The sequence below is a fragment of the Acanthochromis polyacanthus genome, chromosome 10, assembly GCF_021347895.1.
Source record: "Acanthochromis polyacanthus isolate Apoly-LR-REF ecotype Palm Island chromosome 10, KAUST_Apoly_ChrSc, whole genome shotgun sequence".
NCBI classification, from domain to species: domain Eukaryota; kingdom Metazoa; phylum Chordata; class Actinopteri; family Pomacentridae; genus Acanthochromis; species Acanthochromis polyacanthus.
In genome coordinates, this window is record NC_067122.1 from 22,102,313 (window position 1) to 22,174,401 (window position 72,089).

At 43.3% G+C, this 72,089-nt stretch overlaps 1 protein-coding gene and 1 long non-coding RNA gene across 2 annotated transcripts; one reads left to right on the forward strand and one right to left on the reverse strand.

The window, feature by feature from the left end:
* Positions 1–14,499: 14,499 nt before the first annotated feature.
* On the reverse strand, positions 14,500–38,486 carry LOC127535924 (uncharacterized). Its single transcript, XR_007944855.1, has 3 exons — positions 37,953–38,486; positions 35,704–35,797; positions 14,500–15,060 (listed from the first exon to the last, which is right to left on the reverse strand). It is a non-coding gene; the product is annotated as an uncharacterized LOC127535924 (long non-coding RNA).
* An 18,904-nt stretch (positions 38,487–57,390) lies between these two features.
* On the forward strand, positions 57,391–61,570 carry egr1 (early growth response 1). Its single transcript, XM_022211639.2, has 2 exons — positions 57,391–58,119; positions 58,962–61,570. Exons 1-2 carry the CDS (start codon positions 57,909–57,911, stop codon positions 60,287–60,289), a joined length of 1,539 nt encoding a protein of 512 aa, XP_022067331.1. The 5' UTR covers positions 57,391–57,908; the 3' UTR covers positions 60,290–61,570.
* The last annotated feature ends 10,519 nt before the right edge of the window (positions 61,571–72,089 follow it).

The following is a 72,089-nucleotide window of genomic DNA, read 5'->3' on the forward strand; positions in this document are numbered from 1 at the left end:
TGGATCTGACACAGAGGTTTTGTTTTGTTATGGAGTGACACTCATTTACGGTATTGTTTCCTATGTCTTTAAAAAAAAAAACAGGGATGTCACCTTTGTGTGCATCCAGTTGCTGGGTTGATTTGCAATGCGAGTAGATTTTAGTTACATTTTTCTGTGGGAGTCTTTCTAGATAGTAGATTTATTTGTATGCCCAAAATGTTCATGTAAGTATACCTTTAAACTGCTCTACAGTGCAGTGCTAAAACTTCCTGCATGTAGTGAATATCTCACTGTGGAGGCCTGCGTAGGCCCGCAGAGCTCAAAAACAATGCAGTCCCTTGACAATTCTGTTTAGTGTCTCCTATGGCAGCGAAACTACGATGCAAACCAAAGATGACTCTAAAGCCACCATGATGAAAACAACAAACAACTATACATATATGGATAAGCAGAACCACCCAGAGCTTCCTGAACTTTACATAAAAACAACAAAAACTGTGAACATAAAGTTGTATGTACTTTTGGCTCAGCTTTAGAGCATGTACAGGGTCAGAGTGGAGATGCAGCTAGTACCTGTCTAGATTTAGTCACTCAAGGACACTTCAGTCAGGTGAAGGCTTTCCAACAGTTGCTTATTCAGGAAGTTCAGGTCCTTGAGTTCAAGTTAATTGCACAATTAAGTTTTTTTTTTTTTAATCAGACGGACGACAGCTTCTTGTGCAAGAATGCAGCTTCGATGGCTCAGGGGATGGAGCGGCTGCTTCACCAAACACAAGGTTTATGGTTGCATACCCAGAGTCCTGCCCACATGATGCATCCTTGAGCAAGATATTGAAACCCCATGATTAAAAAGCAAATTGTAAAGCACTTTGAATGAAAGTCTTGCAGAGATGTGGGCAATTAAAATCACTTATTTAAATTCACTTTGCCTACGGAATACAGATAAGTTGAACCAAAAATGAAAAACGGAGAAAATGGACCATTGTCGCTGCTTTGTCCAATCAAATATATACAAGTCCAAGTGTATTTATAATGTGGACACTGTATTTGTACTGTTTACTGCATAGTTGTTGACAATAATTGTTGCAATTGTAAGTTAGACAGAGAATCATGCTGCCTTCAAATTCAGAACCTCTTTCATACCTGACGCAACTTGCCCATAACAGCACAGGAGTGGGGTTGGGCTTTGTGCAAAAATAATGACAGGAAAACATCCTGTAGAATTGATCATGCTTAAGATAATAAAAAAACAAAACTAAGTTTTCAACCAAAGCCTAACCAAACTACCTGCGTTGTGGAAAATTCTCAGTCGATGTTTTATAGCTGACCAGTCAGTAGGCCAAGACACATAAGCGGGCATGACAGGACTTACAGAGGGGTAATGGTGTCACAGTGTGTTCAGTAGCATCCCATTGGTTTAACCCACAGCATGCCATCACAGATGCTGTCAACTCTCATTTTTTTAAAAATAAAACACTCCCATGTTCTTCACACACACATGTTCATGCACACATGTGTGGGTATATGCTGGTACATGCACTGCCATGTGCACAGACCCACAAACACACATTGCCAGTCAGCCTAATGAATTAATCACAATCGCAGCCAGTGTGTTTGTGTGTATGGGCCGCTAATAGGAAGTGACAGCGGCTGCGGCGATGTACTCATCACTCCAGGCTTCCTGCTTTTCCCCACCCTGCCCCTCCGCTTCCCAATCACCCAGCTGAGCTTGACATCTCTATCTTTGTAGTGTGGTCACCTGTCATTCTTTGACTTGCCTGTTAGCTCATCACTTGTACTGACACACACACACACAGACATGCACACAAAAACACAGATGTACACACATATACATGGACTGCACGCTTGTCTGCTCTCACTTAGCAATTACAAGTACATAAAGTGAACAAAAAGCAAAACAAAAACAAAGGTGGAACACTGCCTGACACTGGTGTGTGTGTCTGTGTTGTGATCATTCATTACATTGCATAGGGAAAAATCTGTTTTCGTTGTCACATGTGAGGACAAAATCCAGTCTCGACAAGGTTATCGGCTGGTTTTAAGGTTTATAAAATGTTAGAATTATGGTTTGGGCTTATATGGGCCTCTACAGAATGAAAGCGAATACAGAGTCCTAGCAAATGGAGCCAGACAGGTCTGTGTGCATAAAGGTGCTGAGTTCAGGAGCTCCAGCGTAGAGCAGAATAAAATGAATAAAGCCTCTACAGCAAATATGTGGCTTCTCACCTCATTCATTATGTAATGGGAGTAACAGCCCTCCTCCCTCTCCTCTTCTCTCCTCTCTCCTCGCCTCCCTCTCTCCACCCCGTCCTCCCCTCAGCCTTCACCTTCTGTTCACCACCTGTACGGGAACAGATTCTCTCCTCTCTCCGCATGACACTTCAATCTGTTCTCCAGCAGATAGAAGGGTAGAGTGTTGGCATTTTAATTTCATTTTTTATGTCTTATTTTTTTTCGCCCCCTCTCTTGTCTCTTTGCACGTGGCAACCCGGCGACTGACATGCCTGGATGCCACCTCAGGTCAAATTCGAAAGGTTAAAAGGTCTGACATTTGAACACAGAGCCAGAAGGGTTGATCTTCACAGACACGTGATGTTGTCCATCCACACGCACACAAGCAGGCGGAAGACATTTCTGCATGTGTGTAAATACTTGTGCATGTCTGTGACCTTAAATAAATGGCTCACCCTACTTGTGCTCTTCCATATTTGACATGTGAGCTTGACAAGCTTTGTAGCTTTTACTCTTGCAGTCAATTTTCATATTCGTCATTAGGTTTGCAGCAACGTTTTATCAGTGTTACACAAAGACTGATAATCTAAATGCTAAAAATGTCAAAAGAAAGAAAGACAGTTATGAATGACATGAGACGAGTGGCAAAAAAAAAAAAAGTGAGGCGGGGATGATTCAGATGGATGCAGGAAGAATGAACAGCAGGTGGAAGGAGAAATCATTTACATACTCGTTCTCACACACAAATGCAGGTTATGGAGAGGTGGCAACAGAGGACTGATGGTTGTTTCTCCTTGCTAAAGATACAACTCATGACAATTCCATTAATCCTGTCAGTCCTCTGCCTCCATCTCTCACAATCCCCTCTTTTTCTCAGTCCTTTTATAGATGAAAGGCTTCCACTTTTTCTGTCAATGGCCCGCAGTCATCTGAATTAAACATTGATTTTATCGGAAGTTTAGTCACCGAGTCCGTGACGACTCGCTGCCTCCTCAAAAACCACGTGCGAGCGTCTCATCGCAAAGGAGCGCAGAGCCGAGGAGGAAAGGATGAAGGAGATGAGAGACGGAGCGGAGAGTCAGAACGAAGGAGACGAGGAGGGGGGGAGAAGATTTCAGGAGGACGACATTAAAATGAAAGGAAGGAGACAGACGGGGACAGGGGGAGCTGCAGAGGGAGACAAGGAGAACACAGGGGGGATGAGAAGAAAGAACAAGGGATTCAGCAAGCAGCAATTAAGAGGGGAAGGAGGGAGAGGAAGAAAGACTCAGCAGTGGATGAGGCAGGGCTCACACAGAATAGAAAGGGGAAAGAGTTTTTTGAAGTACGATGTTCAAATCTCTCTTTTGTTCCCGTCATTGTCCAACACCTGCCACAACTCATCTCTGTAAAACTCCCTCCCTTTTCCTCTCGTTCCCATCCTCCCTCACTCCCACCATCAACAAAGAGACATCACAGCTAGCTAGGCTACCACCACAAGGGCCCACTTTCTTCTCCTTCTTCTGAAATATTAAATACAGTTTCAACGTCTTCTTCGTCCAGGCAGATGCTGTTGCTCGCAGTGAAAGCATCCGCGATAAAATAAAGACAATTGTGCTTTTGACTTCCATACAAAACCTCCTCTGTTTCACATACATAACCTCTAGAAAGAGAGGGGGAAAAAAGGTGATGTTGACACCGTGTTTTCGAGCACGCCAGCCAAGCTACGATAAACAGAACAGGTTGACCTCTAGCTGGGAATGCTCAAGCTTTGCTGTCATCCCTCCTCCGGCCAAAACTTCCTCTTTCTTCTTGTTCTTGTTCTATGCTTCTTTCCTCTTCTTTCTCCATCGGTGGTTTGTTGTTGGGCACCCTGAGGAGACGGGAGATGAAAGGGAGCTGGTCTCAGGGGAGCACCAGAGTTGAACGGGGAGGCCCAGCGCTCTCTGAGCACTCATCTCCACAGCGGCACGTCATCTCTGGGATGGGGTTTCTCCGGGGTAGGATGGCAGGATTTGGGTACTTTGGTTCACATTCACCCCTCTTCTTAAGTGCATTGTACACACACATTCGCACAGACACACACACACACCTTGGAGGATACGGTCCCGAGTGAACATTACCGATAAAACTTCCAGTCTCTGCTGCATTCGTGCTCACAGGGTGTGGTGGACTCGAGGGAAAGTAAAAAACGAATCCAACATAGATAACTGCAAAAGCACGTTAAGGAAGCAGAATAAAACTAATGGGCGAGTTTTCATAGAATTCATGAATATCTCTCTCCTCTCCCTCTCAATTTCTCTCTGCGGTCTTCTGGCAGCTCATGGTGGAGTTCCCTCACACCCATGGCCCCAGGGTGGCACAGCTTTGGCTCCCAGAGTGCACTTCTGCACTAGGAATACCTCCCCATTTGGGTCAATCCCCCTCTCTTTCTTTCTTTCCCCCGGTGTCTCTCTCTCCCTCGCTCGCTCTCTTTTTTTGCTGCAGTAGGTATGAATAATTAAACCTGCGTTTCCTCTCCTCTCATGTCATGTCTCTGTCTGCCACCCCTCCTCCCGCCCTCTCTGCTGTGTCTCTCACTCGGGCTGAAGTGTTATAACAGAAGTGAGTCATTTAGAAGAGGGAAAAGGCTGCAGATCAAGGAGAGTTGAGTTCAGTTTGGAACTTGGCATGTTACATAAGCTGTCACTGTGTGTTATTGACTGATAGAGAGAGCGAGAGAGATGGAGAAGGGAAATAGAAACTGAAAAAGAGTGAGAGAGAGTAAAGGTGAGACTATGATAATGGTGTACAGAAAGTGAGAGTGAGATGGAGAGCAGAGGATCATGGGTGAGTTATGTAGAGTGATGTTGCAACAGAGGTGATAAAGTTGCATTTTTCTCATACTGTGTTTTGAGCTGCCTTTCATGGGAAAAGAGCAAGTCACAGCTTGTGAAAAGGACGCCAAAGCATGAAGCATCCATTGTTGCATGTATGACAGACCGGTAGACTTTGCAGTGGGATATTAAGTGACTTTCTGCCTGTAAAAAATGACGCCATATATTGTTCATGCAAGCAGCTTTCCACAACCCAGCAAAATACATTTATTGTGAAAACGTTCTCCCATGGCCACAGCAATTATGACGGGAGTAAATGAGGAAGTGATTTGACGTAGTTGCAGCGCTACAAAGTCGGCATATGGAGGAGGACAAGATGGTTGGATGGGTAGATCAAACATTTCACACAAGAGATTGCTTCTGTTGCCCATTTTAAACCATTGCACATAGTTCTTATTAATGATAACCTAAAATGCATTTATTATTAAGTCCTTCTGGCCTATGAATAAACAAAAACAAGTTGTTTTCATGCATACCTGCAGCAAAAAATATAAAAAAGTAGTTCTATTTTGTATTTCCTGCTGCTGGCACTAAGTTCAGAACATGCTCAGTGAGTGGTGTTCAGGGGGTAAAGGACAAATATGCTACAACTTGACAAACACTGTTCTAATAATGCGTAATTTCCTCTTGTGATGAGGAGCAGATCCTTTGGATTTTGTGGGCTGTCATTTGTGTTGTTATCTTGGGCATTTGAAGGCTTGAGCTCTTTATCATGTTCCTTATGCCATTCCTGACCAGTGTCAGGAATGGCATAAGGAACATGACTTTGCTGTGTGGTGAATTGCATTACCCCATTGGAGGAGGTTGCTGGTGTCTGACAGTGCCGTTGTCTTTGCTTTATGTTTTGGTGTGCAGTAAATGTCAGTGTAATGTCCACGATTGCCAGGGACCAAAGTGTTCCAGCAATGTCAACCTCACTGGAAACAAGGATCAGAACTCCCTTTTAATGCATAGCTGTATGCTACAAAACCTTACATCCACAACCCCTAACCCTAACCTGAACCCAAACCCTAACCTTAAACACAAAAAACTCAAATGTTTGTTGTCATTTCTTTGACGGTGGCACAGTTTCCTTTGGAAACCCTCTTTCCCTCTCACCTACCGTGAGAGGAAAATCTTAAAAATGGACAAGAAAGAAGCCAGAGCTGTGATCAAGTATCTGAATTAAAAGGAAATAACCCCGAAGGGAAATCCACGGAGACATGATCAACACACTTGGTGAGGACTCTCCTTGCTGTTCAGCCATAAAAGGAGATGTTTGTTGATTTTAAGTGTGGTATGAAGTCACAAAGGATGGCAAAAATTGCAACCACATACGCTCAAGTGGAGGCCATTTACCAAATGCTCATGAATGATTAATGTGTGACCGTCCAACACATTGTAGAGAGGATGGACATCAGTGTTGGCTCAGTGCACGCTGTTTTGACTACATACTGGGGGTGAGCAAACTGTCTGCACAATGCCCCCAAATGCTGACACTTGGTCAGAAATTGAAGAGAATGACAATTTTGATGACATTTTTGACTTTTTTTCTGGAGGATTCAGCCAAATTCTTCAGGAGATTTGTGACCCAGGAGAGGACATCTGTTTACCACTTTGATTATGAATCAAAGCAAACAATGGAAACACTCCGGTTCTCTGGCTCCCAAGAAGTTCAAGTAAGTGGACCCTGTCCTCATAGAAAAAACGACCACATAGGTCGTCTGTACACGCCCGTATTACGACCGAGTGTTAAGTTTTGATGTTGAGCGACCTCTAGCGGTTGAGTAAATATCGACACTCCGGTGTCTCAGCTGAAACGTCACCATGAACAAACTTTTACCTGACACTATCCCTAACCCTATCCCTAACCCTAACCCTAAACCCGTGTTGCGAAAGTGAGGAAAAAGCCGTTTCGCGAGGAAAAGCCGTTTCGCGAATTAAATCCCATAATGCGTTCCTGTCTCCTGTAGGGGCGCTAACCTAAATACGCTCTCATGGGTCGTATTCCGGTGCACGTTACATACGACCTGTGTGGTCGTATGAGTTTGAGGACTTGTTGAGCAAGTGGCATCTAAAGATGATGGCTTTTTGTTATGGGGGTCAGAGAACCCAGGCGCAGACACAGAAACGAGGAGACAGGATGAATATTGGGAAAGGCTTCATTAAGGCTTCAGTCACAACACTGAAAGGGAAACTGGATTACGTGGGAAAATCAAAACCAAACTCACTACAAAAATTCTCAACTAACAGAAGAGGGGGAAACCCTACAAACTAACCCAGAATTAACTAAACTACCACAAGGGGTACTCACGGGGATTGGGAACTGATATGAAGGGGGAAGACAGGCTTAGGGAATCCAGGGGCTGACGGAGACAAGACAGGAACAACAGGCTGGAGAGAGAAACAGGGATGGCAAGAATCCGGGAGAAGAACAGAGTCCATGTGGGGAAACCAGGGGGGAAAACTGAGTCAAAGAGTGGGGAATCTGGATATATGGTCCGGAGAGGGGTGAGTGAATGAACAGAGCTTATACACCTGGAGGTGTGATTAGAACAGGTAATGCAGAGAGCAGGGGGACAGAACAGAGACAGAAAGGGAGACAGGCAGACAGAGGGAACCAGAGGGACAGACAGATCAAGACAGACACACAGATACAGAGTGAACAGGAGGAAGAAGGAGAGACCAGGAGGGAGAAGGAAGGAGAGGAACAGGGACTGGAGCAGGGATCACAACACTTTTATGCTTTGGAACAGTCAGGGATTGCTCATGATTGATTTCCTGCAAAAGGGTCAAACCATTCAGGGCAATGCATCTGTCCACACAGCGCAGGTGGCAGAAGCAATCAACTTTGAACTGTTATCCCATGAAACTAACTCACCTGACCTGCACCATCTGAATTCCATCTATTTCTGGAGGCTCAAGATGTGACTTTCTTCCACAAAGAGTTAGCAATGATTAAACACTGCTGGACCAAGTTCATTAAATTAAAGGACTTTTTTAAAAGCAATATTACTCTGCCATGTGAGGTTTTCTGCTCAAGTTTTTGATGAACTCTCATAATGAGGTAATCGGTGATGGCGTATGGTCATTCAGCTAGCAGGGTTTTTTGTTTTGTTTTGCATTGTTTGAATGTGTCATAAAAAGGAATGCATCTCACTGAAAAAAAGTCTGTAGTGGGTCCTTGCCAACATGGCAGCATCAGGTAGTACATGAAATTAGAAAAACTGAAATCTGAATGCAATGTGAATATGAAAGTAAATTCTTGGTGTTGACGATGCTCATGTTCACATACGCTCATATGAAGACAATCATTGAGATATAGGAAAACTGGTCTAATCAGAAATATAATAAAAAAATTAAATAGAATAACTCCAGACAATATATCAAACTAAAGAATATAAAACAATATGAAGTACATTGTTTCTTAAAATTAATTATTATGTGAGTGTAGAATGTGGACAGAATTTTTGCTTAGCGTCTTTCATAACTGACAGTTCTAACTTTACCAGGACAGCAGACTCAGAGCTCACAGGTGGAACAAATACTGCTGTAGCAGCAGCAAACAGTATAGCTTTCAAGTGAGTGGCAGACATGCTGGAGGAGAAGAGTACTGCCATGATCACACAGGTGAGCTGAATATGTGTTGCAGTAAGTGTGCCACGTTGGCTGGACAAGCTTACAGGCTTTGCTTCTTAGAATCAATAAATATAATCATTAAACTGGTAACATTGTGTTGTAAATTTCCACCAGTTTAAAGAGTTTTCAGCAGGTTCTTGTAAGTGCCAGGTAGTCTTCATATTTCCTCACCGTGAGACTGAACTGCGATATAACAGTGATACAATGTTAGATTTAACAAAGTTTGAGGAGTGAAAGAAAAAAGACAACTTTATGAAAATGTTTGAAGTATCACATATTAGTGTTTAACGCTACACATTTAAAATGAGGACGCTCGATTGTCACACGACACTGACACACAAAGGAAAATAGACATCACTTGCTCCTGTAGAAGAAGGGCTCTTGTAAAGAATGTGTCTCACAGGAAATGACAATTAACATCTGCAGAATGCTTTAAATGAGCCAGCAGTTCTGGGCAAACTCTTGGCCAACATCAAATACTGAAATATTTACTGGAGCTGAGACCAGTGACCAAGATGAGGACAGGTCCCCCACGAGACCAAGACAAGCTCCAGACAAAACCTGTCCACAGAAAGATAAATTGTTGTCAAAGTATGTAGTAAAAGCAAAGTGTACAGAGCTCTTCAACAAGGGTGTGACTCCTATTTATGGGGCATAACTGTATACTACAAGGCCTTATATCACTGTCCACAAAAACATGATTATTTAAGTATTAAAAGAAAATAGAAATGGAAAGCTTGGAGCTGGTTGCTATTGCATCAGGACAATGCGGCCAGAGCAACCAAATGAAGCCTTGAACTCTTGTCCCGTACACTTTACTCATCCAACCTGCACTGTTGAACTTCTGCTTCCAAAACTGACACTTACGTGGTCTCTATTTTCAGAGTGATGATGAGGCATGCTGTTGAGGAGTGTTTGAAAGCTCAAGATGTGACTTTCTACTGCAAAGGAAAAACAAAACTTGAACATGGGTAGACTATGTTGAAAAATAATGCATGAACAAGCAAGAACAAGCAGGGATTTCTTTTGATTCCTGAGAACTTTCTGAAGTACCCTCATATGTACAACTTGTTATGAAATTGGTTCCTACATGCAAGTTCAAAAGCTACCATTTCACATTTATTGCTTACTTGTAAGCAAACGTATTTCATTAGCCTGAAAATCCCATCAAAACATCATGACCTTGTCCTTGCAAAGCATTTTCACCAGCAAGTACCCATTAACCCTTCTCTAATCTGTGCACATGCCTGCCTGTTTCTCTCCTCCATCTTTTCTTTTCCCTCAAACTCTCTGACAACTCCTTCCTTCCTTCCTTCCTTCCATCTCTCTTCCCTCAGGTGCTGTATTACCATAATGGCTTCTTGTGACGGTGATGTACTAAGCAGCAGTATGGAAATGCAACATGCCATGGCGCACATTATCAGAGCTGAATGCATTAGATGTCATTTGTGTGAGTGTACGGCTGTGCGGTCATTATGTGTTAAACTGTTCTGTAGGAAACAGGAGAAGAGGAGGGGACAGAGGGAGGGAGAGTGATGGCAAACTACATTCCATTTACAGCACAGTTAAGGTATTCTGCAGCTAGCATGCACAGAGGAGTGAGGATTAACAGGGAGATGAAAATAGGGATTGAAAATGGACTCTTGTCATTCTTTTTTGCATACATATTCACAACTGTTGCGTGTTCAGCCAGCGAACTGGTTGGCCTGCATGTCATGGCGCAAGCTTCACGTACAATAAATCTGCTCATAACAGAAACAGCTGTCGATGGTTGCAGTAAGAAAGTAGGTAGCATGATATAATTTTTTGCTTTCTCCCTAAACTGCCAGTTCAGTCAAGCTCTAAGAATGCCAGTATCTGCTGGTCTGACACCACTTTGGTCCAAACAGGAATACCTCGATAGCCAGTCCATCAACTGCCCTGACATTTTCTACGGGTGGTACTTTCGAGCATTAAGTCTCAACAACTATTGCATGGATTGCCACAAAATTTGGTGAAAACGTTCATATTCGAATCTGCATGAATGATTCCAAGTGTTCTCAGAGAAGAGCCCAATCTCCCAAAGGTCACATACCTGTACAACTAAAATGCATTCTTAATTGCATTTCAGAGAAACCTTTTCTGATTTATTATGTTTGTACACACGACAAATACATTTCATTGCTCCCTCTGGCATGCTAATTTTAATAATTTACTATTGTGGGTAATGTACCATTGCTTTAAAGTCTCGTAGTGTGTGCATGTCTGACATTAGTAAGAATAACCAGATGATGCCTTCTTAGATATTACAAAAAAGAGTAAGTAGAGATTGATGACTTAAAAGCACATCACGATAAATCTTTAAAAAAACCAAAACACTATAATACAACTATACACTACCAGTCAAAAGTTTGGACACATCTTCTCATTTAATGTTTTTTTTCTATATTTTCATGACTATTTACATTGTAGATTCTCACTGAAGGCATCAAACCTATGAATGAACACAGATGGAATTATGTAGTAAACAAAAGAGTGTGAAATAAGCCAAAACAAAGTACCCACCCTTTGCTTTGATTACTGCTTTGCATACTCTTGGCATTCTCTCACTGAGCTTCATGAGGCAGGGGTGTCAAACTCAATTGCACCGTGGGCCAAAACTCAAAGCACACTTTAGGTCATGGGCCGAACAGGATAAACTTTTATTGAACACACTAAAAGTAAATGTTTTTCGAACATGAATAGGAATAAAAAGAGAGAGGAATATTATTCCACAATAAATAAACTAAAACTTTATATAACTTGAAATACTTTGTTCTCTATCAAAATGTCTCTTGTCAAAATTATAAAAATTCCTTGTGTAGCTCAAGATCTCTATTGAGAATCTTTCCTGGACTCAGCCAACACACCTCTGTATGATAAGGAATGTCGGCAAACTCTGAATCTCTTTCTCACAAAAAAGACTGAAATTGCCGGTGGTTCAAACCTTTAGCTCAGATAAAGTTTAGGGTTTGGATTACAGTACTCATTAAATGTTACATTTTCAACACCTTACCACACAGCGTTTCCTGATGGATGATGCAGTGACATGCTGTCTACTCACCAGTACACTTCTCCTCCTGCATCTTTACTCGCATCCTCCCCCCTTTTTTCACGGCACATCCCCGGTGCTCCATCTGTTGTAAGTCCAACAAGTTTGTCCCAGGGCAGTTTCTTGTCGGTTACACTTGGACATACGTTTTCAAAAATGTCTTTTCCTGTGTATCGATTTAATGTCCAATATTTCCTCTGTAACGCTCAAATCGGAGTCCACTCCACGGATGAAGACGGCTAGCTGTGCAGTATCCGTTATGTCCGTACTTTCATCAACAGCAAGAGAGTATGCAATAAACTCTTTGCTTCTTTCAGTCTACCTTGTTCGTAAATCAGTGGCCATCTGACAAACCTGATCTTCTACTCAGGCTTACATTTGCCAATACCTGCTTTTTGTGTGGACACCTTCAGCATACAGTTCTTCAGAAACTCTCCCTCAGTAAATGGCCTGATTTGGCTCTCTTCTGCCACAATAAAGCTTGCTTTCACAGCAGCTTCACTTTGTGTTTTCGCTCTGATGAAAAACATCTCCTGAGATGTTAGATTCTTCTGTAACTCTTCTACTTTCTGAAGCTTGTGGCCTGCATGCAGGTTTTTCAGCTTGACCTGATGTTTTGTCTCAAAGTGCCATCTTAGATTAAATTCCTTAATTTCAGCCACATTAGCTCCACAAATAAGACACACAGCTTTACCGGCAATGTCAACATACATAGACTCAGCCTTCCATCGCTTTGAAAGGCTCTGTTTTCAAAATCAACTTTTCTTTTCGCCATTGTTAAGACCTAGCTTTGACATTACAATAGGGTTGCAGACAACAACAGACGTTTGACTTAAATGACGTGGAAATGTTCCCAGGTAACCTGCCATTCGGAGAGGCAGCTGTTGCGCTGCATTATGGGATCTGTAGTTTATGTGTTATCAGCGCTTCATATCGTCGGGCCATTAATAACAATTATAATAAATCAATGTAAAATGATCTCGGGGGCCGGATATAATTGTATTACGGGCCGGATATGGCCCGTGGACCTTGAGTTTTTACAAGTGTTATGTCATAAGGTATCTTTCAGTAGCTTTCAATGAGAATCTACAGTTTTAGACAAAAAAATACAAGATTACCTAAAACTGAAAAACAATGTACATTTCAGAATTATACAAAAAGGCCTTTTTCAGGGAATAAGAAATGGGTTAACAACTTGAAGCTGTTCTGTAGCAGTGGAGATTGATCAAGCCTTGAAAGTTGGTGCTGCCAAATCGTGTCCCAGCTTTCCTTGATTACTTACAACCCCCTCTGTCTGCAAAAAAAGTAGTGTTGGAACACATCGACGCACCGTACCCTTCAGAGCATTATTTGAACAGTATTGTACTGCAGAAAGCAGCGTGTTGCTATAGAAATGGTGAGGAAAAGGCAATTAACAATAGAAGAGAGACAGACCATCATAACACTTAGAAATGTAGATCTTTCCTACAGAGAAATTGTGAAGAAAGTCAAGGTGTCAGTGAGTACAGTTTTCATCACCATTATAAGGCACTCAGAAACTGGGGGAACTGACAGGAAAAGGTCTGGAAGATTTAACTCCACAACAGAATCAGAAGACAAGTTTCTGAGAGTCAACAGCTTGGTGCTTGGCGACTCAAAGGACAACAGCTTCAAGCACAACTTAATAGTGGTCGTAGTAAGAAGTCTCAGTTTCAGCTGTGAAGAGAAGACCTGGAGTTGCAGGTTTGACAGGTGGAGTTTCAGAAAGAAAGCCATTGCTAAGATGTCAGAATAAGAAAAAGAGGCATGCCTGGGCAATGAAACACCGCCAATGGACTACTGAAGACTGGAAGAAGGTATTATGGACTGATGAATTAAAATTTAATGTCTTTGATTCATAACACAGGATTTTTGTGTTCCATCGAGTAGGAAAAAGAATGGTTCCTCAGTGTCTGACATCAACTGTCAGACATGGAGGAGGAAGCATGATGGTCTGTGGCTGTTTTGCTGGATCCAGGGTCAGTGATGTACAGAGTCAGAGGAACCCTGAACCAACACACCTACCACAGCATTCTGCAGCACCATGCAGTACCCTCTGGTGTGTTCCTAGTTGATCAGAGGTTCATCCTACAGCAAGATAATGACTCAAAACATAAGTCCAAGCTACGCCAGAACTACCTTAGGAAAAAAGAACAACTGAACAGATGAACTGTATAGAAGAGTTTAAAGTGCATATGTGGTTCAGGTATATGGGCTCTGTAAAGCATCTTGTGACAATTTGACTGTAATTGGTGCTATATGAATGAAACTGAATTGAAGTGAATTGAAGAGTGAAAGCAAAGCAACCTACAAGTGCCACATATTTATGGGAACGTCTGCAACAGAGTTGGGAAGAACTTTCTGAAGAGCATTTGTGGAAGAATGTCACAAGTGTTCAGCTGTTATATCTGCCAAAGGTGGTTACTTCGATGAGTCAAAAGTTTCGAATATATTTTAAATTCTAAATAGATTTTTTTTAACTTCATTTATTTATTTGTTCTATGCCTTCATTTCAGAGTACAATGAACCATTTACATGCATAATTTCCAATAAAAACACAGGAAAAATTGGGGTGTTCTAAAAGTTTTGACTGGTAGTGTATGTCATGTGGTCAATGTGAATTTCACAGGGGTTTGCTGAGAAGCTGAGAGAAGAATTGGGGTTTGTTTAACTGATGACTAGACTCAAGGAAAAGGCTCTATGGATAGATATACTTTTATTGTTGAAGGTACAGGAAGGTTAATTCAGTCTCAGGGCATTTACAGTAGACTGACTGCACATGTCAAAGAAATCACAGGAACACTCTTGGCCCACAGTCAGTGGGAAACAAAGACATCCAGCAAAAGAGCTTTTCCTCTCCCAGGTAAAAATCCCTGAACCTAGAGATGATCACAGTGTCTTTTGTTTGGAAACTTTCCCTTATCCTGCAGTTGTAGAAGGGTTCAAAAACGTGTACTCTTTCAGTGAACAAAGCCACATGCCTGAAGTATGCCGCAAACACTGAAGGTGGAGGAAGTTTATCTGTCTTAGTGTAACCATGAACTCCTCCCTCTCAGCCCTGAAGCCCTCTTCCAGGATGGAGTGAGATGACATGGAAACCGCTGCATGAATCAGTGACATGAGCACATCTGGGATAATCCCTGGGCTTCGGGATTCAATGGAAGTTGTCGCCATCCAGGGCAGGCTTGTGCACCACCTGGCACCAGGTTCTGCTGGTGCCATCTTTCTGGGTAGCAGATGCTCCATCTTCATTCTGCGACGCATCTGCACATCACAGAGAGAAACAGAAAACAATGTGACACTATGGGCTGTTTCTGCTGGCTGTCACAGACAGTAAAGTTGCTATGCATTCAACTGACAAATATGTATTGTAGCGCATAAATCCAGGCAGAACATGACAGAAATGATTGACTTAGCTGGAGAAGCTCTTCATAATGAGAGATGAATGAGGCAAACTTAGTGTCTCGATATGGAGACATGCATGTGACTCATCAATGCCAATTATCAGCATATTTCTCAAACACTTGAGCAGGTCCAGTTTAGGCTGCTTGTATCCTGACTTCTTGAGAAGCATAAACTCTGTGTGCCTCATTACAGGGAACATTTTGTTATGGTGGCTTGTTTTTTAATTTTCACTGTGACACTAAAGTGGAATTAGAGAGGTATGAAGGATGTGCCAGAATTAAGGAAATTGGCAGCATAATGGAAGAAAATATCACCTCCTCATGGTTAAGAAGAAGGTGAAGTGCTGTTTTGTACCACGGTTGAGGTAGTGAAGTGAAGAAAGAGATAGTAGACACACTTTGCTGGTGCCACTCTTCAATGGAAGAAAATACAGGGTTAAAAAAACTCTAATGAGAGTGCAAAATGAGATGAAGCAGCATCCAGAGCAGCACTCTCCGGCGCTGTCAGTGGCATGGGAAGTGACTGCGCATGAATGAGCCAAAAGGAATGGGAGACTGGCATAGCTCTGTCTTAGCAATCAGCAGCATATCCATCCTCTGAACAGTATGAAAAAAGTCAGCTTTAATGATCTTTAATATATTATCACCAGAAACCCGGCTGTGCGCCCCGGTGCACCAGCCACAGTTGGTGGAGTGAAGGTGGAGGATAATAATGTAAATGGTAGCGGTGTAAACACCACGTTAATGATAGACTCACTCCATCACTAGGAGTGGGCACAGGCTGGCATAGGAGTTGTAGTGCAGTAGAATATGCGATGGGGGCAGCCCTCCACCTCCTATGCGTGGTGGCTCTCCAAGAAATACAGGTGTAACTGTGTATTACCCAGCATGGTGAACGCACAGCAAGTGGGAGTTTGTAGCGGAGAAGATGTGAGGATAAGAGGCCAGGGAAGAAAGAGCATCAGGCAGCTCCTTTCATTTATTCACACCTGACAGAGAGAGAGAAGCAACCCCAACCCAGGTGGGGTGCCTTGAATAACATATGACCAGCATCTGAAACTGCTTGTGTATCAACGTAGCCATGTGGAAGTGCTGAAATGAGGCATGCAAGGAGGGCAGATTGAGGCTGGCGGAGAAGCCAAGTATAAACACTGTCTCCCCATCATTTGTGTCACCTGGGTTGGGAGAGAGGAAGCGTCCCTCCAGGCAGGGTGCCTCTAATCACCACACGTATTATAACTGAACAGCCTGTGCTTCAGTATATTAATAGAAGCCCACTGCTTACGCTCCTACAAAATCCACAAGACAAACAGAAAAGTCTGAAGCAAAGGGTCGGCACACGTCTCTGTTGGTCCTGAACCCGGCAGAGTGAAAACGTCTGAACATAGGAACTGAACTGCTGTCAAGCAAGTCAGCAGGGAAAGCACTGACTGAACACAAAAGATGTTCAATCAGTGCTTTGGTTAGTGGACCACTGTTTTGAAGCCTCAAGTTTGGCATTTGGGCATTGCCATATTTTAAAACCTAGTAAGACGTTAGACAAATCTACCTGAGAACCGACACCGATATGTTAGCCGCCTGTTAGCCTAAGGTAGCCTCATCATAAAACATGCCCTCTCACATCATGTATTTTACTCTGAATGGCACCATAATTTACAAAATGAGCACCACCCTACATCGAAGGAGAAATGGAACTCATCAGGAAAATGTTTACTGAGGTAACAAATCAATCAAGAAGTTCTGTCATTTTCTCACAGACTTTTCATACAATGCAGCTCCTTTTTTGCAATCAGAGACGTCATCCCCTGCTGGCTGTTACAGAGAATGCAGGTTAAAGTCACTTCTGCGTTTCAAACTGAGAGGTTACATCCATCTTTTGTATAAAGCCTACTGCAGGGGTGTCAAACTCATTTTAGTTCAGGGGCCCATATACAACCCAAACTGATGCCAAGTGGGCCATTTTAACAATATTATGCCTCAGTTTATCATTTACACTTGCAACTTACAGATCACAGTGTATCTACAAAGGCACAAAACATTCAGTCACAGGTATCTGGAACTGAACGATATAACATTTTAGTATGTCTTCAAAAAAACTTGTCAAGATCTAGAAATTATTCTAAATTTACATTCATTTCCACATCTGTGTAGTAATCCTGACCACCTGAACTGACACACTATTAAGGAAGAAGGTGAAGTTATTCCCCTGCCTTGTAAATGTATAAAATGTATGCATAAAAAATACATAAAAGTTGTGGGAGTACATGAACAGTAGGATTCCACCAAACCAAACTCTGTTGTACTGAAGCTATATTGCACAATGTTCAGTGTGTTTCAATATTTTCACATTAAGTATTCATTTTCACCTCCGAAAAAAATGGCAAGTCGTTGCCCAGGTAGAGTTCGAAACAGATAGTCAATCTTTAATCTTGCAAGGGGAGACGTGTATGTGTATACATAAACACACACGCACGCACGTACACACACGCACACACATATTATATATTACCTACAAAGGCAATATAAAGCATATGATTCCATCCCTATTGACATAATGATAGTAATTAGACAAATTGCCCAACATGCACTTCTTAACTCCTATGTGCCGGCTTTATGTCTGTAGTGCTTGCACTAAGGTCACTCTTCAAAACTGGCTTAGAGTTAGTGACAGCACAAGTCTGAACTGCATTAACAGATGGACAAGAACAAGATGCTAGCATGCTAACATGGTGACAATGGTAAACACTGCAGCTGCCTATTGGTACTGTCACTGTGAGGTTGCACCACTGTGTTAGACTCTCATTACTAAAAGCATCTCTGTGAGACATGTGGAAATTTTATCAATAGCATACAAACTGGAACTCATTAGCTGATTGTTTTCATTTTACTTCTCTCATATTTTAGTCCACTGGAAAGAACTGAAATAGACATAATGGCCACTCCTACATTATACGTCCAAATTGAATACCAAGCCAAAAATGTCACTGAAAATTTCACTTCTTTCGTCTTCTCCTTCCTCTTTCTAAGAACACTGACCCTCTCTCACTGACCATAATACTTTGTCTGTTTGCATATGTGTGTTGCATAAAGTGCAACCGTGTGGTCTGAGGTTCGTTTCTTTGCTGCCGCAGGACCCTGGGATGAGTCACTGTGTTGCCGTGGGGACACTTCCTGCTCTCCTCATAAATATAGCACAACCTAAAGTGCAGAAAAATGTTCCCTTTTTGAAACTGGGCAAAAAATAAAGAGAAAAGATATGTATGTATATGAATATTTCAGCTTTTATATAAGCTCTGAGAGAGCGAAGGTTTGCTGTGGAAGGGCAATTAGAAAGGTTTATCTCAATGCATGGTTTGGAGAGGTGTAGATGCACTGGATGTATTTGTGCAGGTGAGAAAAGTTTTTAAGCGAGAGCTCAAAGTTCATATGAGTCATGGAGATAGTGTGCTTTTTTTTGTTAAATAAAGGCAAAGAGGTTGGGGGAAAAAAGGAGAATGTATCCGTGGGCATCGCCTCAGGGCATCACACTCGAAGTGCCAGAGAGAGAGAGACAGAGGAGTAGAGGAGCACCCTGTCACCTATCAATCTCCACTCTTCAAGTTTTATTTGTTTTACTGCTTTTTTTCCATCTCCTGTTTACACAAATTGTTTTCCCTTCAACCTCTCCGCTTTTCAAATTATGCGTCGCTGTGTGTGAAAGTATGTTATTGTTGTGGAAACTCAACAGAGAGGGGAGAATGAGTCCCCCAAGCTGCAAATCTCTCTTTTTGTCTTTAGACTGTCAAATGCCTTCTTTTATACAGCCTGTTCAAGCTGTGAATGTTGTGCCCTTATTCCGCCTGTATAGAACATGTGAACATGGAATGGGGAGGGGTGTGATTATTATTATTATTGATATTATTATTATTATTATTATTATTATATTGGGAATCTTTGTATTTGTGACACACTGGGCCAGCATTTCTGTCTATTACTGCAAGAGGCCAAAAAATACTCCCAATCCAAACTGGGTTAGGGTTAAAGTAGACTAGTTTGCTTTAATGTCCTGTTTATATTCTGGCTTTCTCCAGTTTATACCCTGGGGTAATATTTAGGCTTTTAACCATCGAAGGCCAGGTTATACCCCACTCTCAGGCACACAAAATATTCAAGGAAACAGGTTTATGTTTTTCATTTATTTCAAGCACTCCTCACATAGTCTTGCTCCCTACAATATGCAGTTTTAACCACTTAAATGCCCCAGCAAACCAAACAAGTGCAGACTACAAAGTACAGGTTATCATACAAGATGGAATATTTTCCTCAGTTCAATCTAACTCAGCTGAATTTGCCTTTCCCCCCTCAAAAAGGAGGTGTGCAGCAGGTTCGTTACCCAAATATTTTTGGCATAAGAAATAAATTAAATGTTCATATTATGCGTTAAACTGCCTATTTCACAATCAGGGTCATCTGTGTGTCACCTGGGGTCAAAAATGAGGTAAAAAAATAATATTTATCAAATATTTTGGTTGCATTTTCTCATTTTGGTTTTAGGGAGTCACAGTTTTACAAGCACAATATTATTGGAAATCTTGATGGGTTCTGACACCAAACAAATGTCATTCACATGTAAATGTACAAGTCTCTATTGGGTCCAGTTTTGAAAATAATGATTTAGATTCTTCATATTCTAACGCACAGTGATAAAAGAAAGCTTTTCTAATGAATATATTACAGGCAAACATGCAAAGTCAATTGTTTTGATCTAATATAGTATATAAAATTTAAAAAAAACACTTTTTTTGCATAACTGCAATTCTAATGATTAATAATAATGAAAATTTTACTCAAGTAATGTACTTGCTACATATCTGTATATCAGCTGATAAAAATGGCTACTCTGTTAGTATGGGCACGAGAAGACAATTAAAAATGATGTCATGCAGAATACTGACTGCCAGAAAAGCAATGCCTTGATGTTTTCTGCATGTCTTCACTCAACATACTGTTTTACACACTCCAATACAACAAATGCAACATTTTGGAAATACTGAATTTTAAGAAAAGTATGCCATGTGTGAGCATCACATGAACTTATATCTGGGGGGAAAAATGATATTTTGTGTGTTTTAACAGTTACAGAATTTTTACATTTTCATAACATATTCTGCTATTGAAATTATGATAAATTCAGAAATATAATGAAGGCAAAATGTAATAATTTTCACAGTACAAAATTTGCATTATCTCAGTAAATTGTAGATGGATTTTAAAAAATTTCCGCTGTACAACTGTCGTTATGTCTAGTAGTAAAACAGTGTAAAGCATCATGTTGAGAATAGTCTTGATGTGGTTTACCAGTTATTTTACCACCCAAAAAGTGATACTCCTGACTATGGAATAGCCATAATAATAATAATAATAATTGTGGTTCGATGTTGTTCTTTTGTGCTGCATGTTCTTTTTAAAAATATATGTTGGAAAGAAACTCTGGACACATTAAATACAGAATTATTTATGGAGAACACAAGCAATGGACCATTCTGGACTAGGCAGGTGTAGTCTGACTTAGGTTATAATTTACCCTGGGGTATACTTTAGCCTATTTCCGATTATACTGATAAACTAGTAGCTTGACAGGGGGTTATTTTGGGATGCTTCACAACAGCATTTTTTCATGCAGGTAAATTTTTATTCACTGCACAGTAACAGTATAGTTTATGTTCAATGGATCGTGCCGATAGTACTGTATGCTCTGTTTTTTAGGTGCTCATGTGCATCTGCAAGCATTTGTCTCTGTGTTGGAAATTATCTGTTGTAACCCGACAGAACAGACGATGGAAATCAGATTCAGCAGCACCAAGTCTTGGTGATTCACGCTAACCACGGCCTCAGAAACACTTGCACAATCACATTTCCGCCAAACCGGGTGAGAAAGTCAAAAAATCATTTATAGTCTCTACCCACTCAATCCTTTTCACAGTCACCGGGGATTCTGAAAAGATCACCAGTCAGTCAGTCGCAGGGCCATCACACAGACAAACGCTCCCTCTCACAGTCATATTCACATTCAGACTCTTACCTAATGATGCTTCCTGAAGTGTGGGAGGGAAGCAGCATCATGAGGAAACCCATACAGGCTGGGAATCGAGCAGTGTGAAGCACCTGAGCCACTATGACACCTTTATGGGTGAATCTATTTTTTTGTTAAATCAGTTTAAAAAAATATATGCTTGGTCTTCAAATCATGCCAGAATAGAAGCTGTTATAGCGTTGACGTTACCAGCAGGATGGCTCGTCATCCAATGACACTTCGATGAAACTGCTGATTTGTTGGCTGCATCACAGCAGGATGCTGTTAAATGCAACTTATAAAACAAGTGAATAATCAGCCTAATAGCACTTTGAAGATTTCAAGTTTTTAAATGATGGGAATGTGTTACTCAATTGGTGAAGATGTTTTCTAAATTTGCTTGTGTCTTTTCTATTTGCACGTTCTCTTAAAATGCAGCACGTCGGGTTTTCAGGGCCACCGTACGTTTCCAGGTTTCCAGTCTTTGTGCAGTGCTGGCTGTAGATTAGCATTCAGACATGACAGAGGTGTCAATCTTTTAAGCAGGAAGAAAGCGAGTTGGCAATTTTCTGAAAATGTCAAACTAATCTGTTGCTTTTTAAAAAAAAATCATTTCAGCTCCATTATTTTATCCTGGCATGACTTACACCACTTACAACAAAAGGTAAACAGTTCAATAAATATATAAAATTAAATTTAAAAAAAAAACTCCTGGAAAAGATCTTGTGTTTGTGATCTGGGGACACTTAAATGCACCTGCCTCATATTACAGCAGATGACACTGTTCAGACTTCAGGTTTTATGATAAATGAAAACATTTTCTTATCATGAGTTTCTTTTAAATTAATGCTTAATAAGAAATACAGTATGTGTATATGTTAAAACAAGGCTGTTGCTGTTATATATTTACAAGGTCAGCTCAAATGCCAGCACAAAGATCAGTTCTCCCTCTTTTCCCTTGTTGCTGACAAGCTACTGGTGTCTGCTTTCTCCACTTCGTGGGACTGAGGGGGACAGATGGAGGAATCCCTTCTTCATTGCCCACTCCTGCATTAGTTTTCATCCCTCAGGGGGTCTCACATCTCCCTCAACACAGAGGTATTTTCAAATTAAATACTATCTAATGAACTGCAAAACTGGCCCCCACCCTCCTGTGTGTGTGTGTGTGTGTGTGTGTGTGTGTGTTTGTGTATTTGTGGAGTATATGGTGGCGAAGAGCTGCAGAGAAGAATGAGAAAATGAAAGAAAAACTGTGTGAGAGATTAAAAGGAAGAGGTATTTGCATTGCAATCTAGTGATTGCACAGCCTGTGTGTGGCGTCATGAAGCGTGTGTTCGTTAATTGTATATCTCAGCAGTTCTAATTGCTTTAATTCCCTGTAATTAATCAGTAATTGCAGTGAGGAGCCACGCACAGCTTCGCTCTGAACGCAGAAGAACTTTTCAATATGGAGTACATAAATATAGATGAGAGAAAGGAACCAGCGGAGATGCTGTGGAAACAGATGAAGAAAGAGAAAGAAAGAAGAAAGGATAGTGAGACAGACAGAAAGAAAAACTACTATATTTAGTATTCTCTGAAAGGCCTGCACCATGAAGTATATGGCAGGGTCTCATTTCTCATTAATGTATTCTGATGCGTATGAAAATGAGAGATTATGGGTGAAAGTGGAGCAGTCCCTGCAGACTTGCAGCAGTGCCGCAAATAAATCCCCACAACTCAGAGGAAAAAGCGATTTTATTGCATAGACACTTGAAGGTTGGTCCACAACACAGCCACGCTTTTCAGGTGGCAAATTTACTGCGCCGCCTGTTTGAGACTTTGGGATTTGGTATTGCTGTCTTTTACAGTTTTACTTGTGCAAAGGTCTTGTGCATGTGTGCTCACAGGAAGGGTGTGGCAGCTGTTTCCAGGGAGATCCCTGTCCCATCAGTCCACCAGAGAGCAGGACAGGCAGGAGAATCCCTCCCACTCACCATACTGTTGCAAGGTAATCCCCTCCTCCGTCTCCCTCTCGCTCTCTTACTCCCTCTCTCTCCCTCCTCACCTCCTCCCAGCCCCCACTTCCTACCTCACTCTGTCCCCCTCATTAATTCCCAATTAAGACAGCAGCCCACCCACCCACACACCTCCTTATTGCACATATTGCACATAAATGCTTTTTCTGGTCAGACTTTTAATTTACTGTGGTTTGAGCTGAGGGTAGCAGACTCACTGAACTGTGTGAATGTGTGTGTGTGTGTGTGTGTGTGTGTGTGTGTGTGTGTGTGTGTGTGTGTGTGTGTGTGTGTGTGTGTGTGTGTGTGTGTGTGTGTGTGTGTGTGTGTGTGTGTGTGTGTGTGTATGCGTATGTTGTATAATGATTGCTACTCTGTTCCTTTCCCCAACCCTGGATGAAAGCAAACCTTTGTCATTCTCGATCGTTTTTTAAATGAGAGTCGGTGGCTGGTCTTCGGTGACCTGCTGTGCCCCTCCCTCTCCTCTGCCGTCTAACTGCCCCCTTGCACCCCTCCCCGCCCGCACCCACCTCATAAATGGCCCTGGTTCCCTCATAACAAGCTGGATTCTCATAGATCTCCATCAATTTGTGTCACACCAGGGATTCCCTGAACAAAGATGCCTTTGCCACATCACCCACAACATCTATGCATTATTAAGGCTAGAAAAACAGCCTGCAAAGTGTCTGCTACAGCCTTGGTTGCAGAACTAAAAGATACAAAGCATCAAGAAACAAGAAGACAAAGCAGAGAGAAAGACAGAGGGAGACAGAGAGACTAATGATAAAAGGCCAACATTTTAAATGCCGATGTGGCCATGCGTTCCTCAGTATGTTAGTGATGTGACTGTTAAGCAGAAAGCTTGCTCTCTCTATACTGTGTTCGTTCATTAAAGAGATTTCCCAAGATGCACCTCATCCACAAGCAGCTCATATCAGTGTGTTTGCGTGTTGAGCCTTGCGCCGATCTCTAAATAGTAGCACAATACTATTAAAATGCAACTTGTCAAAAGGCTGTACTTTGAATAAAGGACATTTAAACAGCCTCATATTAAACTCTTGAGAGTCCTTAAACAGCATCGTGCTCTGTGCCATTCACCACTGCAGCAGCTGGCACAGTTGTATATTAAGATTCACTGTATGTCCAGAAAGTTAAAAAAACAAAACAAAAAACATGCCATGTAACCTGAAAATCCCTCTAGGGCAACAATTCCCCTTTAAACTTAATTTATAATGCCATGATCTTTGAAAAATCATACATGATTTATGAGCCGGAACAGCTTTCTGTGGCACCATTACAAACTGGACAATCAGCCTCTAATTTGGGGCTTAATTAAAGGAAGTCAACATGAAGAGGCTCCACTGACAAAAAGCTGAAGAATATGTTAACTCAGAGGATGCTTCATTGAGTATTTAGCCACTAATGAGTTTCATTTAACGGCAGCACCGAAAGGTCAGAAACCTCACCACGGGTCCATCTTACCATAAAACAACTGTACAGATGCATTTTCCACCACTGTGGCAATGCAGGATGGATAACAAAACCACAAAGGGCAAAGGACAAAATTAGACAATAGAAGAACATGTGTGTTTTACCCAGGAAGTGTAATGAAGGTGACAGTTACACTGAAGGACTCACTGCTGCTCCACATGTCGCTGTGCGGCCAAAACCACAACTGAGTGAGTTTAGTAACATGACGGCAAAACATATATGCACTGAAAAACGGCAGCATCTGTCATTTCAGCAAAGGCCAAAAAACAACATATGTTCAGCCAATAAAACCCAACAGCGATACTGATTATAGTGGCAGAAAGGGGAGGTCAGGTGACAGTATTAGGAGGAGGTTGGGGTACATGGATGGGACAAAAAAACATCAGACTTTTACATGGGAGGTGGTGGTTGATTTCCCATTAGCAACAAGTACATTTGTTTTTCTTATAATTGTAATCAGTATTGTAAAGAAGTCGTTTTAACCCAAACTGTCATGTTTTCCTAATTGTAACATTTAGAATTTAAAGCTTACATGTTGTAATTTTGACATGTCAGTTGCTTGTGTTTGCTTTCCTGCATATACGATGTCTATTCCACTGAAAAGGTTGCCCCGCTTGACTGCTCCGTTGTTTGTTTTTCCAATTGAAAGGTTAGTTTGGGGACAGAGGATATCTTTTTATGTTGTACCCCGTGAGGCAAATTTGTAATATGTGATTTTGGCCGATATAAATGATATTAATTTGACTCGACTATCCCAGTTATTTTGGTGTCGAAACAGATTCATATTTTGGGATGACAGGAAGGCACAGGCAGAGATCAGAAAACGATTCTATGCCATTCTTTGGGGCAAATTATGTATTTTGTCATTTAATCTGAAGTAGCTGTTGATGGGCTGTTATCGCGATTATACACCTTGTTGGCTAACCCCTCCTCTGATCTGGCCCTGCCGCCTCACACGCGCACACACAAAAACACACCTTATTGAATGCACAGCGCACCGTTACCTTCCCAACAGTCGCAGTAATAAGATCAAACTTGCTCGGTGAAACCCAACCTTTGTTTTATCCGATGGAAGCATGAAATGAGATTCTATTAATACCCGCAGCCCAATTGGGCTGGCTGGCTGACTCCCAGCGGAGGCAGCACTGAAAAGGTTAGGTGCGGCAATTACGCAGGTGGAGTTGCAGAAAAGATGGGGGTGAGAAGGAGATGATTCTGCCTTGATCACTGGCTCTGAACAAGGTGTTATCAGCTGCAGCAGGGAGAAGGGTGGAGGGAGGGAGAGAGGGAGGGAAGTGGGGGGGTGAGGAGGGGAGGTGGGATGGCTGCCAGAACGGAGTTAATGACTCGCCTTGTTTTTTGAAGCGAGGAGTTGCCTTTTCAAAGGCAAGGCAATTAGACGGGGACTTGTTCGGTTGTGCTTGGGCTACTGCGGTGACTTAGTAAAGCTGTCACCTACCGGCCAATCAAGGGTGGACAGGAGTGATTGGTAAAACACCGACACAGTGACGTAATGACTGCGCTGTGTACTCTGGGTGCATCGTAACATATCAGAGCAACTTCTTCTGGGCAAACACACTCTTTGAACACATATTCCTCCCACTCATCTTAACGAACAAGTGCGTGTTAATGTGTGACCGCATGCACACATGATGACATGCACACAGTGAAGTTATTGTATGTGTGAGTGTCTCTACACATTCACACAATGTATGTGAGCCACAGGTGACGCATTATTGGAACCCTTCAAATCTCATTATGCTGCCTTGCTCAAAAGAAAAGAGAAAACGGCGAGAAATTTGCCCCTACTCGCTCCCCAACCTCTCTTTTTGTCTCTTCGGATTATCCGGTAGCAGCAGCACACCCACCATTAGTTTGCTGCTGCTGCTGACCCCAGTCATTCATTTAATTGGCTGTTAATTGCTATTCTCTCTACAAGACACAATGTATATGTGCAGCTATATTTAGGCTCGCCCCTCGATGGCTCTTCATGCTAAATTACAACTTTCAGCCAGGCGTTGAAGGGCCCCATTGTGGCCTGTCGTTCTCCCCCTCTGTGACTGACTGACAGGCTGGGGAGGGGGGAGACATCCCTCCCTCCTTCTATCCATCTCTCCCTTTCTTCTCCTCTTCTTCCCTCTCGCTATTAGTTGCTGTACTGTACAGACTGACACCTGGATCAGACTGCATGTCAGTGCCTCTGTCCTCATCTGTTTGACACAACAGCAGCAACTTTTCATCTGTTATTAGGGACGTCTGAAGACTTCACCCAGTCTACATCAGCTTTTCATTAACCTCTGTCTGGTGTGCTGAAGGAAAGAAAGGCTTTTTCATTTTGGAAGGATTTTTACAGCGTCGGCTGTTAAAGTGGCTGTACAAAAACCAAACTGGGGAGTATTTTATCATTTGTGTGATGCACTAATTTCTCTTCATCTGTCTATGGAAATCCAAAATCATAGTATCCTGATGTATAATTTAAAATAAGCGATTAGATTCCCCAAAACTGGTTTGTTTTTTGTATTTCTCCACCCTCGGCTGTCTCTGCACATCTACTTCAGCAGACCAGCTGCATCTGAGTCATGTAGGATTGCAACACACACACGCACACACGGGAATGTTTGTGACACAGATGTGAGTTTGATAGATGACATGGGCCAACTGCTGAAGTCACACAGTGGAAATCCCAGATTACTCACACCCCCCAATCCGTCCCTCTTTCTGTTCTTCTGCCTTTCTTTCTTTTGCAAAGTCTGTCTTTTTTGCACCAGCGGAAGAAGCAGAGACGCTGTTTGTTCAGGTTAGATGAAGACGGGAAGGGAGGGAGAGGGTGAGGGAAGTGGGGAGGGGAGTGGCGTGAAAGAACCTGTGGGGGTGTGGTGAGGTTGGTGGGGGTCCTGATTTATGGCTCTGACTTTTCATTTGTAATACCCTGATTATCTCTGGGGAGCCGGGTGGGAGAGTGATGAGGGGGGAACGAGGGGTGGAGGCCCGACGCTGGTGAGAGGCCTGAGCAGCTTAATAATGTGTACATGCCCAGAGCAGCGGGGGGATATAAGGCAACAAAAACGCTGCCCTCTTAAAATGAGATGGGGAAACGCTGGAGCAGAGCAAACCTCCCGTTTCAGCAGATTTAATTGTAAAAGAGCAAGTCTTTGATTTCGCCTGCGAACCACTTTTGTTCCCGATCATGTTTTTGTCATCATTAAACACCTCTGCACCTTTTTGATAGACTGAATCTGATGAAGACTTGAAATGTTTCCTTTCTTAGCTTTAGCAGGATGTGACTCCAAGGAGACAGACAGTGATGAGATAATTAGCGCAAAGTCTCTCCTAATGACAGCTACTAACGTTAGTCCCACAGACGCAGATGTGTCATGCAGGAGCAGGGATTCATGCGGTTTGCAAAGTGGGATAATCTCTCCTCTCACTATTTTCTTTAACTAAATAATTCACCAATCAGGACAAACTGTATTGTGGAAGTGATAATGCTACTTCTGTGTGAAATGTGACAGATGATGTCTCTTTCACACATAAAACGATTTGCAGCGGATGAGACCACTTTCTGTTACAACCGCTTTGCTCGCTTTCTTTAACTCACGCTGACACTGATGCGCGCATGCACACACGCAGCTGTTGAACACACAAAAAGGTAAGTTCAGGCCTGGAAATAACACCCTCATCATCGCTGCAACGGTCCTAATAATAATCATCACAAGATACACTGTTGTTATCGTAATCAGATCTGCGGTGGTACACAGCTTTAACGAAATGCAGCATGAACCCTGCTCATAATAATTGGTACGGTTGTGCACGCACGTTAGCCGGGAGTGCATCTCCAGTTTTCACATGGTGCTATTATCCCAGCACATAATACCTTGCTGATTATCCATTCAACAAGGCGTAGCTATCGTAACTGTTATGATAATAGCACGCGTGGCTGTGATAATCCACACTACCGGTGCTCTTTCTCTCTCAGATGCTAATGATGATAGTGGGTGGTCATATACACAAACAGCAGTAGCTGGTGGGGAGCTTCTCCTGGTTCAGCAGTGAGTCAATTGAACGGCAGACTGCTGCGTAAATCCATTTGACCCCACACGGGCCGGAGCACCGGACAGGCTGGCGAAAGGTCAACATTGGTGGGGGGTGGGGGGGGCCATCATGCGGTTTCGTCAACTCCTTGTCGGGTCTGTGGATCATATCACAAGCTTTGATTAGCTCACTTAGCTGGATTGATTAAGTTAAAGGGAGACACCTGTTTACCCGACGGCTCGCTAATATGTTGCCATGACAACAGCCGAGGGCCCAGTGTCTCCAGCTCTGTCTGCCCGTCTCCCACTTCCTCCTTTAGTCTCCGTGTTTATTCCTCCGCTGGCGAGGCTCTTGCTCTGGTTCTCGCAGCACACACAGATGTCTCTCCACTGAGTTGCTCCATCTGAAGTTGCTGAGGTAAGAAGATCAGGTTTTCCACTCAGTGGAGCGAGAGCGCTCTCACCTCTTCCCCACGGTCCACCCAGCAGCACCTGTGTGTGTGTGTGTGTGTGTGTGTGTGTGTGTGTGTGTGTGTGTGTGTGTGTGTGTGTGTGTGTGTGTGTGTGTGTGTGTGTGTGTGTGTTTATGCGTCTGTGTGACATTTTGGGTCCTGGAGAGGAGGAGGCTGCAGCACACAGGTGCATTTGATACGTTTATAAATCCACTGTGTGTGTGTTGTGGGATTGTGGAAGGTATAAATCATCTGGCTTTTAAAGTTCTTGGCTGGTGGATCAGTGGATGGATTTTTCAACCAAATAGCCGCAAACAAAAGCAGTGATAAGCAGGTGTAATTAAATGTGCTGGTTCAGGTGGGAAATGCTCAATTTTACTCTCAGCGTGATACAAAAGTTTGCAGAAATGGACACACCAGAGGCAGTTCACTTGGCTGTCTTGTGTTCATACTTTGTCTTCATCCTTTTCGCCTCCCTCCCTCTCCTGTTCATTCAGCTCCCTCCTTTTCTCACCCTCCTTCACTCTGTTTCTCTCTTTCACACCTTACATCCCATGGTGGTTGACATGTGTCTCACTAATGTCTCTGACTCTGTCGCTCCCGTTCTGTCTCACGGCTCCATTTAGGTCAACTCTCGAACCTGAAACAATGTGACGGTCTCCCGTCTCGCACCCTTTTACATATCTCCCTCTCCTTCATTTCCTGTGCTGCCCCTGTCTTTTCTCCTTCAGTTGTTTCAGTTTTTTTCTTTTTTACACATGAGTTGTCAGTCTGTAGTTGCACTTGTAGTATCTGTGTTTTGTTGATCTGTCACATTTCGTCTCCTCCTCTTCTCTCCATCTCACTCCTCTCTCCTCAGCTGTTTGTTTCTCCCCTTGACTCTGGCAGACTCATTATCTTTGTAGAACAGCAGTGTGCGTTCGTCAGCAGTGATTAGCAACGTTTCATTCTAACATCGTTAAGGAAAGACAGTTTGATATTTGACGAATGAAGATATGGCATTCTCTAATCTTCCAGCGTAAAACTGTGTCACAGTAGATAGAGGCTTCGGTTAAGTTTTCCATAACATTAAAGCTCGCATTGATCATAATCCAATTAATGAAAAAAAAAGAGAGACGGACAAAAAGGACAGTGGGGAAAAAAGAAACGCTTGCCTGAATAAATAGAAAGAAATCAACTGTAATCAAATTGCTGAGTTCTCAGAACTGATGAAGAGTACGCATTTAAAGATCTAATGGAAATTCTTGCTGTTAACATAATTAATTTGCAGCCCTTTTGATAAGTGGTAATGACTTGGAGATTATTGGTTTAAATTAATAGTTTTGTTGTACAGCTGCAGCAGAGGAGAGAAGTTGAACGGGGGGTGGGGGGTTGTAAAGGGGAAACACGATCCTACTTTCAAAGTTCCCGAGGAGATGAAGCAATGTTTTTAAAACACAGTAAGACAATTAGACTCCTCTATAAACTAATTACTGCCGCCTTAATTCCTTTTCAGATTAAACTGGAATTGTAATAAGACGTCTCAAAGGAGATGTTTGTAAGCAGAAAGGAAAGACACATTTGTAATTAAAGGTGGAATAATGTTTTTCTCATTAAACAAATATTTGCACTGGAGATAAAGGTGCACACATCCATTCCGAAGGCACTTGTACTTCTCTCTGTCTCTCTGTTTCTGTGACGGTGAATTAGAGGAGATGTTGCTTTGCATCGCCTCCAGAAACAGACTTGCAGCCTGCTAACAGGAGGTGAGCCAGTCAGACATCTTCTCTGACAAGATATTAGGACACGATCCGATGAGTGAGGATTGTTTTGCTCTGAGGCTAAAAAGTGGGACACTTAACTTGCAAAAAAAAGAAAAAAATACAGGAACTTTTCTTTTATTCCTGCAATGTTATTATTGTGAGAAAGCGCTGGTAATGTTATTATTGCTCAGATCCACCGCGGGCTTTTTCCCATGCTGTCAGCTAATGTTGATGATGCCCTCTCCTCGGTCGCCGCTCCGCACACAAACAGCGTCGCCTCTGATGGACTCAAAACAACTAGTTTCAGCACGACTGACTTTCTCTTATCATAATTTGATTATTTTAATGATCTTGTTACTGAACCTCAGACGCAGCACTTGCATACGCCCTGAGGGAAGCCATGGTTGAACGCATTGTATGAATCTCACATGAAGCTGGGGAAATGTCCAAGGGTGACAATATACAGTGGTGTGTTTATCCATGTGTGTACGTGTGTTAATGTGTGCATGTAAATGTGCTCGTGTACTAGTGTGCGATTTTCCGTGGACAAACACAACGCAGCAGCAGTGACCATGACCACGCCTCCTGACACAGAGAACAAGATGAAGGTTATGGAAAACTATTTGCATAAAACAGCCCAGTGCACTATTAGTCAAACACCAGAGCCAGAGGGGGCTTGATTGTGGCGTTTTATCATCGCCTATTGAGTTATCTGGATTAATTTAACGCATTTAGGCCTGTGTGTTTTCCCCAGCTCGCAACTCTCCCGTCTCTTCGTTAGCGATAATTACACTAAGTGGGTCATCTCCTTCTGAGCTCCTTTTTCTTTTCTCACTCCTTACACAGCATTAGCATCTTTCAACTTTTTGAAACAAAGTTTGGCAAAAAAAATCTAATGATATAAATGTCGTGATTCACTCTGCATTCTGTGGATAAATGCCTTGAAAAGCAGGCGGTTGACTCAGAAAGTGGAGGAGTGGAGCGAGAGAATAGCAGGGTTGAAGTAAAGGTTTTGAAACTCACCTTTAATTTTATTTTTCTCACACATTTGAGCTCTGAGTCAGAAACTTGTGTGTGCCCCGGCTGCTTTAACCCACGTGGGCACTGCTGGTCAGTGGAACGACTAATGCTGAGCTATAAAATACTATATCACAAGTCATGCTGGAGCAAATTTAGCAAAGTAGGACAGATTATGTAACAAATGCCAATATTTTATTCCTGCGGCACTAGAAAATGGCTACAGTGTGTTTCTCAGATCCTTTACAAGCCGTTCCACTGAGCAACACAAACACTTTAAACAACTAATAGACAATGGAAGGAATCAAGCGGTTGCCATGGTAACACCAGCTTCAGAAATCGAGGATATACCGGTGCCTTTGATTGTTATCAACAGTTTTGCATCAGATTGGTTTGATCTGGAAAAGCTCAGTTCTACTCCTTTCCAGCTAGCCAAGACTACGTCTGTGCACCAGACCACGTCCCCAATAAAAAAATAACTGAGGTGAGATCAAGAGAACAAGACACAAAGTCAGGTTGCAGTCTTGCCCATGAGGTTGACAGACTGAGCTCGAGCAGAGAAATCTCACAGAGGAAATATGGCTGTTAGGTCATTAGGCAGCTCATTAACACATTGTTTAATTGGTGTCTAATTGATCATGGATGTTTTATAAAGCTGTGAACCTCAGGGGTGTGTGGCGGCACCAGCAGACTCTCAGGGGAGCCACGGAGTCAGATATGAGTCTATGAATAGACTCACAGTGTTGATGTTGCTCCACACAGCTGCGTGAACCACTCAGCCAAAACTTTAACTGCTCTTAGATTTCGGTTTCTGTTTAGTCAACCTCCAGATTAGGTTTCTACATCACAGTGATTCATAAACGGACGGTTTATTTCATTCTTCGCTGAGGATTTAGTCACCACAAGACAGGAACTTACAATGGGGAAAATGTGAGCAAATAGATGATATGAGGAGAAGCCAGACTAAGGATCAGGGACAGAGGGGCTGCCTAGTTTTAAGCACACTTTATTCTTTTTTACTTTTTTTGATATGCACCAACACAGTCCTCAGTTGTAGTGAAAACCTCTCTGTGGACCAGATTAGCATCTCAGGTGATAAAGTGACTCTCTTTCTTTTCATGTTTCCTGTCATCTGCCAAATACTGATGATGACAAAAAAACACACACAGGTGCTAAAACATTGATTTCAATTAGTTTCCTTCAGTTAAAATTTCTCACCTCCCAGATAAAACAAACTCACAATGTGTGAGCCATATGCCGAAAGCCCTGACTGTACGTTTCCTACGGGGTTCTAAGCTCACATACATAATCAGTGGCCTCTGCATGAAAGTCTTTATAAGTTAATGGAAGGCATGAAGAAATGCACCCCTGCATCACGTTTCTGGCATATGCCTTCTCCTATTTTTGTGCTTGTTTTTTTCATTTGAAGCGCTCCGCTATCTCCTCCTGTCATTTTGTGACGAGAGCTCACCTGTGAATAATTCATGAGGAGCAGCACATACGATTACACTGGTTAAAAGTAATGAGGCATAGCCATAATAAAAGGTTGTCTTGCATTGTTTTACCAAGTGTCGCTCACACACCGATGTCGTTGCCGGCCCTGAGCTCACATGAAAGCACATCCTTGTCGCCCTGACAGAGCGCAGCGTTAAGAGGGAAAACAAGAAAACACAACCGCGGCCTGTGGAGCAGGTGGTTGGAAAACAGGCCCCGCAGAAGCCTCCCGCCCCCCGGCACAGCGGTGTGATCTAGCCCAGGCTATGAGCTGTCACTGGGGGCTTTTCATGTCTGAGCTTGGGAAAGATCAGTAGACTCCCCGTCTGAGCTCAGAGCCCTTTGATAATCAATGGAGCTTACAGTGGTGCTTTGTAACGACAGCGACCGTTCATGGCCCAATCAAACTGCACCGCTGTCCTCTCTTGTTTGTTCCCAGGATTGTGCAGGCTATTTCCTGTTTGACGTAAAATGAGGCCTTGTGTTTTATGAGCATGTCAGCGTTGACAGCGACGAGATGCATCGGCATTACAAAGCTCCTCCTTTTTGAGTCTCGGTACAATATCTGTTTTCAGCACAGCTCGGCATTGTTGTCTGTGTAGTTGGAACAGATGTACAAGGCTGACATAGTTTTTTACATAACCTGTACTTACACAGTGGCTTTGGAGGCAATGAATGAACTTGTTCATGACACAAAAAGTATTAAAGCCATTAGTCATCCCATGTCATCTGTCAGACTCTTGAGAATTACAACTAATCAAGTATTAGGAAAAATTGCAGCCAACACTTTCAGTCGTGGCTGTAATCTCATTCACTGGAGTGAGCAGCTGTGATAAGCCCGAATTTTTTCAAATTACACTCAGGTTTTCTCTTTAAACAAAGTCCTTATAAACTTTTCTGACCTCTCCTGCCCCACAATGCATTTTGTCACTATTTATATGCACTCAGTATGTTTAAAAACTATTTACTTTTTAGTTCTACGTTTTCCTTTTGTTTTTAATTTAACACATTAAACATGAATACTGTCACAAAAAAACAACAACACAAATTTGCAGAAGAAAAAAATGGAATCTGGCAAAACTGTGACAAATTATTGTACCCATACCTCAGAAGCTCATTTGTGTATTTACCAATATTTTTTAATAATGGCAATTGTATCGTCGGATTTGGCATTCAGACTGTTTAAAGCTGCACATTCCAGTGGAAAAGAACTGCAAGTAAGCATACTACGGTTCTGAAACCAGGAGGCAACTACAAAACTTTTGACTACCATTAAAAGAGCAAGAGAGAGATAGTGAAAATAAATTTTGGGTGGGGTATCACTTTATATCCTCAGGACCCTTGAATTAATGAGACTGACTAATTGGCTCGACACCAGGAAGTAGGAAAGAAAAACACAATGATTTCCAAGATGTCGAACAATGTGTGAAATATGTAATTTCAGGTATTCTCCAGCTCCAATCTATTTTGGTTACACAAATGCATTATTCAGTGGCTGTGAATCTAATTAAGAATTGAACACGCACAGATGGTGCTCTTGACCTCTTGTGAGTGCTGTGAGTTGTATGTATGTGCGGCAACAACTGACACACGTGTCTCTGTTTGCATGTGAACACACAGTACTTGGGTGTGTCCATGAGTTACTGTGTACACTCGAAGAATGTCTTTTACTATGCTTGGCAAGGATGTGCCATTACATTTATGTTTCCGAAGTGTGCATGTATGAATATACATTTCTGTGCATGTGTGTGGCATGTAATCATAGTGTGACTTATATAAAGACAGACTAAGAGAACCTGTTCATTTGCTGTCTCCCCCGATTGGGTAGAACTAGTTAAGAAGCCACCGTGCCTGTAACATTTTGACATTTCCAATGCTCTGACTGCATTACACACGAGTTTGTGGGTGTGCGTGTGTGTGTGTGTGTCTTCCCCACTGCTTTATGATACCCACTGAACAGGACAAACAGTACAATGGCACAAATAATGCGTACAGAGTGAGAGAGAGACCAAATTAATGGACGAAAGAGAGGGGAGCACATTGATTGAATAGGAGAGATATAAAGAGCCCACGTAGTGGAGGCACACAGTGTTCACTGTGAGCTCAAGCTCCCCAAGGTTGTTTTGATATTTCCGAGCCACTTCCTTCAATCCGGTTGTGTCTGTATAGTAGAGCAAAATTGATTTATAAGAGCACATTTATTGCAGGTGAGTGTGTGTACTTGTACCACGTCCACTTCGGCGTCCACATCTGGCTTCATGTCTTGCGGTTCGCACCAGTTGCAACTGAACTGGAGGCATGCAGGGACCATCTTGAAAAAGCTGCATAAAAAAATGCAGAAAGATTCAGTTTTTACATTGTTAGGTAGATCTTTAAATGCATTCTCTACGTTTTACACTTCGAAATGGCAACATCAAAAAGATAAAAGTGCTCTGCTTGCCTACAGCTCCCTTTCTTTTATTGCCATCCATCACTCTTTCCATCTCTCTCCTTGTCGGCATCAGCCTCCACTCTTCTCATTTAATGTCTGCTGTAGGCTGGCCAGATCAATAGTCTAGGACAAACATGCGCACACATAAACACATACACACATTCATGCTGACATAAACTCAGGGAAAAGAACAAACTGCATGCACACCTGAAAGGAAACTATCTGGGCCCTTCAGGTATAATCACACAGGCTCTTACTGTAAGGATGAAGTTGTTTCTCACCAGTGTTTGACACCAATACAGCACCTGATTGTTGAAGACAGACAGAAATAGACAGCCCAAAAGCAAAGAGCGACTAGAATAGAGAGCAAAAGGGAAAGAAAAAAGATATTCCAATAGGTAGACTAAAAACCATCAAGCCAGCCAACCAGCTGCACAGATGGGCTACATTCACACAGACAGCATCAGCCAGAGAGCGCAGGGCATGATTACCATCCTGTGAATGTGCATGAGCAGAGTGGAGCTGAGGTGAAATGACTTGTGTCATGTCTGTGGACCACTAGCGGATGATGGCCTCGTCACACATAGCCCCAAGCAGCCCGCATGCAAACCCTGCTCGCCCGTTTGCGTAAAAAACCTGATTATGGCTTTTTAGCTTTTCAGATTGTCCCTGCCGCTCGCTCAGCGGCGGATGCACCCAGTCACAGTTACTCAGTCCGGGCCTCTGGACGATTAGGCACCATCTCACTCCAAGCATGACCGATTCTTCTGCTCCCCTCTCTCACACTCATCGCTCCCTGGCAGGGTCAGGGTACAGACAAACTGAGGACTTCATTCCTTACGCTTCTGTCGTTTAAATCAGGTCGGATGAGTGTCATCCTCCCCTCCCCTTTAAGAGCCTGGTAATCTGATTCTTTCTACTCATGCCTCTATCCGCTCTCCTCTTCCTCCAACTCTCCCAGTTTATCCCGCAACTCTGTCTCTCTGTCTTCATCACGGTTATGATTGAATTATGCCCTCTGGAGTGTCTCTACAACACCAACAGGCCTATGTTTCCCATCCATGTTGTCCGGGCTGTTCTCTCGCTGCCCCTTACTCTACAGGCTTGCTCGCCCTATCCACCCCGGTCCTGCCCTGTCACCTTGGATCACAAGGGGAGAGTGAGGAGAGGGGCAAAAGAAGGAAAAACAAACACTGACTTCACAGCAGCTTTTTGCCTGCAAAATGTACATGAGTGTAAATATAGCAGGAATGAAGAAATTGTACGGTTGTTTTTATCTGAAGAGCAGACCTGAATGTTTTGTTTCTGCCTCTGTTCTTGCTTTAAACTTCCACACCGCAATTAGATGTTAGAGATGAACAAAATGGGTATTTTCCTGCCATCTGTTGCCTTTGCTCAAACTAAACCAGATATAGTCACCGTTACACACTCGCCTGCTTCCCTGCGCTTTGTGATACATACAAAGGACTGACGTGCGTTTGCAGCGGCAGATTCAGGCAGAGTGAAGTGTGAGGGGGGTTGGGAGGCAGAGGCTATCCAAACAGACTGGTTAGAAGCATGTTGTCTTAATTATGTCTGACAGTCTCCTCAAAGAACATGAATAAAAAGCGTGGAGCCCCAGACCTGGACTCATACATAACGGTTTAGTGTAACAAGTGTGGCTTGCACTTCAGACACATGTAATTAATGCACAGATAGTGCAGAGGGGGTGTGTGAAAATGTGTTCAAGTAAAAAATATAAAGAAATGTCTAAGACCCAATCAGATGGGGCATCATCTTTTGCAACATACTACACTGTTCGTACATCGGAGGAGAAAGTAAATCTATTCTCTAGTTATTCTATCGATTCTTCCACTTTATAAGACATGCTCCGAGAGCAGCACAATATTTGGTCCATTGTGTTAAATTCTTTTCAGAGCTTTCAGAAGAGAAATCTCTTTTTTCCCCTCTTTCTTTCTCTCCAGAATCGCAGGCGACGCTGAGTCGTGGCCTTTGATTTTCATCACACTTTATCAGGTTGACCAGATAGTCCTTGAGTGACTTACCTTTACTACACTCGCTTCCTCTCTCCCTTACTGCCGGGCGCTCAGAATAGTCCTGTGCTCGTTTCCAAGGCAACCAACGTGGACCCTTGTCCAGAGAGGGTTGACAGACGTTGAATAGAAGAACATGAAACAGTGGCTGCTCTCGCAAAACGCCCTTTGCTTTTATTTATAGATTGCAACCTTCTCTGTAAGATTGTGCGATACAATGCAAAAGCGCTAATGAAATGTAAGCTTTTTTATTTATTTATTTAATTTCAGGATCTGTAAAGTCTGCTGCCTGGTGTAATGTTTTCCCTCACCAAACGGATGAAGCAAACTAGCTGCAGAATAAGCCGCAGCCCCCCGGAGGCAAAAAGGAGACTTAATTTTTGCCTCCCCTGGGTCGGCACACCAAGTAAGCTCCATTAATGTAAAGACAGAAATTAGAGGCTTACAAGAAGTGAAAAAGAAAAAGAAAACTCAGTGGGCCAGCAGTAAGAGAGAGCACCACGATCAGTTGTCTAATTAATCTGTTGGCTATGCGATGTCCAGGGAGCGGAGAGGGGAGGAGGAACTGCAGTGACAACAAGAGACAAGAACAATAGAAATCTCAGTCACACTCCTTCACTGGGGTGTTGTATAATCCTATTATTTTGAGCAAAAGAAATGGACAATTAAAAGCAGGACACTCAGCATAAAGTGCTTCATTTGTGTCGAGTCCCTACAAACTGAAAATACAAAGAATAAACAAGAACACACTGCTTAAGAAAGTTTACGCTGTCACCTCACACTGCAGGTCATAAGACATAAGGTCAACCTGAGGTCACACACTTGTTTTTCTGTGCTGCCCCTCAATGCAGTGCTGTTGCTCTCCAACAGGGGGTGCTGTTTCCTTTCTTCTCATGAGGGTCAACTCCTACTACAGAGAACGGAAGACCTCAGGCCAAGTCACCCTCCCAAAGTTATCCCGTCATCCGGGCTGACACAAGCCCCAAAAGATCAACATGAGTCATAACTAAATTTCTTCTCCTCCGCTCATCACGTGAAATTGGACCTTAAAAAGGAGGGTTTTTGGTAGTTTTTAAACTTTTATTTAACCTTTTGCAAGAGTGTCCCGGCCAAGACAGGCAGCAGCACAAATTAACAGGTTATTTAAAGAAGATTCACATAAAGATTAAAAGTGTTAGAGTGTCATAAAACCGCACAAATACACATGACGAGTCATTAGTGATAAAGATGATGATGTGAGTCACACCTACCACGTACATCCAAGTATGTGTCCGCCTCCAAGTCAGGTAAAGCAAAAAGAATAGTGATGCAGGTGAAGGGTTTGACATTCGTCTAATGGGCACATCTTATTTTAGTTTTCCTAAAATGGCTGCAGAAAAAGAGAAAAAGAGAAGCTTTATTGTTGCAGAGCTACTTAATGTTTAAATATAATACAACATGTGGCCAAAACATAAACAAGCAATTTTTCACATAAAGAAGAAAGTACAGAATCAATAAAGAAAGAGAAGCTGTTAAATTCAAGGCTTATGGGCGTTTCTGCAGCCAGCATTACTCACTGCATAATCCAGCTTTTGCTGATTTCAACTCTGTGTGGCGTTTTTCAGTTTTAACGAAGACGGTAAGGACAACCAATGTTACACGTAACTTCCATCTCTAGAGGTCAAACCTGTTCACGGCCAATTCAGAGAGACGGGCAGAGAAAAACGAACACTGCTGGGAGTTTATTTACTCTGCTGTTGCTTAATAGTGACTGAATTGCTGGTATCCAATCAGATTCATTTTGTAAGGATGTTTTTATTATGCCTAAAACATCACTCATCAGAGACTTATAGGGCAAACCCAGGTTCAGCTTTTACTCCTCCACACCTGCAAACTACGCAGGACTAAACGGCAGTCAGTATGAATACCACTGCAGTTTTAAAAACAAATTCTCTTATGGAAATTTCTCAATAATATCCTAAATCAGTACAAAAGTTTTCAGGCCTTTTAAGGTTTTATTGGACACAGACTCATCTAGTTAACAAACTATATTTATATTTACCTGAACAAATTACATGGTGGATCATAATAATAAATAATGTAAACTTCTGTCATTTTTCTTGCACTTAAGTTTATCCTGTGATTTTCTTTCTTTTGTGGCATGAGAATATGAAATGATCAAGGACAGACAGAGCAAGGCTTTCTTTTGACAATGTGGCCCCTTTTTTCTTCTTTTCATCCAAATTAAAAGAAAAGTGGTGATTGAGTGACACTCCACCTCCACCTGCCCATCAATAAGTGAAAGCCATATAGAAGAGATCCAAATTGTGAGAAAAGCAAGCAAAGTTGCCGTTAAGAAGGTGAGTTCTGAAATTCAGGTCTTGTACAGTAGATTAGGGAAGTCATAGTCCTTCGGTTTCTTAGAGTAACCCTGCATTTCCCTGTGACGAAGCCTTAAAGATCTGAAGAGCATCAAGAGACATATCTGAGAGAAGTGCCTTCAGTTTTTATTCATGTTCCTTCCCCTTTCTTTTTCAAGTGATCTGCAGCTTCAGAGAGAGAGGACGGTGAGGGAGAGCGACAGAGAGAGAGAAGGAGGGAGAGGGGAGAGAGAAGTGTTTTCCAATAGAAATGAGGCGAGTTGAAGTAGACTCTTCAGTCGGGCTGAGGCTGTCACTGCTCAGTTCAAAACGTTCCGCCATGCAAAACAGCCAAAAGCTCAAAAAACCTGTTACATGACTTCACTTTGAACATCAGGGAAGCTGATTCACAAGCAGGCCAGACTCTTTCAAACTTTGAGAAATCTTAAAATTGGTCCAAAAAAAACAAACAAAAAAAAGAGACACAAATCAGTGAAGAGCTGTTAAATTTCAGGTGGTGATTTTCTCCAGTTACTTTTATTTGTTGGCCCATTTGTTTGGCATTTTATGTTTCGTTGTCAATGAAGATCATTGTCTTCCTTATTGGCAAGCAACAAGGAGTGAATTTGTCATAACCACAAGCATGCACTACGAAGACACACAGACACACACACACACACACACATGCGCACACACATGGTTCTCATATTCTGGAGGACAGCTGCAGGGGTGTGGAAGCCTTGGGAAAATGGATCATGGAAACCAGCCAATCAACTTCCTCTGTAGCCAGCACCTGTTTGCCTGTATCTGCTGCTGACAATTTCACAATACAGAGTGATTATAGAAATGCACAGAGATTAATATGCACATTTTGCGAATAAACGTTATAGAACACGCCTTTCTACACCATTTTTCATTGAAGTCGTGCAGTACAGTAAGTAGGTATGATTTTCTGCTTGCATGTTTGTCACTGGGGTTTATTCAACAGAGATTATGCAAATTTGAGACTATTACACATCCTGGCCTAATTCACTAAACCCCGTTATAATTAAGACACACATCCACCATGGAGAGAAACCACACACAAACACAGGCACACCACAGTAAAAAAGTGTTACCTTGAAATATTCCCTCGACCAAAAAGAGAGATGAAGAGATGCCGAGATGATGACAGTTAATACGCCTTGATGTTTTTGTCACTTCGACAACAGCAAATCTGTATGTGTGTGTGCACGCACACATGTGTCAGTGTGTGCCGTGAGAGGGCTGTGCACGTGTGTGCATGTGTGTTGGAGCTGAGGGGGGGTAGACGATCTTCTCTGAAGCGGCCCAGGCAGGCATCAGCACTCAATCATCCCAGATCTGCCAGACGACACCAGCAGAGAAAACACATTACCCGTGTCGTGTCGCCTCGTCTTCTTCTGTTGTCTTCTCTTTATTATATTTAGGGCTGCCTTGCCTCAGGGTCAGGTGACAATCTGCATTCGCTTTCTGCAAGTTTTCTCAAAACTGTCTGGAGTTTTTTTTTTTTTGTATTTTATTTTTCAACATTTTTTTTCTACCTCTCTGTTAAAGGGGAGCTGTTGATGGTTTTTAATCCCTACATGAGTCCCTTTGCAGATGACTCTGCTGGCATGGTGTCAGAAAAGAAACTAACAGAGAGCAGCGCTACGCATTAGACAAAAGATGAATACCCTCAGAAGGGAGGGAGGGAATAGAGGGAAGAGGCAAAGAGCCCATTTGAAGTGCTTGTCTAAGTTTTAGTAAAAAATGAGTTCTTTATAACAGCATATAAATATATAAATGAAACACTTAAAGACATTATCAGGCACTTTCATTCCCCCTGCCTTTTGTGTGCTGGTTGAGGTGGGAAACAGAAGGGAAGTAAACACATCTGCATATCTGAGTCATTGGTTCCAAGGGAGCTGTTATGGGCTGTCTCTGCAAATCTCTTCTCTGTGCTGCTTATAGCCCACCAGCAACAAAATCATCCCCCTACACCACTGATGCCGGGTCAGATATTTCAACACTCTTTTAACTGATGTGGTTAGAACTGAGGGTGGCAAATCTGATTTCAGATCTCCTGATTTCAAATGGCTGCGCACCCTTTTGGTTTATCTTTTCTCGGGTTTGAACACATGTGCCCACGGTACATAGCACAGGAGAGCGGCGTACGTGTCGCCGCCGTTTAGTGTCCAGTTGACGGTAAGTTGGCACAGTTGGTGTAATAGAGTGGGCCAAGACCGGTCAGGCCCTCTGTCTCCACGGTAGCCATCACCTGAACAACCAAGCATGCCAGCCCTGAGGGATCAGAGTAACGGCATCAACTGGCAACAAGTACAAAGACGGTGAGGTTTTCGTTCTCTATCTGCTTCGCAGCATACATACAAACAGAACACATGGAAAGACAAGTTTAAGGTCTGCCACATACAAAACAGTTCCTCCCATTGGTAAGCACTCTATTCCAAAGTGCTTCTCCTGGTGACATGTAACTCCCCTGTGTACTATAAAACGTTATATCACTGTCTACAAAAGCTCAAATGTTTGAAGCACTCAAAGAAAATGCATCTGTCCACACAGCACAGGTGGCAGAAACAGTAAATGTGGCTTTGATCTGTTGCTGATGCACTTTACTCACCCGGCCTGACTTCTGTTTCTCAAACTGAAATCCCACTTGCATAGTCACCATTTTCAGCATGACGATGAAGTAATGCATGCAGTCTAGGAGTCTGTGAAGGGATGGTAAGGTCTGAACATCAGTGGACCAAATGATTTGAAGGTAAAGGAGACTATGCTGAGGGTCCTGGTGAGGCCGAGAACTTCTTGAGGTCCCCTCATATCAGTACTGATATGTACTATACTTAGCTCTGTAAACTGGGTGCTGTATGTTGCAATCTAAAGCCTCACCACACAACTTCTTAAAAACAGAAACATACTAAAAGCACAGTATGATTGATCAGTTCTCCCACTGCTCATAACAAGATGTCAGAGGAAGCCATGGACAAATGTAGCACTTTGTATTCCTTTGTGTGTGTTTCAATGGCCGTGCCTGGATTTCCTTTAACCTTGAGATGCTTTCGTCTATCTCTTGTTAACTCTCTCTTTGTGTTTGTGTGTGTGGTGTGTTCCTTCTGGTCAGCAAGAGCAGTCTTTCTCTATGGCTGTCACCCACAGGACCAGGCTCATACAACAGGAATAATGAGCAACTATTCTGTTCTGTCGCAGTGAACAAAACGAGGTTTACAAGAAAGACGGACTCCGGGGGTCAAGGCAGAGCACTGGTTCACTATCTCCCCGTCTCCTATACGCTACGCACACACAGAGACGTGTATACATGATTTCAGAGGACATAGCTTTGACTTACATTCATTTCCTGGATACTTATTCTAACTTTAAACAAGACAATTACTCACCTAATCCTAACTTTGAAACATGTCTTCTGTTTAAAATTTAATAATCTTGATTTTTAGTACCATACTATGACTGTGTAAATGGATTCAGGTCCCCACAACATGAGTAATACCTGGACCACACACACACACACACACACACACACACACACACACACACACACACACACACACACACACACACACACACACACACACACACACACACACACACTTCTTTTTACTTCCTACATATGTCCCCAGTGTGTAGGGGTCACCATGGTAACCTTGTCTTCTGCAGCAAATGGCTGGGATGCTGTGATGGGGTCTTGACCAAAGTTTATTGATCTACAAGATTTGGTGCCTGTTTCAGAGGAAAAAATCTTGTTCTACGTTGTTGAGACTTGTGATCGATCTGAAGAAATCCCTGGAAACAGACTTGATGAATTTACACCCTTGAGATATTCAAAGTTTATGGTCTGTATTTATGTGCTATTTCTGTCCTGTTGTTTATTCCAGTAGATCACTTTCATTGTGTTTGGCTTTTCTTTGTATACTGGCCGTGCATATATATATACATACATATATATATATACATATATGTGTGTGTTCCATGGGTACTTCCTGTGGTTGTGTCTGTGCAGCAGAGATGATTCATGACTTTCGGTGTTGTTTCAGAGAGAGAAAATTCACACTATAAATTTGCCTCTTTCCAACACTCTATGTCACACTCATAAACATACACACACACACACACACACACACACACACACACACACACACACACACACACACACACACACACACACACACACACACACACACACACACACAAATACATGCGCACACTCTTGCACTTGCAATGTTCCAACTCCCACACAAACAGACAAAAATGAGCGCATCTTCGTTTCTGGTTTTTAGGGTAACTGACACGAATAAACCAAAAATATCTCTCACATGCACTCATTTCGCATTTCCAATGACTAGCAGCTCATGGTCATGGGTATAAATATCATAATCACATAACAATAGACAACATTTACGCAGCGCTGTCTTATAAATTCATTCATGTAAATAAGCAGTTTATATAACAGATTATTTTCAGAACTCTGTCTCTTAATTCAACGTTCCACAGTGCTTTAACAGGAAACATTGCAGCACATTTGTGTCGACAGTACAGAGCGTTTTTTTGTGACCCTGGAATGGCTGCGTTTTGTGCTGTGCATTGCGAAGGTCATGGCAAACAAGCCCACAGAAACTCAGAGTAGCTACAGCAGCACAAGAATTTGAGAATATAAAAGAGAACAAATAGGGTCGATGTGTGTGTCTATATATGTGTGCGTATGGTTACTGAAATAATTCTGTGCAACAAAGCGAAGAAATTATTCCACCGTCAGGCAGCAGTCAGTAGCAGCGGTAATATTAGCAGCCGTACACTCAGTCTGTTGCTCACCTTATCACTTCTGCCTATTGTGTTATCTCAAAAGGGGAAAGTCCGCACAAAGGAAACTTTGCACTTCACTTACAGTATCCATTTACAGTTCAGTCAACAATTTTCCTTTTTCAAATGAAGCCACAACTTCCTCATTGCTGATTTTCCTCGCGTCTCTGCTGCTTTTTTTTTTTTTTCCGAACGTTGCGTCACTGGGTTGTGGTTTTCTCACTACTCAGAGAGCACAGGAAGTGTGTTGTGGCAAAACAGGTCCCTGTCACTGTTTCCACTCTTCACTGAGGACCACAGAGCTAAAATTAACACCACTAACAAGATCACAGGTGCCCAAAATACTTACTTCCACTTACATAGAGGTTTAATTTAACTACTCTGAGCTATTTATACTTAACCATGTTAATATGCTTATGTCTGGGTTGAGGTTTAGTTTACTGTGTGACGCAGTCTGCCACAAAGGAAACAGCCTAAGCCAATTAGCAAGCCCTGGGGTTAAAGAGGAGCTCGTCAAGTCACAGCAGTTAGCCAGCGAGGCACAACTGCCCATGAAGATCACATGAATGAGGTCCGGTCAGGAAATGGACTGACTGAGTGCCAGTGCATAGTTTTGACACAGATGTGATCTGTCAATTTATTTGCACAGTGATTTACTTTGGGTGAAAAAGTTCCCAAGACAGATAAAAACACAACAACTGACATCTGCTGTGTGACAGAAAACGCTCATGCATCACGGTTGAGTTCAGGTCAGTTTGTCTTCCCCATAAGGCAGATTTTAGGAACTGAAACACCTTCCACCCTAAAACCTGCTACATCTGATTGCAAAAATAGACTGCGATCAGTTATTTTAATCACATGCTTGTTTCAAGACTTCATTCTGAAGAAAAGGGGAACTAGGAAAGAGACTTTTGCTATTGGTAAACAAAGGAGAAATGAAAGCAGCGAATGGAAAATACAAATTAAGTGGAAGATGGAAAAAAAGCGAGCTGCAGTAGAAGAATAAAAAATAAACGTGAAAGAGTGCATGGATCAATCATGCTAAGAGACAGCGTAGCATTGTTGAAGGCGTTCAGATCATGTCCGGGAATTTATCGGTGAAGGAGCAGCAGTATCAATATCATCTCTTTTATATGGAGCAGCTCCTCTCTCCACTTTGCCTTTGTGTCGAGCGTTTTGTGAGGCCTCGGCTGAACCCACTACTGTGTGCTGGCAGCGTATGCTCAGTATCGGCACGATGAAGGGGAGGCGGTGGAGAAACAGGCCTTTGGACTTGGACAGCAGCCAAGGCCAGAGTGGGTTTTACTCCGGCTAAAGTTACGTGCTGCTCTCTGTGACTGCCTCTGCTAACTCAGTCTGGCTGCGAGATGAAGCCAGTAGTGGGACAATTACCCCGGACACTGCCGAGTCATGTTGGTCAAAGTCTGGTCTGGATTCATGTGGGTCGAAGTTCAACCACACACATGCATGCTGAACTACACACATGCTGATCTGTCCAAATTGTAGAATGAGGACATCATAGCCTCAGTTTATTTCATTGTTTTCCTGTGTTTTCTCTGTTATTTCCTCCCACCTACTCACTTTCTCTCTCTCATTTTATTCCCCATTCTGCTTCTTCATCTCTTTTGCTAATGCGGGCCAAGGATAGGCTAATGTCAGGTAGATGTGGTGGGACTTTGGAGAAAGGAGATTAGCTCTTATTGTCACTTAAAAAAAAAAGAGGCCAACTATAAATAGGCAGATTTACTCCACCCCACTCCTCACAGCTCGGCGGGAGATCAGGCTCAGGATTGCAACTTTAAGGCCAGGGTTATTGTGTTTCCATGGTGACACGGTGGTGGCGGCATGTGTGTGTGCATCAAGGGGTGAGGGTGTACGTGAGTGTGTCAGTGTTTGTGCGCCTCCCCCTCCTCGTATTTGGGGTCCTGTGTCTCAGCAGCAGCCAGTCTCCCAGCCCCCGTTGAGAGAGAGCATGTTGGGTAACAGCAGTCTGGAGTTCCCCTGGACTCGCTCCAGACCTCCTCTCCCTTCCCTCCTGCCTCTCTCCCACAGTCCTCCCCTCCCTCTCCCCTCTCACCCACCCGCTTCCCCTTTCTCCCTGCTGGCTCTTTCACTTAGGAGCGATATGGTTTTATGTGTGTGTGTGTGTGTGTGTGTGTGTGTGTGTGTGTGTGTGTGTGTGTGTGTGTGTGTGTGTGGACATGGTTGGCTATTCCCAACAGCCCATACAGTCCAACTACTGGTTTATTTGTCCTGTTCACAGCGGGTCATCTCCTTTTGACATTTTTAGTATTTTCAACACCACCCTTCCTCAGAAAGCTGCTCTTGGACCGCTTTTCCATTAACCCCTGCAGGCTCTGTTTCCCCATTAAACCATCACGTAGAACTGATCTCAGTTCAGTGCCTGCTGTCTCAGCATCTCGACACATCTGCTCTGACTCATTTGCTCTAGTTCCCCATTCTGAAAATGAGAAACGACGGCAGCTTTAAAAACAATTTGTGCCTATTTATGGCTCTGGCCAAGTAGAGTCAGAATACCATCATAAAGACAACAGCCGTCATCATCACCATCATAGCAACAAGTATTGGCTAATCGATGATGAAACGCTTCAGGTCAAAGTGTGTAGCATCTCCTGGGCAGATTCACAGTAACCTATAAACGATTAACTGACTCAGGTCCCGGAGAGGAAGTCATCTATTTGCTATTTGAGAAGATTTTTAAAGGTCATCGATGACAATTTGATCCAGATTTGCTTCTTTTTTCTTTTGGGAGCATTTATCCTCCACCCGCCACATACCAACTCAAAATGACGAGAGGTAATGAGAAAAAGTAGGCGTACGAGCGTGAAAGATGTCAACAAGGCAGCGCAACCACTGACATGGCCTGTCTTAGCATGTTTACCTGCACCCACTTCATTCAGCGCTTAGCCTTCGTGCCAGAGGAACAAGCTGCTGCACGCTTCTGCCACAAAAGCACACAACAGTAACTCACCCTGCGTTGCACCCTGCGCTGACAAAGCACAGCGTCACAGTTTCCGAAACCTCTCCTTCCACTTTTGCATCACCCTGCATGCAAAAAAAAAAAAGAACTGAAATGCGACTGTATCAGTAAACCAACAGGTTTACACGCTGGATTTTAGAAAGCAGGCTTAGTTGTATGCATTACGTACAGTACGTTAAACGACAACACACAAACATTTCCTCTGACTTATTTCTTAGCCTTTAAAAGACAATAAGGTTAAAGTGAATATTGCATCTTTTTATCAATGCTTTTTAAGTTCACTTTTTGTTATTGATTTCTGGGGATAGAGGGGCAGACAAAATAATACTTGTCTTCTTTCTGCTCCCTTTCATTCTTGTTTGGAGACTCTTTGTATTTATATAAAACATTTTTTTATTTTACAGATGAATGAAATAAAGAATAAATGAAATGAAATGAAATTGCTCAGTCAGATGAGTGTCATTTATACACAGTGTAAGGAACATGAAGCAAATAAAACAGCAGTTAAAATGTCATCTAGCAACAGCTGACATCAGCAAAGTCTCGCCCACAAATATTTAGTGTTTATGTGATTATAAAGATTTAAAAAGAACTTTTTATGTGGTGATTCAAGATGGTCATTTTTGAGCAAAACAGGAGATGAAAACTATATGTGACTGAGTAGATAAGTGACTTAAAATGGAGCTTTTTATTTGTCTGTCTGGCCTTAAACACGACCGCAGAGTCTGGGACGTCTGAGCCACAGCCACTGAATGAGAACGAAACACAGACAACTTCCTCTTTCCACCCATCAGCCACGCTCCTCTCTGTCTCTGTCTTTTCTTTGCTTTTCTTCCTTTCATTCTGTCGTTTCTCCGACTCCAGCCCGTGTCGTGTTATCACGGAGCAACGGATGTGATGTCAATTCCTGTTTGGTTTTCAGCTGCGCAGTCGGTGACTAAAGAAGTAGCAGCTTGCTGACAGCTGTGAGTGGAGCTGGAAACATGCAAATAAACAGGGTCAAAGGTTAGAGCTTGCTGATTGTAAGTGTTTGCAAGCTCTCACAGCTGCTTTTTGAAGCCGCAATAGAGTCACTTAACTTTTTTTTTTGGCTTGCTTTGTAGCTGTTGCTAGGTATGTGGCTAGCCTTTAGCTTGCTGTTTCTGAGTGCCTGGCACTTGTACAGATGTCTCCATATGAACTTCTGCTACAATGCAGGTTCACAATTCACTGTGGGTTAAATTTCTGCACGGCACAACAAGTAAGACCACACAGCTGGAGGGCAATGGTCTTTTTTATTTACTCTATAATACATATATATATATCCTGTGCTATTTCTTCTGCCAAAAAGAGCGACAGTAAGAAAACTAGAACTCCTTTGCCTCATCATCTGTCGTTAGTTGAGAGTCTTCTGGTGACAGACAGGCAGGCACTGTGACACCCAGCCCTGGTAATAGAAGGCAATTATAAGCCCTGGCGAGAGCTGTGGCAATGGGGAAAACTTTTATACAGCCCCCCTCCTGGGGCGCTGACATGCAGACACACTGAAATTAATTGCTACAAAACATCAGACGAGCTTGACGCACACATGCGCATAGTCAAACTCCTGGAAAGGAGAAGGATGAAACAATACACATCAGGCGACACTGCATTGATGCTCGTGAGGAGGAAGAAGAAGAAAGAAAAGACAGCAAAGAGAAGCAGCGAAAAAACAAGTAGATCCCTTCCAACAAATCATGTTTTCATCTAAATAAAGAAGCCAAAGACAATAGACTCGGGTACCTTGGAGACCAGGAGGACTATTTCTCCATGGCAACCAGTGTGGTGTGTGACAATGCCGCAGTGCGAGGGTTTGAACTGCTAAAGCTGTCTGGGAATGCAGAGATAGATGGGGAGAGAGAGAGTGAACCTCAGAGAGTGAGACCCATGGAGGGCTGTCGGTGTGCTCGTAATGAGAACACACACTGTCACAATCCCACTGCGAGAAAAATGGAAGTTCATGACTTTCCAACTCGCGTTATTTTCTTTCTCTCACTCTTTAAGTCAATACAAAGAGAAATCCTTTTCCTAACTAAATTATGACACTAAGCCTGTTTATGTTTCCAGCAGTGCAAATCCAAATATCCCCGTACGTAAACATTTCTCCGGTGTTGCTATGGAGTTGTTCCCCTGTTTGGCTGTTAGAAAAAGCAGCACCATGTGGCCTTCGTATAAGATTTATTTTAATTGTGCAGTGTATTGTGGCCAAGAGAATGTCAGGCTATATGCTGGGTGTGTGCCGTCCTCACACTTGTGGATACATGCACTTGTGACGGCCCTCGGACACCATATTGTGTGTGTATGTGGGCGTATGTGTTCAATGTGCCACGTGCACGGTGTGTTTGGACAGCAAGACAAATACAAATAATGGAACGTGTTAGTGTGTGTCTTTGCTGTAGCCTGCATTACTGTCCTCAGCCATAAAGGTAACATAAAACTTTTTACTTTGTGTTTGGTCACTCTTCCCTAAACATGTGTCAAAGGCCTCAATATAATTGAGATTATTGCTCAAAAATATTGACTCTAGCGCATGAGATTGAGACCAACGGCTACTGGATGTCTTTTCCAAACTTTGTACTGCTGCAAGTTTCGACAGCGTCCTCGCCCATTTCTCCTTGTCAGCATCGCCCGACAACCATCAACATGCAATCTCCTTTGTGTGTCTTTATTTTTATTTGCTGTGCGCTTTATAGAAATTCATTACACTGTCTGCCGCCAGCGTAGGCAGAAAAATATTCCCTGGGCTCAGCTGAACTCTCACCCTCCTTTAATGTAAACACTGCTCACCAGTCACGTTTCTCCCATTGAGGTAAATGCCTGCATTATATATGAATCTCGTCTCCTTAATCCAGTTGCACCATTAACCTGCACACCCAGCCGTTTCTAAAGGATTGCATGGAGAGAGAAAAAGAGAGGCAACTCTGACCCTGTTAATTGCTAATAGATAACCTAAATTTAAAAGCATTAGTGCAAATCAGATTAGTTATAATTGCACATCACTTGAGACGTTTTATTGTCTGACCGCAGAGGACTTTATGAGATCTGCTGGTTAATCATCAGTCTGAGTGACCCAAAACGACATTTGGCCCTCAAGCCCTCGACTCCTGAGAAACCCATTGTCCCATAAGCCAATGCTTCTGACAGTTATTCATTTATTTATTCTCCCTTTCTTCCATTTCTTGTTTGTTTTTTTATTTTCCTTGGAAGCATACAACGGGTGTTGCAGTTACCGTTGTTTGCCGTCTTGTCTGTCGGCCTCGTCAGCCGTCATGCCTGCTGACATGCAGCGCTCTGAGTTAAATGATTATTGTGTGATTGTAAAAAGGGTTGCGGGGCTTTCTGATGGAGGCCTGTCTCCCCAGCCCTGTAGGCTATCCCGCACTGGCAGTCTCCAGCTGTGGTGGAGAGGGGAGGGTTTGGAGGGTGGGGGGTGAGGCTGGGGGTGGAGGGAGAGGGGCTTACCTGAATCAACCTGTCGTACCTGCCCTCAGGCCCACCTGTCAACAACCCACTAACAGTCGCTTTCTCTTTCACTCTGTCGCTCTCCGGCTCTTCTTTTTCCATCACTTGCTCTGCCTCTGTATCTCTCCTCACCCATTTATCTCCCTGCCTCTCGCCCTCTCTACTCCTTCACTTCAGTTCTGCTCTGACACTACAAAACAAATAACTCTCACCTGAGAAGATGTGTCTCTCTCTCTCTCTCCGACTGTCATTTTCACTTCACGGCAAGTTATTGGAAACAGCTTTGGCCATTGGACCCAGGGAGACTATTTGTCTTGGCAACTTCTGATGTGACTCAAAACTCAAACAAAACCTGGAGAACAACTTAAAGATGTGTGTGTGTATATGTGTGTGTTAGCTGTTTGTATAGCACCGGGTTTAGACAGGTCATCCTTTGAGAGACAGGGTGAATTCAGGGCAAGTTTACCAAATCTTCATCACCTAGCCGGAGCTATGTGTTTATGGCTCCTGGATCAGAAAGCAGAGGATAAAAACCAAACTATCTCCCCTTTCTTGCCATTCTCTCAACAAACATCAAGGGCCAAAGAGTGAGCGGGGTGATGACTGTCTGATGCAATAATAAACCCACGCTGCATAAAGCTGTTCTTCCACATAAACAGATGTGGACTGGCTGAGCTCTTGTGTGACTGTGGACTAAAAGCAAAGTTTAAATTCTTGACTAAATTCTGAAGATTGTCATGGAATAAAAACAGCTCCGTGAGTCTGGATGTTTTCTGTCTGCCCCTCGTCTACGTACGTTCATGAGTCACACCCGAAACGTGTTACCTAAAGACAACAAACTAGCTGCTTTTTAAGTCTGGACGCTGAGGCCACATCTTTCTGCCTCCGTGTCTCTTCCTGTCTGTCTCTCTGCCCATGTGAAGACGTCAGCACTGTGAGCAGCATCTCCAGTCAGCTGAGTCAATCAGCCAAAATAAGGAGTTTTGACCCGGTGCAAGAAGGCGCAACATCCAGGCAACGATGATGTAAACTTAAAAAGGATCTGGTCTGGTCTGTGCCTGATTTCTTCCTGCACAAAGTGACTGAATTGAGACTGGTGGAGCTGGGTGAAGGTGTTAAACAAATAAATAAAAAGAGTTCTGCTACATGTAATGTAAAATAATAAAAGACATTATTAACTATGGCTGAGAGGGAAATATAGTATATAGAGTTGTAAAAAAAATACAGCATCAGTAGAAGTAGCTAAAAAATGTTTTAGGTACAGTACATGAGTAAATGCACTTCCACCTGTGGTTGACAGAAAGGGTTGGAAAGTTTGTGGTAGATGCTCATGTTTCACAGAGCAACATCTAATCTCTCATCAGTCGAAGATGGCACAACAGATAAATAAAGGCTACTTATCTAGAAAAAATCCAATTCTATAGCATTTGAAACAACTTCTTGAGCACTTGATTTGCTAAGTTTCGACTCTAGCTAACACCGTCCTGTTTTGCATACATCCGATCTGTCAACATGCCGGGGTCACCCACGGATTATTGCATACACGGTTCAGACAAACACATAAAAGTGTTTTGTGGCAACCTTTAAATGTTAGCCGTTGCTGTACCGTGAATGCTGCGTGGTGTGGGGAAGCCCCGTCATTCAGCCCGCTACCAGTGACTCATCGGGAGCTGAAAGGTCAGGGGTCAGATCTTTTGTCACAAGCATCAAACAAACAGGCTGGGGATTCAGTGAGTCACATACCCTCGGGGACACGGTGGGGCCAGTTTGGGGTGTGCTTTGTGATGTGTTCGGTAATTGTCTCTCTGTCACCAGCCACCTTCCGAGGGAAACAACGGGCAGATAAGCAGATAGAGCGGCCATTCGATGCCGCCGCTCTGTTTCTGTGTGATACGTTAGCACCAATCCTGCCTCACAGCCTGGGGGGTAATATGACAGGGAGGGATGCCTGCAGTGACTGAAGTGCAAGCAGATTGTTTTTCAAACGTCACTGCAGACCTGAAGCTTTAGTAGGTCAGCTGATGCAGTAAAAGAAAACTTGTCATCTTATAATCATATGCCGCTATGGTAGGGCCTGCATTCCACAGTGGCATTCCTGGACTCCTCTGAAAAGAGAAAAAAAAGGATGTCTGACTGCTTCAGAGCAGCAACAGGTGGCGTGCTGTAATCTTCGGCGCTGTATTGTCATGGGCTGTGTTAGATTTCAATAAGTGAGCCAAGGTTTATGATGACTGAGGCGCAGAGTTGAGGTGTCAAGTGTTTGAGCAGATGTACAGTAATGGATGTCTTCAGTGTCAGCAGTTTTCAGAATCCCTTTAGATCCAGTCGGCTTTTCATGTGAGTCAATTAGTCCAGATTTTCCTCGTCCTCTTTACCAGTTTTCCTCGACGTTCTCTGGGAGGTTTTATCCCTCTCACGCCTGTTCATCCCTTTTTCCCGGCGCATCTCCCTCTGCGTGTAAAAGGTCAGGTCACACACTCCTGCTGGCGTCACTTTAAAAACTGGGAGAAAAATGACATTTGTCAAATAGCCTCCTATCGTGTTCTCGGCTTCTCCCCCATCACCATATGACTATGGGCTAATATTCAGCCTGTCACTCTGCCCGAGACGATCAGGCCTCTGCTCTTCTCCCATTTAATTATAAACTCTCGCTGTGTATAGCGCAGGCCCCAACACATCCAGGCCCATTTAATTTTTATCATATTAAAATCCACCACTCTCGCCCCCTTCCCACTTGGTAAAATAAAACCATGATAGCCGCATTCTGCGCTCCAAAATAGCCAGGTCCTCTCTGTTTTCTCTCTCTGTCATTACATTATCCCTCCCTCCCATCTCCTCTGCCACATTATGTAACACCCAGGCTTTGGTAGCTGTCATCACCCACCTTCTAATCTTGGTCCGCCCATCATGGGGGCACACCAGGCTGAACACACCTGTATGCTAATGGGGAGGGATTGCACCACAGCTCAGTGTGGGCAGCCGGGGAGGTGAGGAGGTGGTACTGCTTGTCTGTCTGTCCCGTCTCCCTGACTGACTGACTGCTTGGCATCGGCTGCTGACAAATGCCAACACAAAGCTTGGTATTTGCTCCCACGTACGATATGTGGGTGTGAGGATTCTCTCTCAGATTCTCTCTGTTTTCTATTTTTCTGTGACTCTCACCCTCTCTTCCCACCTCCTTCAGCTCTTTTGCTCAACCTGCCTGCAATTCTTCGATATCTATACGTCTCCATGCCTTTGCTTCTATTGTTTTGCTCTGGCTCTTCTTCCACCTTCTATCTTTTTTGGCTCCTCTATCTACTTCCTCGTCGTTTCGCTGTGGCAGATTGGGGCATGATTAAATATTAACCAGCGCTCGTGCGGGGTGTGTTTGTGTGTGTGTCTGAACAGGGGCGTGGTGGCTGCGTAGGTAATGGGAGAGCCTTTTTTTTCCATGCTGGCTGGCATGGAGCGTTGGAGTTTCATCAGGCGAGGACTCCTCTGGCTGGTTTGTGTGGGCAGCTATGGGGAACACGCCGAGGAGAGTGAACCAGCTGACCCAAACACACACACAAACATGCGACAGTGCACACATATCACGAGCATCTACATCCACATGCACACACTCATTCTCCTTCTCCTGCCCTTACAGCATCTGGCTTCCACCCCCTCCGTGCATCAGAGTGAAGGGAGGCCCAAACAGCCAGTGCGAACTGTTTATCATCTTTATTACTTTATTACTTTTCTGAGAGTTTTCCCTAACCTGATTTTATTACATTGTCATCAGATGATGAGTTCTCTCATCTGCGCTCTCTGCTTTTTCTTCTTTGCTTTGCCACAAATTTATCGACCTCAGTCACTGATGCATGCAGCAGTGCTGGATGCAGACAGGAGTTTAGATTTGGTATCATCACCTTGTCATGCCATCATCTGGTCTTTTTTCCTATGAAGTAACAGCCCCATAGTGGAGTGGCATTCGTCTTACTGAAAAACAAAGCGTAAATCCAAAATTTTAAGAGTGTGTGAGCAGTGGGAGCAACCATTTGCCTTCCAAAATACCACACCGCTGTGCCATGCCACATACCTTCAAAAGTGATTAGATGTGATCATTTATACGTACAGTATCTGTATGAATAAACAACATTACACATTCTCCAGCTGCGCCCTCGCCTCCAGGCTTATTTGGATTTTGTGAAGGAGCCTCTGCTCCAGATCATCCATAATATATGACAGAATTTTGCTATCAGTCTAATGGGGGTAAACAGAGAGATTTGCCAGAGGCTGAATGGGGAACGCTTGGGAGAGAATGCCATCCAGTAAAGACCAAAAGTCTACTGTGTGTACCTGAATAATACTTCTGTTTCATTTTGTTGCCATATCAGTCAATCACCAGTCTGTATAATCTTTGACTTTAAAAAAAACTGAATCTGATCACATGCTTGTTGCACCTGTAGATAAAAGTGTAGCTTAAAAACGGTCTGAAGGCTTTAGTGTGAAATCAGTGGAGTCTGAATCCAAATATCTGAGGATCGTTGAGTCTCACCCTGCCGGCCTCTCTACCGCACCAGCAGCATCTCTTTTCTGTCTGTCTCTCCTTCTCTCGGGCCACCTCAACGTCTCCTGCCCACGATATTTCCCAATGAGGTTGCTCGCATATAGATCCAGTCAGCAGCAAGGGAAACACATTGATTTCCCGTCAGCATCCACCGAGGAGTGCTGGCGCGCCAGCCGAAGCGGGAGCAGCCGGGGGAACATCGGTATCCCGCAGGCGTCCTGGCAGCTGTGCGCAGCGTTGTTAATGCGGCCCATTAGGCCGCTGAGTGGCAGAGAGATTCCCTGAATATTGAGCTGGGGACACCCCTCAATTAGACAGATCGCCCCGCACCTCGTCAGCATCCGCGGCTATCTGTTCTCATTAATCAATGACACAGCCGAGAGAGACGGAAAGTTAATTTGGAGGAAGTTTGCTCCCATCCAGCAGAGTTTGCACAGTCTTATATTTCTGAGCCTATAGCCGTGGAAATAGCCTCACTTATCATCGGCTAATTATTCATATTCAATAAGCCTATAGGCCCCGGAGAAACACATAGCAACGTAACTTCTAAACATTCAAAATGTTGAAAAAACCCAGTAACTTTTAATGTGGTGAGGTGTTATTTTTTGGGTGCTTGGATTGCGCATCATAAATATGCAAAATCGTCGTTTAAAACGTTTCCTCCTTATTAAATGCATACAGTCTTAAATGTTTAACAATAACTAAATCAATGAAAAGCAAGTTTTTCACATGGAGTTCTTTAGCTGAGCTGTAAAGCAGTCTGTGCTTTAAAACACAGCAGCAGGATTCTGTTGCTGACATTAGTTATTGTGAGCGCTGGACATGATTTGCACTCCAGCCTCTCATTCACTGCCAAGCAGCGATCAGCGCTGCCTCAGGAAGCTCCAAATAAGGACAGGGAAATGGAACCCACCGGAATAGGTCCTTATGTAGTCACGACCTTATAAGGCACGGCGGAGCCGGGCTTTCCGGCAGCAGCGCAGCCTGCTGCACAGATGGGAAATCCAAATCAAATCTATAGAGCGACGGGGAGAGAGCAAGAATTATGCTGCTGTCTGTAGGAGCTGTTTGGCGATGAAGATACATTGATTCGGGACAGAGGAAGAGCGGAGTTGTCTCCGCAATTTACTGCGAGAGCTTAATATAAAGTCTCTCCTCTCTGCTTTCCCTTCAGGCCAGCGTCATGTGTCCTCCACTGCAGTGCCTAAATATGGGCTTCCTCTGCTCCAAATATGGACATCTACGTCACGCAAGAGGGTATAAAAGGAGCGGGGAAACCTCTCAGCTCAGAGAGAGCCCTGAGAGCCCACAAGAGCAACTGTTAGAGCAGAGATAGATAGATAAACACATAGAACTCCCTGACTGAGAAATATCACACCACAAGTGAAAAGTCAATTCAAAACAACATCCATCCAAGAAGGTCAAAACCTGACTGGATAAGTAATTTAATACAAAAATCAAAATTGATCTGTTGATTAATTTTGATTAATCTTAGGGAATGAGTATAAAGGACACGTTTGATTTTTTCTGAAAAGACAAGCGGATCTTTACTCATCTCTGAGAGCAAAAGGAAATCAGCAGGACGACTGGAGAACGAGTCACGGAGCAGAGGCAGAAAACAGTGTCTTCCTTGACATCAGCAGAAGTGTGCAACGCTCCGTGAGCTGGGCTAAGTGATTCCCTCCACCTACGAGGCACTGCTCCGCCAGCGTGCACCCAGCCTCCCTCGCTCCACAGCAGCCACCAGCGCAGCCTCAGCCCTGCAGCTTCAGCACCAGCAGAGGATGGCTGCAGCCAAGACCGAGATGATCCTCCCAGCCCTGCAGATCTCAGAGCCTCTGAGCTTTCCTCACTCCCCCATGGATAACTACCCCAAGCTGGAGGAGGTGATGATGCTCAGCTCTACAGGGACACCCTTCCTCACTGCCTCCGCACCCGAAGGTGCAGGTTTTGGCTCCGGGGAGCCAGGAGAGCAGTATGACCACCTTGCTGGAGGTAAGAGATAGAAATTTATTTCTTTTGCCTCTTGGTCTCTGTGCTGCATGTTAAACTGAACTACAGGTTAGATCACATCTGCTGAGAAACACTGAGCCAAGAAAAGAGTTACAAGAAATAAACAGCTGTGTAACTTTAAAGTACATTTTCATGTTTGCTGTCGATTAATATTTAACAGTATTAAATAATAACTGCAGCTGACATATTAGGATTTTTCAGAAGTCTATTGGATGTGGTTTTACAGGCTACGGGTAAATTAAAATTTTAGCTGATTGGGCATAGTACATTAATACAAAAACATGAAGGAAATTAACAAAAAGACAGCAATTAAAAAACATTTTACTTAATATCAATTCACTGAGGGCTCTTATTCCCTGTCGACTCTCGAGGACTTAGGCGCTGCTCAGTCACGGCATGCTTCTAGACACTCCTACAGCTCAATTCAAATTGCATTCCTAAAACCAGCTGAACTGCAGTTTCGGTAATCAATTGCCTCTGGCTCTGTGATGGGCTCTAAGAATCTGCTCGTTTGTGTGCGTGCGTGCCCTTGTGCAAGACAGGAAGACAGTAAATGAAAGAAAGATCGAGAGAGTGTGAGCACATGAAAATGTGAGTCCAGAAAGCTTGCACAGCAGCTCCTGTTGAGATGTAGGAGAGACAGTTTCAGAGTTGAGGGGGAAAGAGTTTAGTTGGAGGGGTTTCTCTGCGTGGGCACCTGGCTGATCTGTTTCAGGGGAGACAGGTGACACACTGTCCACCGCTTTGGCAGGATTCTCCCACCCCCCTCCCTCTGGATATTGACAGTTTGATTAATGCCTCTCCTTTCTCTGTGCTCCCTGCAGATACGTTACCTGATATCCCCTTCAACTGTGAGAAGCCAGTGGTGGAGCAGACCTACCCCACCCAGAGGCTTCCCCCCATATCCTACACAGGTCGCTTCACCCTCGAGCCCGCCACCACCTGCAGCAACAGCCTCTGGGCGGAACCCATCTTGGGCCTGTTCACCGGTCTAATGGGCAACGTCGCTCCCAGTTCCACCTCTTCGTCTGCTGCCTCACAGACCACCTCGTCCTCCTCCTCATCTATCCCATCCTCCTCCACATCCTCCTCTTCTACCTCCTCCTCATCTCAGAGCTCCAGCCTCAGCTCCTCAATTCATCACAGCGAGCCCAACCCCATCTACTCGGCTGCTCCAACCTACTCCAGCCCCAACTCTGACATCTTCCCAGACCAGGGCCAGGCTTTTGCCAGCTCAGCCGGGGCGGTGCAGTACCCACCCCCTGCCTATCCCAACGGCAAGACTTGCAGCACGAGCTTCCCCGTGCCCATGATCCCTGACTACCTCTTCCCTCAGCAGCAGGGAGAGATCAGCCTGGTGCCCCCTGACCAAAAGCCCTTCCAGAGTCAGTCAAGTCAGCCCTCCCTCACTCCTCTGTCCACCATCAAGGCCTTTGCCACCCAGACTGGTTCCCAGGACTTAAAGAGTGTCTACCAGTCTCAGCTGATCAAGCCCAGCCGCATGCGCAAGTACCCCACTCGGCCGAGCAAGACGCCTCCGCACGAGAGGCCCTACGCTTGCCCTGTGGAGACCTGCGATCGCCGCTTCTCGCGGTCTGATGAGCTGACACGTCACATCCGCATCCACACGGGCCAGAAACCCTTCCAGTGTCGCATCTGCATGCGCAACTTCAGCCGCAGTGACCACTTGACAACACACATCCGCACTCACACTGGTGAGAAGCCTTTCGCCTGTGAGATCTGCGGACGCAAGTTTGCCCGCAGTGACGAGAGGAAAAGGCACACCAAGATCCATCTACGGCAGAAGGACAAGAAGGCAGAGAAGGCAGGAGCAGTGGTGGTTACAGCAGCGCCGGTGTCAGCTGCTTCCCCTGCCTCCAGCTATCCTTCTCCCATCACTTCCTACCCGTCTCCAGTGTCTTCTTACCCCTCTCCGGTCACCTCCTGCTACTCCTCTCCTGTCCACACTTCCTATCCATCTCCTTCCGTCGCCACCACGTACCCATCGGTGTCCATGTCCAGCACCTTTCAGTCCCAGGTCGCCTCCTCTTTCCCCTCCTCAGTCGCATCGAACATCTACAGCTCCCCCGTCCCCACCCCACTCTCAGACATGCAGACCACCCTCTCCCCAAGGACAATCGAGATCTGCTAAGAAAGAGCAAAGAGAAAAACTTTTTTTTAGTCTCTCCGCACCTCTCCTTCCTTAAGGTTTTTTGAGGGGAAAGAAATCAGCATCAAAAGGACTTTGTTTTTCCCTTCCAAAAAGCACTTTTCTGCTCCCTGTGCAGTGTTAGGTGAATCTTGAGATTTACCTGAAAGAAAGAAAAAGACACATGTCAAGGACTGGGCAAAGACAATACAAGATGAAAAGGGATTTTTTTTCTCTCTCTCTGTAAAACAAATGCAGCACTTCAAATGCATAAGGGACTCCAGAGGTAGAGAATGAAAACCGGCACTAGCGGGTCTCTGCTATTAGGTACACAAGAACCAAGAGACAAACAGATTGCCAGCAGTTTTGGTGCTGAGGCACGCTCGTCCTTGCAGGCACTCATACAGTACAAAAGACATTGAATGATATACATAAGCTATCATATATGTATATTGTACATGTGCCATGTTTTGTTTTTATCATTTTTGGTACCACTGATGTGAAAAATTATTTGCATATTTGCATTGTATTATTTGAAGTGAGCAGGGCCATATTTTCTACATACTTTTCTCTATTATGTAGTGATGATGCTGTGATATGTTTTGACATTGTTTGAAAAAAAAAGCACTTAAGTATTCAAGCATGAGTAAGAGTGATGTTAGTTTCTGTTTGTAAATATCATCCACTGGTACTCTCTCTTTCTCTCTTTCTCACATGTGACATATCGCTTGGTTATATGGAAAAACAGAGAAAAGAAAAAAACATTTACAAAAAACAACAACAAAAAAAACAAGACAAACGCTCCCGTTATTTGGTGCCTTTTGTGAAGCCTTGCTGATGTTGTGACTCGGCTGAGCGCGAGAGAGGATGCACTGCATCTCGCCTTAAGGGTTGAGGGAATATTTTTGTTACAGAATGTAAGTCATACTCAGAGGGAGGAAAAGGGACGAGCTATGAGGGCACCGCTTCATTTTATCAGAATGTAAGCAAAAAAGGATAAAAATTATAAAGTATATTTTTGTAAAAGTTACATGTAAATATCCACATCTTCAAGAGCTGGAATGTTGAAGTTACCTACTGAGTAGGCATGGGATTCTTTTGTATGTTATATACATGCAGTTCATTATTTTGTGGTTATCTTTATTTTGTATTTGTGTTTGTTAAAACAAGTGACTGTTTCTGGCTTCTAAACACATTGAATGCGCTTAACTGCCAATGGGATATTTGGTGTACAAGATATCCTCCCAGAAATTAAATATAAATAAAAATATAAATATATATGTATATTTGTTTTCATACTTTATTGTTTGGCTTCTGTGTCTTCAAATATTGCCATTGGTACTTCACAGAGAGGCATCCTCATTACATTATCCCTCCTATCATTTCGTCATGTACATTCCTCATACACGGATTTCGTATATTCCATCATCTTAAATGTTAATTGTATGCGGATTATCAGTGGATTTATAAGTTCACATCACAGAGAGCTAGCCTTTAATTTACGGAAAATCTGCACAGCACAATCTTATGGACACTCTGCTTTTCAATCGCTTTCCTCCAACTAAACCCTGTCTTAATGATAACACTAACGCATGACTCCCATGCCTATAAACACTGAAGATGAGGAATTCTTATCTTGATCCAACTTGCTCTTGAAGATATTAAGCTTATCTAAATTTCCATTTCATTTTTGATTTTCTGATATACTGTTGGCCCTTCCTGTAGAGCACACAGACTTCCAGCAATTTGATCTTTAAGTAAAACGGCCAGAAAATAAAATAAGAATCCTCTTTTCTACAGTGTGCTGCTGATAGAGAAATTATTCTTGGATGGGGTTATTTTAAACCAACTGTGCTTAGGCATGCACAGGGTTATTTTCACAGGGTGCAGGTGGAATCCATCACACAATAATTACCTTCTTTTCCACAAATGGCTGGTGAAATGCTGTCACCTCGTAGCGAATGAGCTGTAACACACAATTGGGCAATATCCATGTAGGTTAGTCTGAATTGTTGCACGGGAGCAGCTGAACAGACTGGCCCTGAAGCTTTAAATGCTGCTTCTTTTGGTTTTTCAAGCTGAATATAATAACAGCTTCATCGCACCGTCATTATTCATCTGCCACTGTTCCCTAGGCAAGGAATTCTTGCTACATGTTTGAGTATGGAAATAAAACAGTTTGGTTTTTTTTTAGCCTATGTAGACATAAACCCTCCTCTCTCTGAGCTTTGGAGTAATTTTGTGTTGTGAAATGCACTCACCAAAATACTCACAAATGCAAACGCAGCTAAAATAGAAAGCAGGAAAAACAAGAAGAGCAGACTGATGGAGGGAAGGGGAGAATAATTAAGATAATTGGTCTCCTGATCCCAAATTTCCAAAGTGGGTCTGATGAGTTGTGTTTATATCTGCGTGCGTGTTTGTATTGGCGCATGTATGTAGGCATCTTTGTGAAAAATACACACTGACTGACTGACTACAGACTCGGCTTAATGTAGTTACTTCCTGGTGATGCTACTGATGCACAGAAGCGTAACTGTGTGAAATGTGCCATCCTACCAGCCACTGTTCTACTCTGTTTCCTTGGTTAAAGCTCAACATCTGTATGAAACAAATATACGTGGACGCCACCCGCACGTCTTGAGACTGTGCATACGTGTGTGTCAGCTAAAGGACATATAAACACTCCCAGATGATATAGCCAAAGAAGAAAGAAAAACAATGGATCCCATCAACATCACTGCTACAGTTTTATAAATATTTGAATTGCACGCACATGAGATATACCATAGTAAATCACACAAACACAAATCAGCATTGTGGCTGGTCTCTGCGTGGAGTTAAATCATTTTGATGTTTAAGTAACACTTGTTCCTGCTCAGAATCACATCAAGCTTTTCTGGGCAAATCTCAAAACTCCTTGTGTGGCTTAAAATCCTGAAATCTGTCTTTTCCTGTCATTGTTTACAGCGTTATTTTGGTCCCTGGCTGCAAATAAAGAGCCATTCAGCAGCTTTTGCACCAAAAACTTTCTCATATTGCCCTGCTTTTAGGAAAGTCTTTTACTCAATGTGAAAACCACAGACTGTGCTTCTCTCAGCCCTTTCTCGTGTTAAGAGACAGTATTTCAACCAGCGCTGGTCACACAGGGGAGGCTGTGGCACAGCTATGTCACAGTCCATAACCGAAATGTTAGAAAGACAGGCAACCAGTGTCGTTGAAAGTATTAGGGAATTGTGTAGCCCATGACATCCTTTGATTCAAGGCTCTTCCTCGCATATCAAAGCTCACGCGCTGGGCCTGTTCTGTTTAGGGAGGTGTGAGAGCACTGTGAGAGGATTTGGGAGTGCAGATGCGTTGTGGCTTCACTCTGTTGTAACCCACAATGGAGCCACCTCACACCCCCAAAGGGCTTCCACTTCAAGAGGCCTGCCTTTGTTCAAAAATGTATTTGTTCTCTTATTCTTTTTGGGAACTATGTAAAACAAAAAAGAACGAATGGCGAAGAGAACCATTCTCTCTCCCCCAGCCCTGCAACCCCATCCCGCTACCACCTCTCCGTCTCTCTCTCTCTCCCCCTCTCTGACTGTACCTTGCTCTCCCTCTCTGGTAGTGCATATTTTGCTGGAGATGCTAATGATCTCCCCCCGCTGTATTCTGATGCAAGGTCTGTCTACACTTTTCCCTTTCATCCACATACAAATGTGCTCTTATTGCCTCTTCGCCCTCGGGCCTTTTAAGATGCCTTTTTGAAATATGCCGTTTGATAAGCACATCATTGGCCAAGTCCCTGCAGTGATTAGAGCTCTCTTTAATGTGAGCAAGTTAGAGAGTGAATGAGGGGCTCCGGGGCCGGCAGCTATCCATTCTCTTCTGCCCTCACCCCTTGACATCTCCTGGGCCACTGGGGAGAACCCAGTGTCGGGCGTAGGACGACCCGGAGCCCAGCTTAGCACAGAGACACTGCTGGCCGTCCTCCATCTTTCATCTCCACATGGAGATTAAGCACAGGAGAAATGACACTGGAGGATCGCCTTCACAGAGACATGGTACTGTATGCTGGAAGGCTAGATCCCTGTATTTTATCACAGGAATGTGACAGGAGGACTGCTCTCTAATGTCTTTTAAATATGCTCCATTGATCTCATGTTCAGAGCCTAACTCTGCCTCGCTGGGATGGCTTTTTTATCTTGCCAAAAGGGAAAGCTGAGACGGTCGTCAGGTGCTTTTCTCCTGTTCTGCTTCTTGTGCTCGGCACCTGTTGCGCCTTTTGGGATAAGTAGGTTATATTTAAACTGCTTGATTTCCAGCCTCCTCACAGGTACATTTCACGTAGATTGCAACATTTACACAGACACAGTGTTCAGGAAACGTGCCTAGCATATCACAGGCTGAAACAAATACCAGCAAAAACTATACGGTGCGACAGACCTTGGACAAAATGCAGTAGTCCGCCTATATTTAAACACCTTCTCATGTTGTAAATGAAAAACAGCTACAACAAAGCCAGCACAACAGACGCCCACTTTGTGTGTAAAGACGCACAAGCGCATAATAGATTGTCAAGATGTCACTTTTTTTCCTCCATTTCTGGGTTAAGATGTGTGAATGTGTTGCATGTGTGTTTCCAGTGTACCTGTTCAAACACATAAGATGTAAGAGCAGCACAACTCATGAGCGTCTTTGAAATTATTTGCGGCACACAAAAGAGATTTTTGACATATCACTTCTACAATAATCTACAGGTGTCCTGGCAACTTTAGCTCTACTTAATAAGCCATGCTTGTTTGAAGTACATGGCTTTGAACAGACAACAAAACAGTGCATGCTTAAGTACCTCCAAATATGACACCTCTTCAACTCAGCATCAAGTACACTACAGCTTTAAAAAGGCACCTGGGTGGCTCTGAAATGCAAACAGGCCCTCGTAAGTCTTTATGTGTCAAGGCTAGTAAGTGGGCTTGAGTTGTTTTCTTTTCTGCCTGTGAGTCTGAATATCATATGCAATCCCTGAGCAGGGTCTGTGAGGCTGGGTAAATAAAGGCAGTCATGCCTCTCAGACTTTTTTGTTTTTATCAGAGGGACGCATGTTGTGCAGCAGATGGCTTCCGACTGCACGAGAGGCTTCTGACAGCATCGTGCAAGATCTCAATCCAAAATAACTATAACTCAAATGAAAAGATTCATGCAAGAGTTAAGATTGAAGATGAGTGTAAACTGTTGTCGTTTACAGAAGACAAACACTGTAAATGAGCCCCCTGCAACTACACAGTGTAGGATAATATTGCTAGAACTATGTACATTGATAGCTTATCCCGCCTTTTTTCTCATAAATGTTCCCATTTCTGTGACCCATTTTACATGAAGCAGTAGGGATGCTGAATGTTTAACCTTAACTTCGGTTCAGTAGTTTAAAACAACTGTCGAGATGTCACAACAGCACAGCAAAATTAGAGGTGAGAGCTACAGTGATGTCAGTATGTGTGCTTTGTGATTGAATATGACCCACATTTTATTAAATAAAGTTTGGCTTTTATTTACATGTTCCTGGACACTGTGGCATTTGCATATTTTCACGAGAAGATTTTCTACAGCCGGTGCAGAATGACATTAAAACTAGCCGGCCCCCGTGATCAGATCAGGACATCCTGCGTCTCACTCCGATACATCAAAAGCTGAAAGAGACAGCTGCCTAATAGAAAATCCGTGTCTCTCCCTCCACCCTCCAGATGTGCCCTGCAGTGACTTCACCACCTGTCATTCAAAAGGCGGAGGCCAGGTGTTAGCTCCTACACCACAGCCACCTGCTCAGAGAAGCACCACACACACACACACACACACACACAACCTCACATAAGTGCACAGCTTTTCCGCCGAGTATCGGCACCGACTATAACTTAATCTTACCCTGTGTATTTGGTCCAAAAATAATCCCTAACCCACTTATTAGGTAATACCTGTGGAATGAGTCAATGATAAATAATGTAATCTGTGCAGAAATGAAGCCCTATAGTCATACAACTGAAAAAAAGAACAAAAAAAATGGTATTAATTGTTCAGGACCAAAGATAATAGAATCAGGACTAGCAGCAGTGGAAAGAGACATCATTTGTTCTGGTGTTTTATAGTTTTGACTAGCAACGACAACGGTACTGTGTGCTGTGACTGCTGCGCTCTCATAATGCAACATCAGGTATTACAAAAGCAGCGCTTGTCATCCGGCTGCTGCAAAGCCTCATTTAAAGGCTGGGGCATAAAGACATGCGAAAAAAATAGGAGATTCCAGTGCGAATAGAATGTAATTATAAATAACAGGTGTATGTGTGTGTGCGCGCGAGCGTATAGGCATTGAAGTGTGTGCCTGTTTATGCCACATGTGCCTATATGCAGCAGCCGTAAGGTGTTATCAGTCTCAGGGGTGACAGCATGATCGCGAGGGAGTGGGAGAAGTGAGAATTGGGGACGTGGAGGAGGAAGACGGAGGGATACGGTGAATGTGTATTATCATCTGGCCAGGTTTCCTCTCCCGCCCCCTCACTACAGCTGTCCTCCTTGTCTGATGAAAGGCTTGTGCTGCTATATTTGTCCCTCAGTGATGAGGTGGAACTAATGGCCACTTTCACAACAGCTGATGTCATCAGTGTGCTGCGTCTGGGGAGCAGGAGGGTGGGATGCCTGCTGGGAGCGTCGGCTGTCCACCGGCACATGTATAAGTGGTTTATATCAAGTCATGAAGTCTTGTTGGAAACTCTCAGGTCAGAAATCCCAAGGGCCTCGACTGATGCAGTGGGAAATATTTGTTAGATTAGAAAACTATGGCTTCAGGTAAATATGAAGAAACTGCAGAGAGCCAGTGAGCTTAACTTGACATAAAGACTTGAATCAGGGAGAAACAAGCTACCCTTTCATATTTACCGTACGGACATGAGACTGGAAACAATCAGAAAGTATAATTTCCAAAACCCGTTTAAAGTAATCAAATTTTCTGCCGAGTTATATAAATCTAAATCTAAACAATCTCCTTCTCTCTCTCAGGCTGTCTCCTCTCGTCTGCCTCCCTAACAGCTAGTTAACAGTGTGTGCTGTGGCAAGCCGAACACAGCCACATCTCTGTCACATCCACACCGTTAGGTCCTCATTTAGGGCCTGTGACTGCATGCAGTGGCATGTCAGCATCTGTCAGCTCTGTCAAGTGTGTATGTAGACTTTTACGCTTCCTAATGTGAAACAGTTGACAGGTTATTACTGCCAAAGTGAAGTCATGAGCCTTGACCACAGCTATAACCCAACTTTAACCCGGGAAAATTTTTGGCTCAGCGCTCAAATGCTTTGACAAGATGATAGAAAAGCAAAGTTTTCTATATAGTAGACTCAAGCATTGAGCCCGGTGTAAGCTGTGCATTACTGTACCCTGGCTATCGTGTTTCCATTAGGATACATCTGTGATCAGATCATGAACTCAGTATGCTTTCAACGCTTCAATCGTTTGGCTATAAATACCTCAGATGCCCCCTCAGTGAAATTACCCCTTCAGCAGCCCTATCTCCTCCTGCCTTCCATCATTTCCATCCTCTAATGTACGTGAAGCTGCTAGTAATGGTGCTAGATTACAAAGAGTGCGCATAGCTTGTGTGTGTATGTTTTTTACAGCTCGGAAATATCCCTGCAGTTAAGTATAATTCACACAAAGAGGGCCACACATTTGACCCGTACACATGCGCGCACACACACTCCGCTGTGCTCTCGCTGCACCTCAGGGTGTGAGTGCATGCGCTTGTATGTGTGTGTGCATTTAGCTCTGTACACTGCTGCTTAATAGAGTCCTCCATTGTGAGTAATGACCCCAGCTCTTTCTGTTGTTCTATCCGGACCAGCGGGCTAAAAGCTGCTGTGAGGATGAGAATGAGGGTCTCTCTCTTTCTCTAAAGCAGTAAAATGAGGAGAAATTGCAGTTAAATGAATGGTTGTTTACCCGCTGGGTTGCTCCCAAACACACCTCATTCATCTTCCTCTGCCGATGTTTTACATTCCCCCCGTTTGACTTTTACCTTTAACATACATTATCACCTTTGTGCGACGCTGCCTTTTTTTTTTCTCTTCAGACACATTCATTTGGGTCTATTAAACAATGCTCTGTTATAACGCTGTTAACAAGAGGTTTGAATCTATCTAACACGCACACATTTTCCCTGCCAGCCGCAAATACCACCATTACCACTGAATCCGTGCTCCTGCTGCTATGAAGCAGCAGACCTACACGGATTCCTGCTGTGCATCATGAGGTAATCATCCAGAGAGACATGACAGTGGGGAAAATAAGAATGTGCGTGTGCGGAGGTATAGATGACCATATCTGTGTTTATGTGTGTTCCTATGTTTGTATCTTTGACTGTATTTCACACTCTGCCTGTCTAGTGTCCATCCTCTTTAGCGCTTTTCCTTTTCCTCAGGAGTCTGCTGCTTTTCCTTGGTGTGTGTGTGTGTGTGAGAGAGAGAGAGAGAGAGAGAAAGAGAGAGCAGGTGCAGGACTTAACTTGTCGTTTTTCAGATTTATATCTGATTGGAGCATTTACTGTTTACCAGGAAACATCTGTCTGTCTCTCTGGTCACTGTTGAAGTTTACTGTTTGGACAAACGCACAGATGGCCTATCATTAAGCAACGAAGCATGAGCACATAACATGGTTTCAGCCACTGCCTAGGAAAGTGTCTGGGTTTGGGTTTTGGTACCTGTTTTCACAACTTCAGAACAGGCGAAACGAGAAGGAGAGGCCACCAGCATCACTTCAGACAGACGAACTTGGAAAAAGTCAAACACAACCAGCAGACTCGCTGTCTTTGTGGAATTCCCTGAAATCTGAAAGAAAACAGATGTAACTTTGAATGTCAGAGCTCAAAGTGTAAAACGGAAACTAGCACTTAGAAATGGAAGAATTTAAATGATCTCCTGTTACTGTTTTGTTGTTTGTTTCATTGATTATAGGAAGATAAATGTGCAGTTTTCATCAAATAAAGAGTCGGACATGAGCTCTTAGCATTGCAGGTATTATCAGTAAAGCTGAGATAGCAGTATAACACCTGAACATTCGATTTAGAAAGTCAGTGCTGAACATAACACAGTGATGCTAGCAGCCCTGTGATGCTGTACTTTGGCAAAGCAGTGTGGGAATGCTCATTTTGGTCATTTTAAAGGTAGCGTATTTGGTCTTGAAATAAGATAGTGGATGAAAAAAATGGATAATGCTAGAAGGAAAGTCAAAGAATCACCAAGGTAGGAATTCAACCTCTGGGAGCCATAAATATCTGTATCAAATCTTGTTGACAGTCCATTCAATAGTCTTTGAGAATCTTTGTTGGTAAATCACAGCAAGCCTTCCCACCAAACCAACAAAACACTGGTGAGGCTAAAAATGAATCTATTGAGCAAAACAGACAAAATCTCTCCCTTGAATAATCATGAAAGCCATAGTAAATGCAAACTGCTCATCACAGCTGTTAAACAGCTACATACAGACGCCATCCACATGTTTGGCATTCTGTCTTTAAATCCTTTTGAGCTCTTCAGTTGAACCATCACTATGCTAATAGAGCAACATGTGCCGCTGCACTGTGGTTTGCTGCCATTAGTGGCGAGAGCGAACGCTGACCTGTGAAGTGTCTGCTACAGCAACAAGCCTCTAGCTGCAGTCTGTGCAGACAGCCGAGCACAGACAGAGGGAGGGAGCGCTGGAGCTGAAACCAGAGTACGGGCCCAGCCCATCCCAACTGGCGGCCCACCACCACCACCACCCCTGCAGCCTCCTTCCAACCTTCATGTGATCCCCTCTCCAGAAGCCAGCCAGTAGAGGAAATGTCAGTCTTCCAGCCAGCCAGGAAACCTCCATGCCCAAACAAGGAGCTTCCTGCCCTGACACAGCTCTTCCTGTGGGCTATGTAAGGACTTTCCTGCCTTCTCTCTCCCTCTCTCTCTTCCCCCCTTCTTCTTCTTCTTCTCTCTCTCTGTGTGTCTCAGTGTCTGTCTCTCTCCCGTTCTCTCTCCCACTCTTTTGGCAGGCTGCCCTTCAGCAAGCTGCTTCAGTGCAAGCCTTTTTTCCCTTGCCCTCTCTGCTAGGTGTGTTTGTGTGTGGGTGTATTTATATTTTACTCTGGTCCATCTACTTGCAAAATAATGCAGCATGTTGAAACACAATCAAAAATATTTAATCTAGAGTATATTGTATATGATGCATGAAAGATTCAATTTCTCTGTGTGTGTTCTGTGTGTCTGTAGCGAATATCTCAGGAAGGACTTTGCTGTTGACGGAGCAACCTGCCCTTTTATAATTATGTTTTACAGTCTAATAATCATGTCTGCAAACTGTCTATAACATGACCAGAAAAAATAAGGAGAGACTTGCTTTGACTGTCCACCTGTAGAGTCCGGCCAGGACTTTTTTTTTTAGTGCATGTGAGAGTAGTACAGATAATGTGGTAGATTTCATGTACAGAACATTTTTTTCTAACTTTTCCTCACAGTTCTGTGTCTAATATTTCATAACTGATGATGACACCCAGGTGTTCATATTACTGATCACTGGCCAGGCCCACTGTCTTCTGTTTCCTCTGCTTATTTAGAGCTGATGTCACTCCCAGGCTGGTATCAAACTGGTATCGGTCACTGACTGAAGGAAACTGTTTTGTAGCCTAGCGATGCTTATGTTGGTCTGTTGGTTCACACTGAAACGTCTCAGCTATTAGATGGAATAAGACACATGTTGATGATGATGAAGCTTGATGACTAAGATAATACTTTAACTTTTGCTCCAGTGCTGTTATGAGTTACGGTTATGCTTCAGAGTGAAATATGCATAAGGACAGCCTCACAGAGCTGCCGGCATGACATCTGAAATTTCTAAGTTTTTCTTTTAAAATTCTCTGTTCATGCATGAGCCTTTGTAAATATTTCATTTGTCTGATTGAAGTCAACAGGTAAAGCACTGACCTACAAATCTGTCCTGTTTTTTTTTTTAATGTCACAAAGCAGGAAAACAATATCTGCATGCTGCATTATTACTCCTCGGCTTACCCTCTGTCTACATGCACTAGCTCACATAAACAGGCCCTTGTGCGTTTGAAAACTGTGCATTGTTGTGGTCTATCACACAGAGACAAATCCCTGTCTGCTGCCACAGCAGTATGTGGCACAGTATTTATCGTACAGCTGTAGTTAGCCCGGAGTGGTACATTTAATCTCTACCACTTTCAATTGTATTCAGACGTGGGAGTGGGAGCGCAGGGTTGCCTCGCCGTATCTGTATCTTTTACAAAGCGCAGTGGCATGCTACTGTAACATTATCTGATTTACAGCAAAGGGGAGCGAGTGAGTGAGAGGCTTTGCAGCGCTGAGCAGGTTGGCAGCGAATATCAGCTGGGTCTTTTGTGCAGAACAGTGAGGCTTTTTTCTTTTGAAATGCATTACCACGAAAAGCATTGTATCATAGATAGATAGATAGATAGATAGATAGATAGATAGATAGATAGATAGATAGATAGGTAGATAGGTAGATAGATAGACAGTCAACACAAAAATCTTGGGTTTTATTGAAGTTGTGGGCTGTATTTCATATTTTCCATTCACCTCCTGACACCAAACATTTGATTTCTGCCTTTCTCTCCGCCTTTGGCTGACTTACCCGATGAGATATGGACAGAGAGACTGTCTAGCTTTCTGTCAGTGTTATAAATTCCAGATATAAGTGTGATTGCAAGAAACAGAAAGTCTGCAGTGACAGAGGGAAGCATTTTATTTGGCCTTGATTTGACTG

What these genes read in the sequence shown, in the direction of transcription:
- egr1 (XM_022211639.2), top strand. Translation starts at nt 57,909, where the DNA reads ATGGCTGCAGCCAAGACCGAGATGATCCTCCCAGCCCTGCAGATCTCA. An exon ending in GTATGACCACCTTGCTGGAG is followed by an intron (nt 58,120 to 58,961) that starts GTAAGAGATAGA and finishes TGCTCCCTGCAG; the next exon opens with ATACGTTACCTGATATCCCC.